This window comes from Chanos chanos, chromosome 7 (genome assembly GCF_902362185.1).
Source record: "Chanos chanos chromosome 7, fChaCha1.1, whole genome shotgun sequence".
Lineage (NCBI taxonomy): Eukaryota > Metazoa > Chordata > Actinopteri > Gonorynchiformes > Chanidae > Chanos > Chanos chanos.
This window is the reverse complement of record NC_044501.1, coordinates 43,886,490-43,958,578: the sequence shown is the minus strand read 5'-3', so window position 1 is coordinate 43,958,578 and position 72,089 is coordinate 43,886,490. Positions and strand designations below refer to the sequence as shown.

Genomic DNA, 72,089 nt, shown 5'->3' with positions numbered 1-72,089 from the left:
TCATTAGAACAGAAATAAATGTACTGTATTCAGTACTAAAAGACTGATTCTGTTCTTCAGATCCATAAGAAACTGGGCATGTCAGAAGATGTCAAGGTGGCATGGAGAGAGCAGGCAGATGGAAAAGTCTTTCACTGGACGAAAATGGATCGAAAGAGAGAGAGAGAAAGAAAAGGGATGAGTTTTAGAGAGATGAAAGATGTTCAGCAGAGGGGAAAAAATACACATATATGTGTGTGTGTGTGCTTATTGTAAGTCGCTTTGGCTAAAAGTGTCTGCCAAATACCAAATTGTAAATTGTGCTGCCCTGTAGTGGTCATTTCTAAACATGAGAACAGAGCAGAGACATAAAGCTGTTCACATCTTTACGTCACCGCTTGCCTCCTCCTGCTCCTGTCAGCGATTTCTTTCACTTTTTTGACTTTCCAGTGTTGGCGCATTTTGGTCTTATCTGTTTTTAGCAGCTTATTTCTCAGTAGTCAAGTCTTCTTGCTTTTCTTTTGTCTTTAACTACAGAAAATAAAACCTTTTATTGGTATAATGAAAATGATGTTATTGAATCATTTGAACCTGAAAAACATATGCTTATGAACGTGAATGTACACGTGTGTGTGTGTGTACGTGTGTGTAAAGATGAATCTGTAGTGTGAACCTGTCTGTGTTATCTATAACACTGGTCCTGCTGGTTTGACTCTTCTGGGAAACAGCCATAGACAGAGTAGTAACATGATTATCAATAATGTTTATTGTGCTCCTAGTAACACTGATGTATAAGTTGATAAGGTACATGGAAAAGAGGGTTGGTTACGGGAAAAATGGATCGTAGAACGTGGTCTTTATTTATAAATAGTCCTGTATTTTGACTATGCAAAATAACATCCTGGTTCACAGTTTGTCTTTACATGCAAAGGGAAGGGGAATATTCTGACCAGAAAAAAAAATCAAAATTATTTTCCTGCGAAAAGTCAGCTCACTGACGTCTGCATTCATAACACCGTGAGGACAGAGAGAGAGGGAGAGTCACAGCTGAACAGAGAACATCACAAACTTCACACGCAGACACATACCTCACAGACAGAGTCATAATGCAGCTGTAAAATGCTTAAACATTATTATGACACATAACATCAGCAATGGAACTAAATTAGTCAAGTGGAAGAGAATCACAATGTAACAATATGAAGAGGGGAAGCAGGGCAAGTCGCTTTTTTTGAATCAAGTTAAATCAGCTTGTTTTGGTCAGTTTCTCTGGAACATTACCTCTCAGGAAAATAATGAACTCCATATAGTGTGTTGTCTGACAGGCTGGTCACTCTGGCATCAGTGCTCTGTGCATTGAGTAAACAGTTGTATGTGGTCAGGGACACTGTGGGACATCTTGGGTTTGACATTAACAGCACGACTTCAGTACCATGTATAACTGAGCCAGCCTGTGTCTTGTCCTTTTTTAAATTTTTTTACATCTCTATGTGCAGTCGACAGAAAGCACAAACTCTTTTGCATCTTGTCTTTACTATGATCAGGGTAAGGGAGACAGAAAGTCTGGTGTGGTCAGCAGAGCTCACTCCTACAACAACAGGTGTGTTTGTGTATGAGTGTGAGTGTGTTTTCAAACCATAGCCACCATTAAAAAAAAACAAAAAAAACATGCAAATTATTTTTCCTGCAGAAAGGTAACAGAGTGCATTGAGACACACTGAGAAGACAGAGACAGACAGAGACACGCCTGAACACAGAAAGAGAGTGAGAAGAACACACTTCACACGCAGGTAGGTTCTGTTCTACAGTATTGTTAAAACTCATCGGATCATGACAATATATAATTTTTAGTAATTACGACATATCGCTGTGTGCTGAAGTAGAACACGGCTGAAAGTGGAACATGGCTCCAACACGGCTTCAATTTTTCTCAAATTCGTTTTTTCTCAATCGCATGTTTCCGATTCCGATTCCGACATGCAGAGTCGTATTGATTACTGTCCCGATAGTTTATGGATTTCTCTCACTTTGCTCTTGTTTCGTGTCTGGTTTCTGCTGTGTTTTGGAATAACACTTTATTCGGAGGGCATAAACAAGCTAAGCTGAAATAAAGCACGAGGGAATGTATACACTGCCTCGTTGTGGTAAAAATAAATGGCGTGTTTCACTAAACTATCTCACGAGATGGTTAATAGCCCATAGGATTTGATATAGTCAGTTACAATCGCCGAGTGCTACAGTAACGAAATAGTCAAAATTGTGTGGAGACACAGACCTCTAACAGCATGCAGACCCAGTATATATGGAGAGGTACTTACTGTCTTACGAAATGTGTCGGTGTCACCTCTTTTGTTGCGCGAGTGCGCCAAGCGACGGAAATATATCCCGACATCCTAGGTACTCCATAATGTTCATGATCAGAAATGTTGATGTTAGAACGGCCAGTCAATACTATCCATTTGATAGACTTAAACACACTGATGTTCAATATTTTGACCAAAGAAAATGCAAATTAAGACATGAGCATTACAGAGTAAAAATGTGTGTTAAACTCTGATTCTCCTCAGATCAGCGTGTAATATTTGTTATATAGTGAACTGGACACGTATACTTTACATTTATATATTTATATAGACAACCTTAAAATGTACCTGTCTGTTATTTAGATCCATTGGAGATGATTCGCATTATGCAGCTGATCCTGCTTCTCTCATGTCTGTGTGTGTGTGTGTATGTGTGTGTACTCGGACAAGTGTAACTGTGACTATTTACCGTTCATACAAATAAAACTAGAGGATATGTGTGTGTGTGTGTGTAACCTATCTTAGTGCCGTAATCGTAAAAATAATCGTAATAGTCAACAATAATTGAGCACAAAAGATAAATTGAAACATTATTAAAATAGAGGCACACACAAAGATTTCACACACTCATAATCACAGTTATTTGTATAGAGCTTTTTATTATCAAAAATTCTGTTTACAATTGTAAAATATTGCATATATTACGCTCCTCTTGATCAGTATCACAACATCATATTCCACCTTCTGAATTCTGTCATGAAGATACTTTATATAAATCACTCTACATGTTTTATTTTACCACAATGTATGTGCCTCCTCTTTATCTTTATTGTCGTCTCTTTCTCTATCACTGATTGGCGTTCTTCTGAGCTGCTCGTCCATTGTAGCCCTTTGCGCGCACACACACAGACACGTACATGCACATGCATGCGAGTCTGCCGGTCCATACGCTCATGCAGGAGCATGAGTATGTTAAAATCAGCGTGCGCGTAAGTCACGAAAGAGCATGCCGACCTCTAGTGGTCATTTTAAAGAATGCATACCCAGCAGATATAATGTCCGTGTGCCTGTGTGTGTGTATTGGCCAGAGCTATTTTGAATTATGTAAATTTATTTCAGAGAGAGAAAAAAAAAGAGGCTTGACTCCTGTTGGCCCATAAGAAACATTTAAAACATTAAGCAGCTGATTAGGTGGGTGTGGCCAGGTTCTTAAAGGTCAATTTGGTTTTCAAATAATACGGCACTGCTACTGGACCCTAAAGTGGCAAAACGTCAGAAAGAAAATATGATAGCGGAGCACAAGAGTTCAAAGCAACAGTTTTTAATCGCTGTCATACATCGATTTGTCGAGGATCTGGATCGGAGGTATCAGCAGACATCTGGATTTTTGAACAATATTCCATCCATCTCTGCACAAGATCTTCACACAGGAGGAGCTGATCTCCAGAGGAAATATGCAGGTGATCTGGAGGAAGATTTTATGGACGAAAATCTGAAAATACAGAGATGCGCTGCAATGTATAAGAGGAAGGAAAACATTTACCGCATCCTCAGGAGTGTCAATAATTAGAAAATGTCAATCTATTGAATCTAAATCTGGTTTGGTTTTGTTATGACAAAACACAAGAGCGTTGAGGGAAGGGTGAGATGACTTACTCCAGCTCCAATGTCTGTGTTTTGACAGTTTTGATTGCATCAAACTACAAGTTGCGAAGTGACAGTGTGGCATATTGTCAGGCCTGGTGGAAGAGGCTGGATGTATGTGCAGGTCACTTTATTCAAGTCAAATACGATTACAGAACTGACAAACAGAATAGCCACTCTCCACAGAACAGCAAGCAACACAAGACAAAGAAACAAGAAAACCAAGGAGCATTCATGCAAAACTAAACGAGGCCTAATGAACTAAAGACAGGTGAATACCGAACTGAACTTAAGGGGGCTAAACTAAAAGGAGACTAAACTAAAGGGACCAACAGGACTGAACCAAAACCCAAGTGCAGAACAGAATCCAAACTGGCCACTAGAGGGGGAAGAAACAACAAAACAAAAGAACAAAAGAGACAGGGAGTGACACATATGGTATGATATCCTGGTAAGGCCAATGCCTTGGCTTTCCGTTTCTGTCTCATTCTGTGCATTTAGCTGCCAGATATAGAGAAAATTTTCCCCAGGGGGGAGGATGCCCCCGGACCCCCCCTACAGCTCCGGGTTTACTCTGTGTTCTTTCACCCTCACTGGGAAACTTGGTCCGACGCCACTGGTCTGTGTATGCCGGTGCATCCCTGAGTATGTGCGTGTGGGGTGTGTAATATTCCTATCACGCTTTTACACATGCCACTAAATTACTTTTTTTTTCTGAGAGCATAACTGAAATTTCGGGCTCTGAACAAAACACTTTCTCGACCGTGGTTCTAGACTCATGTACCACTCGTGGCTCAGATTATAAACTCAGTGAGGCTTGTTTTCTGTAACATCACATATGCATCGCTAGTGCAACATTACCACTGTCAGGATTGTGCTCAGAGAAACAGATGTCTGCTAACCAGATCAAATAGTCATTCAATTTTTTTTTTCCAGAATGCTGGTTTTACACTCTTTCCAAATCTCGAGTACCACGGTGCTTTTTCAATGCTGGTTTAACGCACAACACATTCACTCAAAGGAAAATTCAGATTTGTGTCAGTTACACAGCACCAAGCTCACCGACCAGCAGAAAAGGTTGTAATATTAAACTAAGAAGAACCTTTTTTTTAATCTTGTCCACCGGCTATTTATGATGTACTGTACAGTGCACACGACAGCAGTAACTGTAACATTTTCTGTGCTCATTGTTCATCTGCTGGAAACACAGTCTTGTCAACTTTAACAAATGTAACTGTGAGATTACACAGGTACAGAATGTATAATTGTCCAGATGGATGGACATGGGACTGCCAGTTGTGAACCGTTTATCCCAAATTAGGCTATTAGAAGAATCTGTGGAGGGAAAGATAGATTCCTGAGAGTAAACTGACATCACATGAATACAGAGATTTAGAGGAATTAATGTTTTGAATGAGAATGGAAAATAAAATTAAAACAATGAAACAGTATAAAATCGCTGCATCAGTACTGATCCGTAATGGAGCATCACATTATATATGTCATTAAATAAATTTGATAATGGAACTTTGTTACAATTAGTGATTGTATGGTGTTTAATGACAGGACTAAAATGGACTTGTCTGTTTTTTAGATCCACTAGAGATGATTCACCTAATACATTTCATTCTCCTCACAGGTTAGTGTATGTTTATGTGCAAGTGTGTGCGCTGGCACATGTGTCTGTGTGTGTGTGTGTGTGTAAATTAATGGCTGTTACATATTTAAAATAGACACACCATTCTTAACACTATGGTTTGACCTTTTGATCAAATCTTAAAATTAATATGCTTTTTGGAGATAATGAAAGTCATAAACAGTCAGTGTAGTAGCAAACATGTAATGTAACACAACTACTGCTTTAATATTAATTTCTGAGAATAAATGTTTAGGTTAGAAAAACAGGATGTTTTATTAGCATAATGCATCAGCATTGAGTGCAATGCACAATAAAGTTTAGCACTCAGGTCTCAACAAGCAAAAAAACAATAACTCTATTGCAGAACGACAGTCATTTTCTCTATTGATGTTAATTATCCTGCGAAATTGCTAGTTGTATTGCTAATCAATGTAGATTGACAGGACCAGGTTGAAATCAATGACAGATTTAAAGAGAGGGTTTGTTCCTCCTCTGTTTCCAGCTCACCAGCCACCACTGGTCTCTTTATATACGTATTATATGTCTTACAATACGTAACAGTTGTAATAACATTGTTCTGTACAGGACTCTTCATGCTGTCTGCATGTGTAAATCATCAGTATCACTTCGTGAATGTGGATACGACCTGGACTGAAGCACAGACATACTGCAGAGAGCACTACACTGACCTGGCCACTATTGACAACCAAGAGGACACAGAGGAGCTGATTAAAACTGTTAAAGGAGATGTTGAGCGTGTTTGGATTGGACTGGAGAAGAATGGTGATATGAGGTGGCAGTGGTCTCTGGGAGATCCAGCATTCTACAGAGAGGGAGAAATGGAGTTTACAAACTGGGATGAACGCGAACCAAGTGATAGTTTAGAAGACTGTGTCATAATTAGAGGAAATGGAAAATGGAAAAACAAGGCATGCACAGAGATGAAACCCTTTGTGTGTTATGATGGTGATTAATCTTTATACATTACTTTATCAGTCAAACCCTAAAGAAACAACAGTTTTCTTGGCATGGAGTTAAGATATCTGTCAAACAGAAAGATCAGTTAACAGGACTTTCAGAAATGAAAAATGACATCTAGCAGAGACAAATCATCTCAAGACTGAATTATGTGCTGTGATGAGTAATGATGGACAATGGAATAATACAGCATGTGAAACCCCACATTATGCTGTGTGTTATGATGATAATAATTATGTATTACTTTTTCCTACAAACCATACATAAATTGTTCAGTCTACTTTCTTACCAAGAGATTAAGATATTTGTCTGATGAACATAAAGTTCAGTAGGATTATGATGAATATGTTCTTATTAACTAGACTACAACATGGTTGCAAATTGTGCATTAAAACTAGGCCACAACATAGATTAAAATAAAAATAGGTAGCAAAAAAAGTCAAAGATATTTACGACAGTTATCATTACCCAGCTAAATTTGTTTTACAGCAAAAGACCCGACTGGTCACATATGTAATTATTCATCTTGTTAGTTGTATTGATATTAATCTTAGAGATTAGTAAAATGTTTGTCTTCCAGAGAGAAAGGTCAGCTGTGAGAGATACATAGTGATTACTGAGACCAAAACCTGGAGAGAAGCTCAGAGCTACTGCAGAGAACATCATACAGACCTGGTCAGTGTGAGGAACCAGACTGAGAATGAGTGGATAAAGAGTTCAATGAAGGACACAACTGAAGCCTGGATTGGCCTGTTCAGGGACTCATGGAAATGGTCAGATCAGAGTAACTCCTCATTCAGAAACTGGGCATCTGGACAACCTGATAATAGAGAGAATAATGAGAACTGTGCTGTCATGCAGGTGAATGGTGCTGATGTGGGACAATGGTATGACTTTTCATATGCCAGTGAAAAGCCATTTGTTTGCTATGAAGGTGAGTTGTTTCACTGCAATTTTTTGAATGTCATTTATTGAGATACAACAACATGCACTGAATACTATGAAAAGCTCTGCTCTCTCAAATACACAAGTAATGGCATTACTTAAAAGTTCAACATGAAATAACACTATGTTTAGTCCAAGAAGAATTCTTGTGTGTGTGTGTGTGTGTGTGTGTGTGTGTGTGTGTGTGTGTCTGTGTGTGTGTGTGTGTGTAGATGAATCTGTAGTGTGAACCTGTCTGTGTTGTCTATAACACTGGTCCTGCTGGTTTGACTCTTCTGGGAAACAACCATAGACAGAGTAGTAACATGATTATCAATAATGTTTATTATGCTCATATTAACACTGATGTTTAACTTCATAAGGTACATGGAAAAGATTAATATTGAATTTACCACAAAGATTGCTCCCAGACCTCAACATCAGTTTTCCAAAAATCACTCGAAATGACATTATGCTTTAAATTTTTAAGTCTTTCGGTGATTAGACCTATGACATCTTAAATGATCTCTGTACAGGACTGTGAATTTGTGCCTGTGTGTTTGTGCGTGTGCGCGCGCGCGCACGCGCGCGTGTGTGTGTGTGTGTGTGTGTGTGCCTTTTAAGTGCCCGGGGCAGGCAAGAGCGTGAGGAAGATAGTGAGAGTGGAGCTGAAATCCCATCAGAATGTGAATGATCCTGCAGTGAAGGAGGCCATCTTACAGCAGGTGAGTGTCTCTCTCTTACTAAAGAAGCAAATCAACACACACACACAGTGCTCTCCTCATTAGAACAGAAATAAATCTACTGTATACAGTACTAAAAGACTGACTCTGTTCTTCAGATCCAGAAGAAACTGGGCATGTCAGAAGACGTCAAGTTGGCATGGAGAGAACAGGCAGATGGAAAAGTCTTTCACGGGAAGAAAATGGAAGGAAAGAGAGAGCGAAAGAAGAGGGATGAGTTTTAGAGAGGTGAAAGATGTTCAGCAGAAAAGAAAAACAGTTGATTATGTTGACATGATCCTGAAAATGACTGGTGATTCATTTTGAGTAAACAATATCAAAAGTGATATTTAGTACATCAACTTAGTTACATGGATGCCTGCTGACCTCTAGTGGTCATTTTTAAACATGCAAACGGAGCAGACATACAGCTGTTAACACTTTTATAGCACCACATGTCTCTTATGGCTGATGTCACTTTCCATACTGAAATGCAGCAATTCTTGCCTTATCTCTTTTTAGCAGCTTACTCTTTAATAGTCTTGAGTCTTCTTAGTTTTCAACATCTTTCATTAGAGAAAATAAAACCTTTTATTGGTGTAATGAAAATGCTGTTCCTAAATCATTTGAACAAAATATATTCCTATGAACGTGAATGCACAGTTTTAAGGGTGTGTGTGTAGATGAATCTGTAGTGTGAACCTGTCTGTGTTATCTATAACACTGGTCCTGCTGGTTTGACTCTTCTGGGAAACAACCATAGACAGAGTAGTAACATAATAATAATAATAATAATAATACTTTATTTGTATAGCACTTTTCATACAAAGAATGTAGCTCTAAGTGCTTTTACATATAGGCAGACAGAAAATAACAATAATAATGATAGTAATAAAAAATAATAAAATAAATAAAATGGTAGTAAATAGACCACACAATAAAAAAGCAAGGATAAACCACATAATTCAAGGGACATAAAACAGGGGAGATTGTCAAAATTAATAACTAAAACAGTTTAGAGTAAAATAATTAAAAGAATAGATTAAATTAAATAAAAAAAAGAATTTAAAAAATGAGGGATGGATAAAATGAATAAAAACCATAAAAAAGAGAGAAAAACAAAAGAGAAAATTGCTAATAGTACACTAGACTAAAAAGGTATGTTTTTAGTTGCTGTTTAAAACTGTCCACTGAGCCTGCCTCTCTAATACTTCTTGGTAGGGTGTTCCACAGTTTAGGTGCATAGTGGATAAAAGCAGTTTCCCCAGTTTTATTTTTGGGGACTTCTGTGTAATGTGTAAATGACCTGCCATAGAGGACCTAAGGGCTCGTGAAGGAACATAGAACGATAGAGAATCAGTAATGTAAGAGGGTGCTAAACCATTAAGAGCTTCGTATACAAGTAGGACTTTAAAATCAATTCTAAAAGATACAGGGAGCCAATGCAGTGCAGCTAAAACAGGAGAAATATGCCCTCTCTTCTTTGTTTTCGTTAAAAGCCTAGCAGCAGAGTTCTGAATTAGCTGTAGATTCTCAGTTGACTTCTTTGGAAGACCAATAAAAAGAGCATGACAGTAGTCCAGTCTACTTGAAATAAAAGCATGAATGAGCTTCTCAGCATCCTGTTGAGTTAGAAATGGGCGTACTCTGGCAATATTTCTCAGGTGCAAGAAGGCTGCTTTGGTTACCTTGCTTATGTGGGGTTTAAAACTTAAATCTGAATCTAAAATTACACCCAGGCTTGTGACTTCCAGTTTGTTTTGATGGCCTAAGTGTCTTAGTCTGGTAGAAAGTGGGTCTCTTCTGGGTCTGGGGCCAACTAATAGTATTTCAGTCTTGTCTTCATTTACCTTTAAAAAATGATTACTCATCTATTGAGTGATTGCTGACAGGCAGGTGGTCAGGGAGCATAGTGCATTTATGTCATTTGGCTCGATGGAAATGTATAGTTGTGTATCATCAGCATAGCTATGGAAGTTAACATTGTGTTCCCTGATGATATTACCTAGCGGCAGCATATATAATGAAAAAAGAAGGGGGCCAAGACAGCTTCCTTGTGCAACACCAGAAGATATGTTATGTTTCTTTGATACACAATCTCCAAGACTAACATAAAATCCCTGTAATGTATGTTCGGAACCAGTTAAGAGCACATTCAGAGAGACCAACCCAGTTTTCTGGATGATTGATTAAAATGCTGTGGTCAATCGTGTCAAATGCAGCCCTCAAATCTAAGAATAAGCACTGAGACCTTGTTTGCAGCAACACTGATTATAAGATCATTGACTATTTTTGTTAGAGCAGTCTCTGTACTGTGATTGGATCTAAAACCTGACTAGAACTTCTCTAAAATATTGTTGTTATTTAAAAAGTGGTTTAGCTGATTAAAAACTACTTTTTCAAGTACTTTGCTCATGAAGGGTAAGTTGGAAATTATTTAGTATACTGTACTCTAGGTTTGGTTTCTTCAATAATGGTTTCACAACAGCAGTTTTAAATGCACTGAGGAATATACCAGTCTCAAGAGATGTGTTAATTATTTTGAGAACAGTTGTGGAGACACTATTAAAGACATTTTTTAAGAATTTAGTGGGGACAGGGTCAAGACAGCAAGTTGACGGTTTACTCTGTCTTACAATCTTACAGAGTTCTGCTTCAGTGATGCTGCTAAAGTTCCTGATACTTGCCGGCTTATTACAGGGTAGATCTTAAGGGTTCCTGGAGTTCCTGACAATACCAGCTCTTATAGTTTTTATTTTGCTGTCAAAGAATGTCGGAAGCTGGAGCGGGAATTTATCAATTTATCGATAGATTTGAAAAGTACCTTACAGTTGCCGTGATTCTCTGCAATGATCTTTGAAAAGGGGTTTGTTGGCATTGTTATATGTGGAAATGCGGTCCTTCAGAATGCCATGATGGATCCCTAATTTTGTTTTTCCCCATGCCTGTTCTGCTGTTCTACACAGTCTTTTAACATGACTATCAATAATGTTTATTATCCTCATAGTAACACTGATGTTTAAGTTGATAAGGTACATGGAAAAGAGGGTTGGTTACGGGAAAAATGGATCATAGGACGTGGTCTTTATATATAAATAGTCCTGTATTTTGACTATGCAAAATGAGATCCACAGTAAGGTTCACAGAATGTCTTTACATGCAAAACAAAGGGTTATTTTCTGACCAAGGAAAAAAAAAATATCAAAATTATTTTCCTGCAGAAAAAGTCGGCTCATTGAGATACGCATTCATGAAACAGTGAGGACAGAGAAAGACTCACAGCTGAACAGAGAACATCACAAACTTCACACACAGACACATACCTCACAGAAAGGGTCATAATACAGCTGTATATATAATACATCAGTATAATACATAACATCAACAATGGAACTAATTCAGCCAATATCAGAGAACAATATGTCATGTGGAAAAGAATCACAATATTACAATATGAAGAGGTGAAGCAGGAAAAGTCCATATTTTTTCCATGTGTCTTCACTAGGTCAGATTGAAATGAGGATGGACATTGTTAAACAGCTTGTTTTGGTCAGTTTGTATAGAACATTACCATGAGAAAATAATGAACTCCATATAGTGCGTTGTCTGATAGGCTGGTCTCTCTGGCATCAGTGCTCTGTGCATTGAGTAAACAGTTGTATGTGGTCAGGGACACTGTGGGACATCTTGGGTTTGACATTAATAGCACGACTTCAGTACCATGTACAACTGACCAAGCCTGTGTCTTGTCCTTTTTTTTAATTTTATTATTTTTATTTTTTCATATAATTCTTTTTTTTTCTTTAGCCCTGCGTGCAGTCAACATAAAGCATCAACTTTTTTGCATCTTGCTTTACTATGATCAGAGAGACGGAGAGAGACAGTGTGACATGGTCAGCAGAGCTCACACCTGTAAAACAAAAACAAAACAAAAAACGAAAAACAACAAAAGAAAAAGATTCAAATAATTTTTCCTGCAGTGAGGGAACAGATAGAGAGGGCACTGAGATACAGGTGCGGCACACTGTGCATTTTATTTGTGTGTCTTGTTTCGTCCTTGTCTTGTTTTTTCTCCCTGTCCCTTCTTCGCTCTCCTATAGTATCCAGCAGCGGCATGAACCAGCTCCCAATCGTCATCTGGACTGATGTTGCGCCCCGCCTCCTCCTCCCGACCGACCTACCAGGGACGGAGTGCCCCTTTCGCCTCTGCCAACCGGAGACGGGGCGCCATAAATTTAAAGAAGCTGGATGTGCTGTGGGCAGCACGGTGGCGCAGTGGGTAGCGCTGTTGCCTCACAGCAAGAAGGTTTCGGGATTGGTTCCCGGCCGGGTGGCCAGGGTCCTTTCTGTGTGGAGTTTGCATGTTCTCCCCATGTCTGCGTGGGTTTCCTCCCACAGTCCAAAGACATGCAGGTTAGGTGAATTGGAGACACTAAATTGCCCTTAGGTATGAATGAGTGTGTGTGTCTGCCCTGCGATAGACTGGCGACCTGTCCAGGGTGTTTCCCTGCCTTTTGCCCTATGAGCACTGGGATAGGCTCCAGCCCCCCCCCCCCCCGTGACCCTAATCAGGATAAGCGGCTTAGATAATGAGTGAGTGGATGTGCTGTGTTTCACATTTCGATCTTGTGTTTTCGTGTTTTTTGCTATTTAACAAACTTGCCTTTCTGTGTATGACTTTGTATTTTTGTTACCAACTTTGTTTGTGGATTGCACATTGGTTGTGTCTGACTATCCTGGGAGAAGGACAGATAATGCAGGGGATCCCCGCGGTCTTTCACCGTGTATAGGGATAGGTTATAGGCGGGTGCCACTTGTGTATATTTTGTTATTAGACAGATAGTGTAGTTAGGTTTCCTTTGGCTCTGCCACCTTTTTGTTTGTAGTTCAGTGTGTAATTTTTCCATGTAGGTATTTAGGGTGTTTTTTGTTTTGCTAGTTTCTTTCCTTTGGCACCATCTGTCATCCTCTCCCCATTCCCGTGTGTATTTGTATTGTGAATAGTTTTGCATATATTTGTAAATATTATTGCTATTCTTTGTTGCCCAGATGAGTATGAATGAAAGACAATATATAAATAAAAATCTTATAAGGAAGAAAAGAGACAAAAAACAAGAGAAAAATAACAGTTGAGGTAGAACCATGACAGTGAGGTAGATCTATGACAAGTAACTTAGTATTGGAGTATTAGCATTTAAGTTACATGTGCAGTTTTTACAGTGAATGTGCAATGTTGCAGTTACATGTGCAGTATGTGCAGGGGGGCAGAGAGCAGCAGTCATAAAGTGCACTGTGCAATATTGCACGATGACAGTAGTGGGACAGCAGCGCTAACAGCTGTGTTGTGCGTGTGGAGTTGAGTAGTGTTCATTAAGTAATGTGTATGTGTCAGCCAGTGGTCCTCCAGTCAAAGAGGTTGGAAGGGGCCATGTGTGAAAGAGTCATTCACAAGCCTCATTGCCTGTGGATAGAAGCTGTTTGTCAGTCTTGATGTCCTGGACTTCACACTTCTATAGCACTTGCCTGATGGTAGAAGTGTGAAGAGGTTATGTTGGGGGTGTGTACTGTCCCTGATGATGTTGTGGGCCCTCCTGATGACCCTGGTGTTGTAGGTGTCCTGCAGCAGAGGGAAGGCTGCTCCTGAGATGGACTGAGCAGATTTAATCACGCGCTGGAGCGCCTTCCTGTCCTGAGCAGTGCAGTTTCCATACCAGACTGTGATGGAGCTGGTAAGGACACTCTCGATCATACTTCTGTAGAAGTTACCGAGAATTTTGGCTGGCATGCCAAATTTTCTCAACCTTCTTAGAAAGTACAGTCATTCCTGATGATGTGCTGTGTGTTGTGAGACCAGGTGAGATCCTCACTGATGTGAATGCTGAGGAATTTGAAGGTTTTCACCCTCTCCACCTCAGTCTCACCTACGTGAAGCGGTGTGTGCAGCTCCCCTCGCCTCCTTGGGTCGACAATCATTTCCTTTGTCTTGTCTGCGTTAAGGGAGAGATTGTTGTTATGACACCAGGCCACCAGATCTGCCACCTCCCTCCTGTACGCTGTCTCGCCCCCCCCCAGTGATCAGTCCAATGACTGTTGTGTCATCAGCAAACTTGATGATGCTGGTGTTGTTCTGGGAGGACACGCAGTCGTGCGTGAAGAGAGTATACAGCAGGGGGCTCAGCACTCAGCCCTGGGGGGTCCCAGTGGTTACAGGTCTTGTGCTTGATGTCAGGCTGCCAACTCTGACTGACTGGGGTCTGTCTGTTAGGAAGTTCAGTACCCAGTTACAAAGGGTGGATGTCAGTCCCAGGGTGAGGAGCTTTTCAGAGAGTTTGTGGGGAATGACCGGATTGAATGCTGAGCTGCAGTCAATAAACAGCATTCTGACATACGTGTCCTTGCCCTCTAGGTGTGTGAGGGCTGTGTGTATGGCAGTGCTGACTGCATCATCAGTGGACCAGTTCCGTCGGTAAGCAAACTGTAGAGGGTCTAAAGTGTCTGGAATGATCTCCTGGCTGTGTCTCATAATTATCCTTTCAAAACACTTCATCACAATTGGAGTGAGTGCCACAGGGCGATAGTCATTCAGGCAGGTCATGGTGCTTTTCTTTGAGAGGGGCACAATGGTGGTGGACTTGAAGCAGGAGGGCACAGAGGCCTGCTGATTGAATATGTCTGTAAACAGATCAGCCAGCTCTACTGAGCAAACCCTGAGTGCACGCCCTGGGATGTTGTCTGGGCCAGCCGCCTTCTGTGGGTTTATTCTCCTAAGAGCCACACACACATCTGCTGCAGACACGGTGAGTGATGAGTTCTGTGCGCTCTCTGTGGCCAAGGCCTCTCTCTGTTGTTCCGTGTTGAGGGCCTCAAAGCGAACGTAGAACTCATTCAGCTCATCTGGCAGTGTGGCATGGCTGGTTGTGACCACCCTGCTCCTCTGCTGGTAGTCTGTGATGTGCTGCAGGCCCTGCCACATGCGCCGGGAGTCAGCAGTGGTGTAGTATCCCTCCAGCTTCAGTCTGTATTGTCTCTTGGCCTCTCTGATAGATTTGCGCAGGTCATATCTGGCCTTTTTGTACTCTTCAGCGTTGCCTGAGACCAATGCAGTGGAGCGAGCACGTAACATGGATCGGACTTCCCTGTTTATCCAAGCTTTCTGGTTGGGATATTTTCTGCAGTGTTTAGTGGGAACAATGTTCTCAATACAGGTACTGATGTAGCCAGTTACCCCAGAAGCATAGTTCTCTAGGTGAGAGGTAGAGTCCTCCCTCAAAGCAGCGGTTCTAAACACATCCCAGTTTGTACTCTGAAAGCAGACATGAAGCATCAGATGAGTTTCTTCATTCCACACTTTAACAGTTTTACTTAGAGGATGACAGGATTACACAGTCAGAGTAAGTGTTCTCTGTTTTAATGACAGGATTACAGAGAATAATATAATGTGGTCAGTAACACAACCTTTGATATGTTTGATATTTAAATTATGTTGCCCACGGCAACATAAATGCGGTCATTGTTTACTTACCCTAATAGAAGAGTGTACACCGAGATGCAGGCACATAAAGCGCTGAGGACAGAGGGAGAGACATAACTCAACATAGAGAGAGATAGAACAGCGAACTTCATACACAGGTAAGAGCATCTCTTACATATTGGAAATGCACTATTTCCTTTGATTCTGGATTGATTTCTTTTTATGGTGAAACATAAAATAAAAAAAAATAGTCAGTGGAATAATATATGTTTTGTTTTTTTTTTTAAAAAAAGCAAAGTTTATTTTGTTAATCAAATAACCGATCACACTAATAATTTACAAATGTTGACATTGATGATAAAGAAGAAAATTATGATGGCAGTGTCGAAACTAATGATCTCAGATCTCTTAACACTAGATTACAATCACTGACTGAAGAAAAACAATTCCAATATTAAAGATGTTTGATCATTTGTATTATGAGAATTTTCATGTAGGACAATCAAGACATTTTTTCTATGATGTACAATACAAACAATTTAAGACTACAAGGAACAAAGAACAGTGGTTGTTTGTTGGATGCATAGACGTCATACTTGGGACAAGTGACCAGCTCTCTGTCACTTTGTGAGCCTGAGGTTTGAATATGCAAAGTGGAGCTCGCTGACATGCTGTGTAGCTCTGTCTATTGGCTGTTTGTTTTGGGCATCACTGTTGTTTACATGAAGCCCTCAGGGAGAGAACCATGTACTGAGTAAACAGTTATGAAGAGGGACACTATGGGACATTTTGGGTTGGGTCTGTGTCAGTGCAGCTACACTTAACTGGAACCTGCTGTTGTATATGGCTTTGACAGACTCAGCTTAAAGTAAATAAACATGAGAACAGATGAATGAGCTGACATTCTTGTAAAGAGTCATACATATTCTAATGTTCATCTTCACCACAAGAGCATAACTGGTTTGATTTTAGGTCTCTGAATAAAACACTTTCTCTGCTGAGGTTCTAGACTCATGTACCACTTGGCTCAGATTATACATGTCATGTCAAACATGTCATACCACCGTGCTTTCTCAGAACTGGTTTATCACGAGACATTCACTTGAGGGAAAATTCAGATTTGTGTCAGTTATATGGCACTGAAACTGTTCACTGTCCAGCAGAAATAGTTGTAATATTAAACTAATATTTTTTTTTCCTTTTTCCTGTGTGTGGGCTGGTTATGATGTACTGTACTGTGAACAGTACAGCAGTAACTGTAACATTTTCTGTGCTCATCATTCATCTACTGAGAACACAGACATTTAAGTTTTGACAATTATAACTGTGAGATTATAAGGTAGAGAAAGTATAACTGATTCCTGGGAGTAAACTGACACCACATGAATATAGGAAGAGATTCAGAGAAATTAATGTTTTGAATGACAATGGATAATAAGATGAAAACACTGAAACAATGCAATATCATTGTGCCTGTACTGATCCGTAATGAAGCATCACATTATATATGCCATTAAATAAACTTGATTATGGAACTTTGTTACAATGAGTGTTTGTATGGGGTTTATAATGACAACACTTAAATGGACCTGTCTGTTTTTTAGATCCATCAGAGATGATTCACATCATGTATTTTGTTCTCCTCTCAGGTCAGTGTATGTGTCAATGTGTGTATGCGCATATGGGTTACAGACTATATCATATTATACTGCTATACTATAAAATTGGTTCAAATTTATCTACTGACAATTAGTTACTGGCATTAATAGCATTAAGTTTGCCAGTTAAGTTCTTGTTCTCTGAAGAACTGAATTTATTTGTGTGTTTCTTTATATATGGTTTATATGACTACAATACATGACAGTAATGATAATATTGTTCTTAACAGGACTCTTCACACTGTGTGCATGTGTTAATCATCAGTATCACTTCGTGAATGAGTTAAAGACCTGGACTGAAGCACAGACATACTGCAGAGAGCACTACACTGACCTGGCCACTATTGACAACCAAGAGGACACAGATGAGTTGATTAAAACTGTTAAAGGAGATATTAAACATGTTTGGATTGGACTTGAGAGGAGTTGGCAGTGGTCTCTGGGAAATACAACATTCCCCAGAGAGGGAGAAATGGAGTTTACAAACTGGGATGAAGGCGCACCAAGTTATGGGAGTAGTTCTGAGGACTGTGTCGTAATTAAAGGAAATGGGAAATGGAATAACAAGGCATGCCTAGAGCAGAAACCCTCTGTGTGTTATGATGGTAATTAATCTTTACACATTAGTTTATCAGTCAGTTTCTTGCCATGGAATTAAGATCTCTGTCAAACAGAAAGATGAATTAACAGACCACCAAAAATGAAAAGTGGCATCTAGCCGAGACAAATAATTTCAAGACTAATTATGTGCTGTGATGAGTAATGATGGACAATGGAATAATACATCAGGTGAAACCTAACATTATGCTGTGTGTTATGATGATAATAATTATGTATTACTTTTTCTGTCAAACCATACATAAATTGTTCAGTCTACTTTCTTTCCAAGGGATTGAGATATTTGTCTGATGAAAAGAGAGTTCAGTCGGATTAAGAGGAATATGTTCTTGTTAACCAGACCACAACATGATTGCAAATTGTGGATTAAAACTAGGCCACAACAGAGATTAAAATAAAAATAGGTAGCAAAAAAAGTCAAAGATATTTAGTTATCATTACCCAGTTAATTTGGTTTTACAGCAAAAGACCCGACTGGTCACATGTGTAATTATTCATCTAATTAGTTGTACTGATATTAATCTTAGACATTAATTAAAATGCTTGTCTTCCAGGGAGAAATGTCAGCAGTGAGCGATACATAGTGATTAATCAGCTAAAACCCTGGACAGAAGCTCAGAGCTACTGCAGAGAAAATCATACAGACCTGGTCAGTGTGAGGAACCAGACTGAGAATGAGTGGATAAAGAGTTCAATGAAGGGCACAACTGAAGCCTGGATCGGCCTGTTCAGGGGCTCATGGAAATGGTCAGATCAGAGTAACTCCTCATTCACAAACTGGGCATCTGGACAACCTGATAATAGAGGGGGTATTGAGAACTGTGCTGCCATGCAGGGGATTGGTCCTGATGTGGGACAATGGCACGACTTTTCATGTGCCGGTGAAAAGCCATTTGTTTGCTATGAAAGTGAGCTGATTCATTGTAACATTTTTGAATGTCATTTATTGTGATATAACACAGTGACATTAAAAAACTATTTCTATGTTCTGATGGTGATCTTATTTGTTGTCCTTTTTACATGGAATTGATTGAGATACACTTAAATTCACTAAATAAAAGAAATGACAATGATTAAAACAAGGTGAAAAAACACTATGTTTAGTCCAATGAGAATTGCTTGTTTCACATTATTATTAACTTACTATTCATGGGGTGTCTTTTAGACAAGCTGATCCTGATCAATAAGACTGTGACTTGGAGTGAAGCTCTGAATTACTGCAGAGAGCATCATGTGGACCTGGTCTCAGTTCACTCAGAGAAGATTCAGAACTGGGTGATTAAGAGGGTTGAAAAGGCCTCCACTGCTCATGTGTGGCTGGGCTTACGTTACAGCTGCACTCTGGGCTCCTGGTTTTGGGTGAGAGGAGAATCTCTCTGCTACCAGAACTGGGCTTCAGGGAATGGAACTGGGGTGGAAGAATGTGGGAATCAGATAATTACAGGAGCAGTTGAGTCTGGAGGAAACAAAGAATGGATCAGCTTCTCTGACACTGAGAGACTCAACTTCATCTGCACCAAGTATGAAGGTAAGTGTGTGTGTGTGTGTGTGTGTGTGTGTATGTGTGGTTCTTAAACATTCTGTCATGCTGTTATTTATTCTTTTTTTGTTTTATAGAAGACTGAACAGTACAGTGGAGATCAGCTGGACCTACTAACTTCAGGCTCCATGTCAGATGAGATGAGTGTATGACTTTAACGTTACTTCATATCTTTCTATAATCACCCTTAGCCGCATGTAGTCGATTACTGTCTTTCTTTCTTAGAATCTGACTGGAATATTACCTTTGCATAGTAGTGCATTAATCATATAGAGGTTGTACAGTAATCTTTACTTTCTCATTCTCAGAACAAAAGCTTTGAACCATGTTATTCACATAAATGAAATATTTTTGCTTGTGTAGAAAAATAAGTGTGATATCTGAACATATTGACTAATTGGACCGGGCTCTGTTAGGCTCACTGTATTTGCAAATCAACAGAATCGAATGTGAAAAACACTTGGTCTATGACTATATGCGACCACATACACAGCCTGTACTGCTGGAATAAGAGCCCTCTAGTGGTCATAATATGTCAAAGCATGTGTCATTTTCATTTTATAATATCCTTCTTGAAAAAATTAACCAGTTCTGTAATTTATTACAATTAAATTGCGTATCTACATCAGAATTGTTTATGAAACAGTAACTTGTACCCTCACATTTTCCCAACTATAAGCATTTCTTTGGCAAGATCTCAGACCTGTACAACAGCATGCGGTTTTATTAAACTTCAATAAAGATAACAATTTAACCTAATATACGTTCTTCTGTCCGTCCAATTTTTTTGAGCACTTATATCGTATAGTCTCTGTTTTATGTGTGGTAAGCATTGATGGACACAGCTGATACTGCTGACGCTGGAGTCCTTTAGTCTTATCAAATGTATGAAATATACAAAATGATCCTCAGTAGTGGTAGATCCTTTTCATCGACCAGTCTGCACGATTCAGAGGCAAATGCCTCTTGATTAGTAGCTAACTGCCTGCCCGCGGCAGTTTCCAACACTGATCAGTCTTCTAGTCAGTTGCAGATGTCGCTAAAGGACGTCAGTGTCCCAGGTATTGTGAGTCTGACACTGACGCAAGATGTCGGTTCAACTCTGTTACTGACTCTGTTGGTGTCTGGAAACCTTGTTTATGTCATCATTAAGAACTGAGTAAAGGTGGAGCGAGCATGACTGGATGTTCCCTCAGTCTCTTACATCAGATTAGCAATACCACATGAGTGCTGGCCTTCTTGCTTGATTTTACAGGCAATGTGTTTGTTGTTTGGTTGTTAGGTCCGTGTGTGTGTGTGTGTGTGTGTGTGTGTGCATATGCATGTGTGTGTGTGTGCGTGTTCGTACATGTTTGTGTGTGTGTGTGTGTGTGTGTGTGTGTGTGTGTATGTCTGTGTGTGTGTGCGCGTGAGCATGTGTGTGCGTGTGCGTGTGTGTGTGGGTCTCCATATATAATGCTCCACTTGATCCATATCACAACAACATATATGCCACCTTTTTCCATATTCCACATTTTATCATGAATATGCTGTATATATACCTCACTCTACATACCTCATTTCACCACAATGTCTATGGTGTCTCTTTATCTCTTTTTCTGTGTAAGTGAATGGTCTTCTCCTGGGCCACTCAGCCACTGTGGTTCTCTGTGTTTCTCAATATGAGCACTGTGACCTGTGTGTTTAACAGTAGGAAAGTGAGTGTGGTGAGCCAGTAAGCATGTGTCTGTATACACACATGCGAACACATTCATGCGCGCGAACACATTCTTGCGCGCACACACACACGCACGCACACACACACACACACTCACGCACACACACACGCACACGCACGCACACACACACACAGGAATGCAAGTCTGACTGTCCACACACACTTGCATGAGCATGGGTATGTTCAAATCAGTGTGTGTGTGTGTGTGTCACTGACATCTGACATCATACTGACCTCTAGTGGTCATTTTAAAGAATGCAAACCCAGCAGGGATAATGTTGTGATTTATGACTGTCAGTGGCCCAGCTGATTACATCATACAGTAAAGCATTTATAAGTGAATTAACCATTTTCACTTTTAGATTCACATCCATCATCTGCCATGATTGCTTACAACAGTTTACATCTCAGTTTCTTTCATCAGATAAAATGACTGCTCTTATTAGAAGAGTTACATTAGATTTCTTTAAATTTTAATTTTATCACATGAAACAAAATCCTTTAGATGAAATGAGAGTAACAGTGGAACACAAGCATCAACTCTGAGGTGTTCCAGTGTTTAAAAAACAACGTTTGAAACATCTCGAGGGGTCTTTCTTCAGCTGCGTCCTGTCTGGCAGAAAAATAAATAAATAAATAAATCCAGTGGCGCACTGCAAAGTCAACAGCTCTGTCAGATAAGTTCTGAAACAGTCTTTTGGGATCCATAATAGTAAAAACAGAGTTATGGCCTATAAACAAAACCTGTGTGTATGTCCTCGGTGACTATAAGTCTTGTAAAATATAATGCAAACACAGCGAAACTGCCTCCTTGGCTGATCTATTTTTACAAAAGTTGCTCTCCACCACGTGTTCAAATACCCTGATTAGTATTAATGTGAGAGAAACTAAACTGTAAAAGGTGACATATAGTGGCAGACTTCAAACAAGCTGGACCCTTCACCTGTTTGAGCAACATATTAATAAATCAACAGCTACAATAGGAGCCAGTTGAACATAACAAATTTTAAGGGTAACACCAGAGATCTGGTGTGGACTGCTTGATTTATTAGGGCTTTTATTGCTTTCAAGCTTCCAAAACCTCGGAAATAGTAAAGGGTGTGTGTGTGACCACCTTCATCCCGAGGATGACAGGATCACACATTCAGTGTAAGTGTTTTCTGTGTTAGTGATCTGTTTTTAATGACAAGATTACAGTCTATAATATAATGTGGTCAGTAATGCAACCTTTGATATGTTTGATATTTAAATTATGTTGTCCATGGCAACATGCATGCGGTCATTGTTTACTTACCCTAATAAAAGAGTGTACACCGAGATGCAGGCACATAAAGCGCTGAGGACAGAGGGAGAGACATAACTCAACATAGAGAGAGATAGAACAGCGAACTTCATACACAGGTAAGAGCGTCTCTTACATACTGGAAATGTATTATCTCCTTTGATTCTGCACTGATTACTTTTTATGGTGAAACATAAAATTAAAAAAAAAATAGTCTCAGTAGAATAGCATAAGCTTTAAGAAAAAATGCAAAGTTTATCTTGTTAATCAAATAATCAATTGCAGTACCAATTTACCAGTGTTGACAACAATGATAAGGGTGATAATTATGATGTCAGTGTCGAAACTATTGATCTAAAACTATACTGAGATCTCTTAACACTACATAACAATCACTGACTGAAACAATTTTGACTCCAATATTAAAGATGTCTGATCATTCTTATTATGAGAATTTTCATGTGGGACAATCAAGAAATTTTTCTATGATGTAAAATATGAACAATTTAAGAGTAAAAGGAACATACGACTGTCGGTCTTTGTTGGATGTAAAGGCGTCACATTTCGGACATGTGACCAGTTCTATGTGGCTTTGTGAACCTGAGGTTTGAATATGCAAAATGGAGCTCTCTGACATGCTGTGTAGTTCTGTCTATTGGCTGTTTGTTTTGGGCGTCAGTGTTGTTCACATGAAGCCCTCAGGGAAAGAACCGTGTACTGAGGAAACAGTTATGAAGAGGGACACTATGGGACATCTTGGGTTGGGTCAGTATCAGTACAGCTATACTTACTACATACAGACACGAAACATGAAAATAAATTGGAACCTGCTGTTGTATATGGCTTTGACAGACTCAGCTTAAAGTCAACAAACATGAGAACAGATGAATGAGCTGACATTCGTATAGGAATCATAAATATTCTAATGTTCATCTTCACCACAAGAGCATAAGTGGTTTGATTTTAGGTCTCTGAATAAAACACTTTCTCTGCTGAAGTTCTAGACTCATGTATCACTTGTGGCTCAGATTAAAAACTCAGTGAGGCTTGTTTTCAGTAACATCACACAAACATCACTAGTGCAACATCACCACTGTCAGGATTGTGCTCAAAGAAACAGATGCCTGTCAGTCAGATCAAACAGTCATTTGCATGATGAATAATATGGATTTACACTCTCTCCAAACATGTCATACCACCGTGCTTTCTCAGTACTGGTTTATCATGAGACATTCACTTGAGGGAAAATTCAGATTTGAGTCAGTTATATGGCACTGAAACTGTCCAGCAGAAATAGTTGTAAGATTAAACTAATAATGTCATTTTTTTTTTCTTTTTCTTGCGTGTGGTTACGTTATGATGTACTGTACAGAGAACAGTACAGCAGTAACTGTAACATTTTCTGTGCTTAACATTCATGTACTGAGAACACAGTCATTTAAGTTTTGACAATTATAACTGTGAGATTATAAAGTAGAGAAAGTATAATTGATTCCTGGGAGTAAACTGACACCACATGAATATAGGGAGAGATTCAGAGAAATTAGTGTTTTGAATGACAATGGATAACAAGATGAAAACACTGAAACAATGCAAAATCATTGCCTCATTGCTGATCCGTAATGAAGCATCACATTATATATGCCATTAAATAAACTTGACAATGCAGCTTTGTTACAATTAGTGTTTGTATGGTGTTTATAATGACAGCACTGAAATGGACCTGTCTGTTTTTTAGATCCATCAGAGATGATTCACATTATACATTTTGTTCTCCTCTCAGGTCAGTGTATGTGTAAATGTGTGTATGCACATATGGATTACACACTATATTATATTATACTAGTATACTATAAAATTGGCTGAAATTCATCTACTGACATTTAGTTACTGGCATTAATAGCATTAAGTTTGCCAGTTAAGGTCTTCTTCTCTGAAGAAATGAATTTATTTGAGTATTTCTTTATATATGTATTTATATATGTTTATCTGTCTACAACACGTGACAGTAATGATAATATTGGTCTGCATAGGACTCTTCATACTGTCTGCATGTGGTCCTCATCATTATTACTTTGTGAATGTGAACAAGACCTGGACTGAAGCACAGTCATACTGTAGAGAACACTACACTGACCTGGCCACTATTGACAACCAAGAGGACACAGATGAGCTGATTAAAACTGTTAAAGGAGATGTTGAGCGTGTTTGGATTGGACTGGAGAAGAGTGGTGATATGAGGTGGCAGTGGTCTCTGGGAGATCCAACATTCTACAGAGAGGGAGAAATGGAGTTTACAAACTGGGATGAACGCGAACCAAATCATGAGAGTAGTTCTGAGGACTGTGTCATAATTAGAGGAAATGGAAAATGGAATAACAAGTCATGCACAGAGACTAAACCCTCTGTGTGTTATGATGGTAATTAATCTTTATACATTATTTTATCAGTCAAACCATAAATAAATAACAGTTTTCATGGCATGGAGTTAAGATATCTGTCAAACAGAAGGATGAGTTAACCGGACTACCAAAAATGAAAAGTGGCATCTAGCAGAGACAAATCATCTCAAGACTGAATCATGTGCTGTGATGAGTAATGATGGACAGTGGAATAATACAGCATGTGAAACCTCACATTATGCTGTGCGTTATGATGATAACAACAATAATATATTACTTCGTCATTTAAACAATACAGAAATTATTCAGTCTACTTTCACCACCAAGGGAGAATTCAGTATCATTTTGAAGAATACATTCTGATTAACTAGGCCATAACAAGGATTAAAACCCTGGATCAAAACTAAACCACAAGATGGATTACAATAAAAATAAATAGTACAAAAGTCAAAGATATTCAGTACAGTTATCGATACACAACTAAATTTGTTTTACAGCAAAAGAGCCGACTGGTTACATATTTAATTATTAATTTTATTAATCGTATTCATATTAACCTTACCAATTAATAATATCTTTGTCTTCCAGGGAGAAAGGTCAGCAGTGAGAGATACATAGTGATTACTGAGACCAAAACCTGGACAGAAGCTCAGAGCTACTGCAGAGAAAATCATACAGACCTGGTCAGTGTGAGGAACCAGACTGAGAATGAGTGGATAAAGAGTTCAATGAAGGACACAACTGAAGCCTGGATTGGCCTGTTCAGGGGCCCATGGAAATGGTCAGATCAGAGTAACTCCTCATTCAGAAACTGGGCATCTGGACAACCTGATAATAGAGGGGGTATTGAGAACTGTGCTGTCATGCAGGTGAATGGTGCTGATGTGGGACAATGGCATGACTTTTCATATGCCAGTGAAAAGCCATTTGTTTGCTATGAAGGTGAGCTGATTCATTGTAAAATTTTTGAATGTCATTTCTTGTGATATAACTACATGTACTGAACATTATGAATAGCCATGACCAAAAGACAAGTAATGAAAAAGTGTAATATTAAAAGTGACATAAAAATATGAAGGTGATCTTATTTGTTCTTAATTTTTACAATTTATTGAGATATAATTACATTTGCTAGGTAAAAGAAATGAAAAGATCAATATCAAGTAACACTATGTTTAGTCCAATAAGAATTGTTTGGTTCACATTATTTTTAATGGACTATTCATGGTGTGTATTTTATTATAGACAAGCTGATCCTGATCAATGAGACTCTGACCTGGAGTGAAGCTCTGAATTACTGCAGAGAGCATCATGTGGACCTGGTCTCAGTTCACTCAGAGAAGATTCAGGAGTGGGTGATGGAGATGGTTGAAAAGGCCTCCACTGCTCATGTGTGGCTGGGCTTACGTTACAGCTGCACTCTGGGCTTCTGGTTTTGGGTGAGTGGACAATCTCTCTGCTACCAGAACTGGGCTCCAGGGAATGGAACTGTAGTGGAAGAATGTGGGAATCAGATAATTACAGGAGCAGTTGAGTCTGGAGGAAACAAAGAATGGATCAGCTTCTCTGAGACTGAGAGACTCAACTTCATCTGCACCAACTATGAAGGTAAGTGTGTGCGTGCGTGTGTGTGTGTGTGTGTGTGCGGTTCTTAAACATTCTGTCATGCTGTTATTTATTCTTTCTTTGTTTTATAGAAGACTGAACAGAACAGTGGGGATCAGCTGGACCCTCTAACTTCAGCCTCCATGTCAGATGAGACGAGTGTATGGCTTTAATGTTGCTTCATATCTTTCTATAATCACCCTTAGCCGCATGTAGTCGATTACTGTCTTTCTTTCTTAGAATCTGACTGGAATATTACCTTTGCATAGTAGTGCATTAATCATATAGAGGTTGTACAGTAATCTTTACTTTCTCATTCTCAGAACAAAAGCTTTGAACCATGTTATTCACATAAATGAAATATTTTTGCTTGTGTAGAAAAATAAGTGTGTCTAAACATTGACTAACTGGACCGGGCTCTGTTAGGCTCACTGTATTTGCAAATCAACAGAATCGAATGTGAAAAACACTCGGTCTATGACTATATGCGACCACATACACAGCCTGTACAGCTAGCATCAGAGCCCTCTAGTGGTCATAATATGTCAAAGCATGTGTCCTTTTCATTTTATAATATCCCTCTTGAAAAAATTAACCAGTTCTGTAATTTATTACAATTAAATTGCGTATCTACATCAGAATTGTTTATGAAACAGTAACTTGTACCTTCACATTTTCCCAACAACAAGCATTTCTTTGGCAAGATCTCACACCTGTACAACAGCATGCTGTTTTATTAAACTTCAATAAAGATAACAATTTAACCTAATATACATTCTTCAGTCCGTACAATTTTTTTGAGCACTTATATCTCATAGTCTCTGTTTTATGTGTGGTGAGCATTGATGGACACAGCTGATACTGCTGACGCTGGAGTCCTTTAGTCTTATCAAATGTATGAAATAAACAAAATGATCCTCAGTAGTTGTAGACCCTTTTCATCGACCAGTCTGCACGATTTAGAGGCAAATGCCTCTTGGTTAGCCGTTTAGTAGCTAACTGCCTGCCCGCGGCAGTTTCCAACACTGATCAGTCTTCTGGTCAGTTGCAGATGTCGCTAAAGGACGTCAGTGTCCCAGGTATTGTGAGTCTGACACTGACGCAAGATGTCGGTTCAACTCTGTTACTGACTCTGTTGGTGTCTGGAAACCTTGTTTATGTCATCATTAAGAACTGAGTAAAGGTGGAGCGAGTATGACTGGATGTTCCCTCAGTCTCTTACATCAGATTAGCAATACCACATGAGTGCTGGCCTTCTTGTTTGGTTTTACAGGCAATGTGTTTGTTGTTTGGTTGTTAGGTCCGTGTGTGTGTGTGTGTGTGTGTGTGTGCATATGCATGTGTGTGTGTGTGCGTGTTCGTACGTGTGTGTGTGTGTGTGTGTGTGTGTGTGTCTGTGTGTGTGTGCGCGTGAGCATGTGTGTGCGTGTGCGTGTGTGTGTGGGTCTCCATATATAATGCTTCACTTGATCCATATCACAACAACATATATGCCACCTTTTTCCATATTCCACAGTTTATCATGAATATGCTGTATATATACCTCACTCTACATACCTCATTTCACCACAATGTCTATGGTGTCTCTTTATCTCTTTTTCTGTGTAAGTGAATGGTTTTCTCCTGGGCCACTCAGCCAGTGTGGTTTCTGTGTTTCTCAGCATGAGCACTGTGACCTGTGTGTTTATCCGTAGGAAAGTGAGTGTGGTGAACCATTAAGCATATGTCTGTATACACACATGTGAACTCATTCATGTGCGCACACATACATGCACATGCACGCACACACAGAGGCATGCAAGCCTGCCTGTCCTCACACACTCGCATGAGCATGGGTATGTTCAAATCAGTGTGTGTGTGTCTATGTCACTGACATCTGACATCATACTGACCTCTAGTGGTCATTTTAAAGAATGCAAACCCAGTAGGGATAATGTTGTGATTTATGACTGTCAGTGGCCCAGCTGATTACATCATACAGTAAAGCATTTATAAGTGAATTAACCATTTTCACTTTTAGATTCACATCCATCATTTGCCATGATTGCTTACAACAGTTTACATCTCAGTGTCTTTCATAAAATAAAATGACTGCTCTTATTAGAAGATTAGAAGTCACATTAGATTTCTTTAAATTCTAATTTTATCACATGAAACAAAATCCTTTAGATGAAATGAGAGTAAAAGCGGAACACAAGCATCAACTCTGAGGTGTTCCAGTGTTTAAAAAACAACGTTTGAAACATCTCGAGGGGTCTTTCTTCAGCTGCGTCCTGTCTGGCAGAAAAATAAATAAATAAATAAATCCAGTGGCGCACTGCAAAGTCAACAGCTCTGTCAGATAAGTTCTGAAACAGTCTTTTGGGATCCATAATAGTAAAAACAGAGTTATGGCCTATAAACAAAACCTGTGTGTATGTCCTCAGTGACTATAAGTCTTGTAAAATATAATGCAAACATAGTGAAACTGCCTCCTTAGCTGATCTATTTTTACAAAAGTTGCTCTCCACCACGTGTTCAAATACCCTGATTAGTATTAATGTGAGAGAAACTAAACTGTAAAAGGTGACATATAGTGGCAGACTTAAACCAAGCTGGACCCTTCACCTGTTTGAGCAACATATTAATAAATCAACAGCTACAATAGGAGCCAGTTGAACATAACAAATTTTAAGGGTAACACCAGAGATCTGGTGTGGACTGCTTGATTTATCAGGGCTTTTATTGCTTTCAAGCTTCCAAAACCTATAGTAAAGGGTGTGTGTGTGACCACCTTCATCCCGAGGATGATAGGATTACACAGTCAGTGTAAGTGTTTTCTGTGTTAGTGATCTGTTTTTAATGACAAGATTACAGTCTATAATATAATGTGGTCAGTAACGCAACCTTTGATATGTTTGATATTTAAATTATGTTGTCCATGGCAACATGAATGTGGTCATTGTTTACTTACCCTAATAAAAGAGTGTACACCGAGATGCAGGCACATAAAGCACTGAGGACAGAGGGAGAGACATAACTCAACATAGAGAGAGACAGAACAGCGAACTTCATACACAGGTAAGAGCATCTCTTACATACTGGAGATGCACTATTTCCTTTGATTCTGCACTGATTACTTTTTATGGTGAAACATAAAATTAAAAAAAAAATAGTCTCAGTAGAATAGCATAAGCTTTAAGAAAAAATGCAAAGTTTATCTTGTTAATCAAATAATCAATTGCACTACCAATTTACAAGTGTTGACAACAATGATAAGGGAGATAATTATGATGGCAGTGTTGAAACTAATGATCTAAAACTATACTGAGATCTCTTAACACTAGATAACAATCACTGACTGAAACAATTTTGATTCCAGTATTAAAGATGTCTGATCATTCTTATTATGAGAATTTTCATGTGGGCCAGTCAAGAAATTTTTCTATGATGTGAAATATGAACAATTTAAGACTAAAAGGAACATACGACCGTCTGTCTTTGTTGGATGTAAAGGCGTCACATTTCGGACATGTGACCAGTTCCATATCACTTTGTGAGTCTGAGGTTTGAATATGCAAAGTGGAGCTCTCTGACATGCTGTGTAGTTCTGTCTATTGGCTGTTTGTTTTGGGCGTCAGTGTTGTTTACATGAAGCCCTCAGGGAAAGAACCTTGTACTGAGTAAACAGTTATGAAGAGGGACACTATGGGACATCTTGGGTTGGGACAGTATCAGTGCAGCTACACTTACAGCAATAAAACATGAAAATGAATTGGAACCTGCTGTTGTATATGGCTTTGACAGACTCAGCTTAAAGTCAACAAACATGAGAACAGATGAATGAGCTGACATTCTTGTAAAGAGTCATACATATTCTAATGTTCATCTTCACCACAAGAGCATAACTGGTTTGATTTTAGGTCTCTGAATAAAACACTTTCTCTGCTGAGGTTCTAGACTCATGTACCACTTGTGGCTCAGATTATAAACTCAGTGAGGCTTGTTTTCAGTAACATCACACGCACATCACTAGTGCAACATCACCACTGTCAGGATTGGGCCCAGAGAAACAGATGCCTGTTAACCAGATCAAACAGTCATTTGCATAATGAATAATATGGATTTATACTCTCTCCAAACATGTCATACCACCGTGCTTTCTCAGTGCTGGTTTATCATGAGACATTCACTAATAGTTGTAAGATTAAACTAATAATGTCATTTTTTTTTTTCTTGTGTGTGGGCTGGTTAGGATGTACTGTACTGTGAACAGTACAGCAGTAACTGTAACATTTTCTGTGCTTATGGTTCATCTACTGAGAACACAGTCATTTAAGTTTTGACAGTTATAACTGTGAGATTATAAGGTAGAGAAAGTATAATTGATTCCTGGGAGTAAACTGACACCACATGAACATAGGGAGAGATTCAGAGAAATTAATGTTTTGAATGACAATGGATAACAAGATGAAAACACTGAAACAATAAAAAATCATTGCCTCATTTCCGATCCATAATGAAGCATCACATTATATATGCCATTAAATAAACTTGATAATGCAGCTTTGCTACAATGAGTGTTTTTATGGTGTTTATAATGACAGTACTAAAATGGACCTGTCTGTTTTTTAGATCCATCAGAGATGATTCACATTATACATTTTGTTCTCCTCTCAGGTCAGTGTATGTGTAAATGTGAGTGTGCATATGGGTTACAGACTATATTATATTATTCTATTATACTATTATACTATAAAACTGGTTGAAATTCATCTACTGACAATTAGTTACTGGCATCAATAGCATTAAGTTTGGCAGTTAAGTTCTTGTTCTCTGAAGAACTGAATTTATTTGTGTGTTTATATACGGTTTATATGTCTACAGTACATGACAGTAATGATAATAATGTTCTGTACAGGAATCTTCATGCTGTCTGCATGTGTTCCTCATCAGTATCACTTTGTGAATGTGACTAAGAACTGGACTGAAGCACAGACATACTGCAGAGAGCACTACACAGACCTGGTCACTATTAACAACCAAGAGGACACAGATGAGCTGATTAACACTGTTAAAGGAGATGTTGAGCGTGTTTGGATTGGACTGGAGAAGAGTGGTGATATGAGGTGGCAGTGGTCTCTGGGAGATCCAACATTCTACAGAGAGGGAGAAATGGAGTTTACAAACTGGGATGAACGCGCACCAAGTCATGAGAGTAGTTCTGAGGACTGTGTCATAATTAAAGGAAATGGAAAATGGAATAACAAGGCATGCACAGAGCAGAAACACTTTTTGTGTTATGATGGTAATTAATCTTTATACGTTACTTTATCAGTCAAACCCTAAAGAAACAACAGTTTTCTTGGCATGGAGTTAAGATATCTGTCAAACAGAAAAATGAGTTAACAGGACTACCAAAAATGAAAAGCGGCATCTAGCAGAGACAAATCATCTCAAACTGAATTATGTGCTGTGATGAGTAATGATGGACAATGGACTAATACAGCATGTGAAACCCCACACTATGCTGTGTGTAATGATGATAATAATGATGCATTACTTTTTCTGTCAAACCATACATAAATTGTTCAGTCTACTTTATTACCAAGGGATTAAGATATTTGTCTGATGAAAAGAGAGTTCAGTAGGATTAAGAGGAATATGTTCTTATTAACCAGACCACAACATGTTTGCAAATCATGGATTAAAACTAGGCCACAACATAGATTAAAATAAAAATAGGTAGCAAAAAAAGCCAAAGATATTTAAGACAGTTATCATTACCCAGTTAAGTTGGTTTTACAGCAAAAGACCCGACTGGTCACATGTGTAATTATTCATCTTGTTAGTTGTATTAATATTAATCTTAGAGATCAATTAAATGTTTGTCTTCCAGGGAGAAAGGTTAGCAGTGAGAGATACATATTGATTAAGGAGTACAAAACCTGGACAGGAGCTCAGAGCTACTGCAGAGAAAATCATACAGACCTGGTCAGTGTGAGGAACCAGACTGAGAATGATTGGATAAAGAATGAGTGGATAAAGAGTTCAGCGAGGGACAGTACTGAAACCTGGATTGGCCTGTTCAGGGACTCATGGAAATGGTCAGATCAGAGTAAATCCTCATTCAGAAACTGGGCACCTGGACAACCTAGTAATAATGGGGGTGTTGAGAACTGTGCTGCCATGCAGGTGAATGGTGCTGATGTGGGACAATGGCATGACTTTACATGCGCCGGTGAAAAGCCATTTGTTTGCTATGAAGGTGAGCTGATTCATTACAAATTTTTGAATGTAATTTCTTGTGATATAACTACATGTACTGAATACTATGAATAGCTAGAACCAAAACGGTAGTTATGATCTTACTTAAAAGTTTAAAATTGAAAGTGACAATAAAAACAATTTCTCTGTTCTGATGGTGATCTTAATTGTTGTCCTTTTTACATGGAATTGATTGACATACACTTAAATTCACTAAATAAAAGAAATGACAATGACTGAAACAATGTGAATAAACACTATGTTAGTCCAATAAGAACTGCTTGTTTCACATTCTTATTAATGCACTATTCATGGGGTGTCTTTTAGACAAGCTGATCCTGATCAATATGAATCTGACCTGGAGTGAAGCTCTAAATTACTGCAGAAGGCGTCGTATGGACCTGGTCTCAGTTCACTCAGAGAAGATTCAGAACAAAGTGAAAGCGGTGACTGAAAAGGCCTCCACTGCTCATGTGTGGCTGGGCTTACGTTACAGCTGCACTCTAGGCTTCTGGTTTTGGGTGAGTGGAGATTCTTCCTGCTACCACAACTGGGCTCCAGGGAATGGAACTGTGGTGGAGGAGTGTGTAAATGAAGGAAGAACTGGAGCAGTTGAGACCAGAGAAGACAAACAATGGATCAGCCTTCCTGAGAATACCAAACTGAACTTCATCTGCACCAACTATGAAGGTAAGTGTGTGAGTGTGTGTGTGTGTGTGTGTTTATGGTTCTTAAACATTCTGTCATGCTCTTATTTATTCTTTCTTTGTTTTATAGATGACTGAACAGTGAAGATCAGCTGGACCCTCTAACTTCAGCCTCCATGTCAGATGAGACGAGTGTATGACTTTAACGTTACTTCATATCTTTCTATAATCACCCTTAGCCGCATATAGCTGATTACTGTGTTTCTTTCTTAGAATTTGACTGGAATATTACCTTTACATAGTAGTGCATTAATAATATAGAGGTTGTACAGTAATCTTTACTTTCTCATTCTCAAACCAAAAGCTTTGAACCATGTTATTCACATAAATGAAATATTTAGTCTTTTGCTCGTGTAGAAAAATAAGTAGCACATCTAAACATATCGACTAATTGGACCGGGCTCTGTTAAGCTCACGCTATTTGCAAATCAGCAGAATCGAATGTGAAAAACACTCGGTCTATGACTGATAACGGTCTGTGCTGTAGATGCGACCACATACACAGCCTGTACTGCTGGCATCAGAGCCCTCTAGTGGTCATACTATGTCAAAGCGTGTGTCCTTTTCATTTTATAACATCCCTCTTGAAAAAATTAACCAGTTCTGTAATTTATTACAATCAAATTGCGTATCTACATCAGAATTGTTTATGAAACAGTAACTTGTACCTTCACATTTTCCCAAGCATTTATTTGGCAAGATCTCACACCTGTACAACAGCATGCTGTTTTATTAAACTTCAATAAAGATAACAATTTAACCTAATATACGTTCTTCTGTCCGTCCAATTTTTTTTCAACACTCATATCTCATAGTTTCTGTTTTATGTGTGGTAAGCATTGATGGACACGGCTGATACTGCTGACGTTGGAGTCCTCTATTGGCCAGTGCCAAAGCAGAACAATGAATAGTCCTTTAGTCTTATCAGATATATGAAATAAACAAAATGATCCTCAGTAGTGGTAGACCCTTGTCATCGACCGGTCTGCATGATTCAGAGGCAAATACATCTTGATTAGCCGTTTAGTAGCTAATTGCCTGCCCGCGGCAGTTTCCAACACTGATTAGTCCGCCAGTCAGTTGCAGATGTCGCTAAAGGACGTCAGTGTCCCAGGTATTGTGAGTCTGACACTGACGCAAGATGCCGGTTCAACTCTGTTAGTGACTCTCTCAGTGTCTGGAAACCTTGTTTATGTCATCATTAATGTCCTGTGCAGTTACGGTGTCATGCTCGTGCCTGCATCAGCTAAAGTACTGCGCTCAGTCTGACTCAGCTGTGACTGTTTGAGGGCCATCATAAATGATAAACCATTAGTGTTATTCATTGTAAAAATCATACGCGTATATTCCCATTTTTCTCTACATATGTCTAAACTAATCTGTCTAATCCGTATGTTGAATTTATTTCACTAATGTCTTCTTCACCCGTATTGCTATAACATAGTAATGAGTAAATAGTCTTTGAATGCAGCAGATTAAACAGATGATTATGTAAGGGATAATGTGTAGTCCACCGGTCATTATCGCAAAATAAATCCCGACAGGACTGGACCCCAAAGCGCAGCGCTTAGTATAGCGCTTACAAAGGTGCTGTTATATTCGACGCATTGGTCGCACAGCGCGCGAGCTGTGACGTCAACACAATGTCGTTACCGTTTACACCCGCGCTTGACTAGCTGCAGTCTAGGTAGGTGTGAAAAATACACTCTACACCACACCGAAGAGCACCGCCTTGACGTCATTTTGGCGCGCGCTGCCGTACGCAAGGGTGGCAGCGGCGAGCCTAAACTAGGCTTTAGGCTACCTGCAGACTCGTCGATTTGTTGGTGTTGCATATTAATAGGCTATTAAGAATAGGCTAATAAGAATTCTGTATCAGTTAAACTGAATGTTCCCATTAATGGTGCAGTTTGAGGGAATCAGTGGCACATCTCGGGAGAAGATGAAGTCGATGTCCCCATTCATTTCTTGTCTTTGATTGTCCGAAGAAACATTTTGGGGATCTTGTCGGACATACATATATTTCAGTTACGATAAGTGAACGGACTACTTGCGGAATGATATGAAAGATGTGAATCAGAGGCACAAAACCCGTTGCCAATGGCAGCGGTCTGTCACAATCCAGCCCGGTCTAGCCACGTTGTCCCTCTCTCCCGTTTGTGTCCTGTTCCTGGGTTCCACTCCAGATTTTTACAGTCACACCGATCACCGGCCTTCCCTCAACTCACCTGCTCACCATCTCCTCATTAGTCTGTTTTTTAAAGCCATGTCTCACCCATTCAGTCCTTTCCAGATTATCTTGCCAGTTTTTGGAAGGTTCTCTAGTGATTTCATGAATGTTCTGATTTTTGCTCCTGTTTTTTGATTACTGCCTGTCTCTTGGATTTCTGCTATTGTCTAGTCCTTTTTGGTTTTTGGTGAATTCTCTGGACTGTTTGCCCCTGTGTTTTCTGACCTTTGTCTGCTGTCTGTGAGTGCTGTGTTTGCCCTTTTGCGTTCCTCTGATTTTGGATTTTGGACTGATCTCTGGTTATTGAACTTTTTTGGGGGATTTTGACACGATTTTTGCCTGTACCTCTATTTTTGCCTTTTGTCTGATCACCTGTGTGTCAACTCTGGATTTCCCTTTTTGATTGCAAACACTGTTTACTGCTTTCCGATCTGCTGATTTTTTGCTCCTTAAAATCACCTTTTGAAAGAATCTCTCAAGAGTCTGCTACTGGGTCCATACACTGCATCCCAGGCCTCACAGGCTGTGACACGGTCATTACTTTTTTCGCAGCGGTTATTAATTTTTTTCATCGGTCATTATCAAGAGATATCGGACCACTGAACGTTGGGATGGCCCATTCAATTCAGTGGAACTTTCTGCAGCATTCTGAGCAACCGTATAATAAATACCTTTACAAAGCTTAAAATACAAAAGATCATCAATTCTTTTGTATTCTAAAGTTTAATCATTTTACCCAGCACCTACATACGTTTGTTATTTGAAATGAAGTATAAACAAAAGATGTGGTGTGGTGTGAAATGCTCTATATGTAAATATGCTATTAGCTTTGCATATGGGACTGGATTTAGACCTGGTACGACCAACATCTCTGGCATATCCTGTATGTAAATGTATCTATTCTTGTGTCATTGTTTGACTGGGAATGAATAAATCATTTTGTATGGCCTCATACACTGTTGTGTATGTGGACTTAGACAGGTATGGTCCACAGTAGAGAGTTCTGTTACGTGAGTTCATTTCACAGGGCTGTGATGTGGTTTGGTTGAACAGCCTACGTGATTCCAACCACATTAACAGACTGTGTACAATAAGCAGCTCTGAGTCTTTATCTGCCATCACACTAAATCTGTTGATATGCTTTTGGTAACATGACTTCGCTTCTGGAGTGAGTGTGTGTCTGACTATGGGTATTACGACTAGTTAACTGTGATGTGTGTGAGAGGTCAAAGTACTCTCGTAGCAGAGGCAGTTATTTGAATATGCTTCTGTTGTGTCCACATTCTGCTCCATCATTTGTTTAATGACCTGGGTTCACACGTAGCGTTAAACTAAGAGTGTGTGTGGAATGTGGAGACAGTTTGCCTGTTCAGAAGATCCACTGTGAGATCTTCATAACTGTATATAAACACAGTCACATTCAGCTCTGCCTCAAATGATGAGTTTTACACAGAAGAGCCCTTAAGAACTGAGTAAAGATGGAGAGAGTATGACTGGATGTTCCCTCAGTCTCTTACATCAGATTAGCAATACCACACGAGTGCTGGCTTTCTCCTTTGGTTTCCCAGGCAATGTGTTTGTTGTTTGGTTGTTAGGTGTGTGTGTGTGTGTGCATGTTCATACGTGTGCGTGTGTGTGTGTCTCCATATATAATGGTCCACTTGATCAATATCACAACAATATATATGCCACCTTTTTCCATATTCCATATTCCACATTTTATCATGAATATGCTGTATATATACCTCACTCTACATACCTCATTTCACCACAATGTCTATGGCGTCTCTTTATCTCTTTCTGTGTAAGTGAATGGTCTTCTCCTGGGCCACTCAGCCACTGTGGTTCTCTGTGTTTCTCAGCATGAGCCCTGTGACCCGTGTGTTTACCAGTAGGAAAGTGAGTGTGGTGAACCAGTAAGCATGTGTCTGTATACACACACGTGAACACATTCACACACACACACACAGGCATGCAAGCCTGTACGCATGTTCAAACACCCTTATTAGTATGAGTTTGAGAGTAACTGACCCATAAAAGGTGATATATACTGGCAGACTTAAAACAAGCTGGACCCTTCACCTGTTTGAGCAACATATTAATAAATCAACAGCTACAATAGAAGCTAGTTGAAGAAAACAAGTTTTAAGGATAACACCAGAGATAAGGTGTGGACCACTTGTTTTATCAGGGGTTTTATTGGTTTTATTGCTGTCAAGCTTCCAAAATAGTAAAGGGTGTGTATATTTGTGCGTGTGACCAACCCAGGATGACAGGATTACAAAGTCAGTGTAAGTATTCTCAGTGTTAGTGATCTGTTTTTAATGACAGGATTATTACTGAGTCTATAATATAATGTGGTCAGTAATGCAACCTTTGATATGTTTGATATTTAAATTATGTTGTCCATGGCAACGTGAATATGGTCATTGTTTACTTACCCTAATAGAAGAGTGTACACCGAGATGCAGGCACATAAAGCGCTGAGGACAGAGGGAGAGACATAACTCAACATAGAGAGAGATAGAACAGCGAACTTCATACACAGGTAAGAGCATCTCTTACATACTGGAGATGCACTATTTCCTTTGATTCTGCATTGATATTTTTTTTTAAATTTTATATTTCACCATAAAAAGTAAAGCCTCATTGGAATAGCATCAGCTTTAAGAAAAAATGCAAAGTTTATCTTGTTAATCAAATAATCAATTCCACTACCAGTATACCAGTGTTGACAACAATAAAGGTGATAATTATGATGGCAGTGTTGAAACTAATGATCTAAAACTATACTGAGATCTCTTAACACTGGATTACAATCACTGACTGAAAAAACTTTTTACTCCAAAATTAAAGCTTTTTGATCATTCGTATTACAACAATTTTTCATGTAGGACAATCAAGAAATGTTTCTATGATGTAAAATATGACCCAATTAAGACTAAAAAGAACATATGACCGTCGGTCTTTGTTGGATGCAAAGGCGCCACATTTGGGACACGTGACCAGCTCTATGTCACTTTGTGAGTCTGAGGTTTGAATATGCAAAATGGAGCTCTCTGACATGCTGTGTAGTTCTGTCTATTGGCTGTTTGTTTTGGGCGTCAGTGTTGTTCACATGAAGCCCTCAGGGAAAGAACCGTGTACTGAATAACAGTTATGAAGAGGGAAACTATGGGACATCTTGGGTTGGGTCAGTATCAGTGCAGCTACACTTACCACATACAGCAATAAAACATGAAAATGAATTGGAACCTATTGTTGTATATGGCTTTGACAGACTCAACTTAAAGTAAATAAACGTGAGAACAGATGAATGAGCTGACATTCCTGTAAAGAGTCATAAATATGCTGAAGTCCATCTTCACCACAAGAGCATAACTAGTTTAATTTTAGGTCTCTGAACAAAACACTTTCTCTGCTGAGGTTCTAGACTCATGTACCACTTGTGGCTCAGATTAAAAACTCAGTGAGGCTTGTTTTCAGTGACATCACATGCACATCACTAGTGCAACATCACCACTGTCAGGATTGTGCTCAGAGAAACAGATGCCTGTCAGCCAGATCAAACAGTCATTTACATGATGAATAATATGGATTTACACTCTCTCCAAACATGTCATACCACCGTGCTTTCTCAGTGCTGGTTTATCACGAGACATTCACTTGAGGGAAAATTCAGATTTGTGTCAGTTACATGGTACTGTAACTGTTCACTGTCCAGCAGAAATGGTTGTAATATTAAACTAATAATGTCATTTTTTTTCCTTTTTCTTGTGTGTGGGCAGGTTATGATGTACTGTACTGTCAACAGTAGAGCAGTAACTGTAACATTTTCTGTGCTCATGATTCATCTACTGAGAACACAGACATTTAAGTTTTGACAATTATAACTGTGAGATTATAAGGGAGAGAAAGTATAATTGCTTCCTGGGAATAAACTGACACCACATGAATATAGGGAGAGATTCAGAGAAATTAATGTTTTGAATGACAATGGATAATGAGATGAAAACACTGAAACAATGCAAAATCATTGCCTCAATGCTGATCCGTAATGAAGCATCACATTATATATGTCATTAAATAAACTTGATAATGCAGCTTTGTTGCAATGAGTGATTGTATGGTGTTTATAATGACAGCACTGAAATGGACCTGTCTGTTTTTTAGATCCATCAGAGATGATTCACATTATGCATTTCGTTCTCCTCTCAGGTCAGTGTTTGTGTAAATGTGTGTGTGTGCATATGGATTACACACTGTATTATATTATTCTACTATACTATAAAATTGGTTGATATTCATCTACTGACAATTAGTTACTGGCATCAATAGCATTAAGTTTGGCAGTTAAATTCTTGTTCTCTGAAGAACTGAATTTATTTGTATGTTTATATACGGTTTATATGTCTACAATACATGACAGTAATGATAATATTGTTCTTAACAGGACTCTTCACACTGTCTACATGTGTTAATCATCAGTATCACTTTGTGAATGTGACTAAGAACTGGACTGAAGCACAGACACACTGCAAAGAACACTACACTGACCTGGCCACTATTGAAAACCAAGAGGACACAGATGAGCTGATTAAAACTGTTAAAGGAGATGTTGAGCGTGTTTGGATTGGACTGGAGAAGAGTGGTGATGAGAGGTGGCAGTGGTCTCTGGGAGATCCAGCATTCTACAGAGAGGGAGAAATGGAGTTTACAAACTGGGATGAAGACGCACCAAAGGATGGGAGCAGTTCTGAGGACTGTGTCGTAATTAGAGGAAATGGAAAATGGAAAAACAAGGCATGCACAGAGATGAAACCCTTTGTGTGTTATGATGGTGATTAATCTTTATACATTACTTTATCAGTCAGACTATGAACAAACAACAGTTTTCTTGGCATGGAGTTAAGATACCTGTCAAACTGGAAGATCAGTTAACAGGACTACCAAAAATGAAAAGTGGCATCTAGCAGAGACAAATCATCTCAAACTGAATTATGTGCTGTGATGAGTAATGATGGACAATGGCATTATACAGAATGTGAAACCCCACATTATGCTGTGTGTTATGATGATAATAATGATGTATTACTTTTTCTGTCAAACCATACATAAATTGTTCAGTCTACTTTCTTTCCAAGGGATTAAGATATTTGTCTGATGAACAGAGAGTTCAGCAGGATTAAGAGGAATATGTTCTTGTTAACCAGACCACAACATGGTTGCAAATTGTGGATTAAAACTAGGCCACAACATAGATTATAATAAAAATAGATAGCAAAAAAAGTCAAAGATATTTAAGACAGTTACCCAGTTAATTATCCAGTTAATTTCGTCTTACAGCAAAAGACCTGACTGGTTACATATGTAATTATTCATCTTGTTAGATGTATTGATATTAATCTTAGAGATCAATAAAAATGTTTGTCTTCCAGGGAGAAATGTCAGCAGTGAGAAATACATATTGATTAAGGAGTACAGAACCTGGAGAGAAGCTCAGAGCTACTGCAGAGAAAATCATACAGACCTGGTCAGTGTGAGGAACCAGACTGAGAATGAGTGGATAAAGAGTTCAATGAAGGACACAACTGAAGCCTGGATCGGCCTGTTCAGGGACTCATGGAAATGGTCAGATCAGAGTAACTCCTCATTCACAAACTGGGCACCTGGACAACCTAATAATAAAGAGGATAATGAGAACTGTGCTGTCATGCAGGTAACAGGTGAAAAACAGGGACAATGGCATGACTTTTCATATGCCAGTGAAAAGCCATTTGTTTGCTATAACGGTGAGCTGATTCCTTATAAAAAATTTTGAATGCAATTTATTGTGATATATCTACATGTACTGAACATTATGAATAGCCATGACCAAAAGATACGTAATGATATTACTTAAAAGTTTAAAATTGAAAGTGACATTAAAAAACAATTTCTCTGTTCTGATGGTGATCTTATTTGTTGTCCTATTTACATGGAATTTATTGAGATACAATTAAATTCACTAAGTAAAAGAAATGACAATAACTAAAACAATGTGAATTAACACTCTGCTTAGTCCAATAAGAACTGCTTGTTTCACATTATCATTAATGCACTATTCATGGGGTGTCTTTTAGACAAGCCGATACTGATCAATATGAATCTGACCTGGAGTGAAGCTCTAAATTGCTGCAGAGGGCATCGTATGGACCTGGTCTCAGTTCACTCAGAGAAGATTCAGAAGTGGGTGATGAAGAGGGTTGAAAAGGCCTCCACTGATCATGTGTGGCTGGGTTTACGTTACAGCTGCTCTCTGGGCTTCTGGTTTTGGGTGAGTGGAGAATCTTCCTGCTACCAGAACTGGGCTCCAGGGAATGGAACTGTGTTGGAGGAGTGTGTAAATGAAGGAAGAACTGGAGCAGTTGAGACCAGAGGAGACAAAAAATGGATCAGCCTTCCTGAGAATAACAGACTGAACTTCATCTGCAGCAACTATGAAGGTGTGTTTGTGTGTTTGTGTGTGTGTGTGTGGTTCTTGAACATTCTGTCATGCTGTTATTTATTCTTTCTCTGTTTTACAGAAGACTGAACAGAACAGTGGGGATCAGCTGGACCTTCTAACTTCAGCCTCCGTGTCAGATGAGATGAGTGTGTGACTTTTACGTTTCATATCTTTCCATTGTCACCCTGAGCAGCGTACAGCTGATTACTGTGTTTGTTTTTCTGGGATTACTTGTGTTTATTTGGCACAGTTTTTAAGGGGTTGATTCATTTCTGGTTAAATTTATGGGGTTTTTTTTGTTTGTTTCTTTCTCTTTTTTAAGAATTTGATTTGCATATCAATGTTGCATAATAGTAGATTAATAATATTGATGTTGTAGAATAATCTTTACTTTCTCACTCTCAGCCTTGTTAAAACAATAACTTTGAATCTTATTTTTCAAATGAAAAGTTTGCCTTTTGCTTGCATAGAGAAATAAATGTGGTGTTTCATCATATCAATTATTGGACTGGGCTGTGTTAAGCTCATTTTATTTACAGTTCAACACAATCGCACGTGAGAAACACTTGGTCTATACCTGACGGATCACCGCCTCTGCTGTATATGCTACCATATGAACAGCCTGTACTGCTGGCGTCAGAGCCCTCTAGTGGTCATGACACGTCAAAGCATTTGTCTTTTTCACTATGAAATCCCCTTTGGGAAACAAAACAAAAGCAAAAACAAACAAACAAAAAACACAAGAAACAAAAACAACAACAACAACAACAACAACAACAACAACAACAAAAAAACTGCTCTGTAATTTATTACAATTACATTGGCTATCTACATCAGAATTGTTTATGAAACAGTAACTTGTACTTTCACATTTTCCCAACTATAAGCATTTCTTTGTCCCATATCTCACATCCGTTCATCAGCTTTTATTCTGCTGAACTTGCAATATGTCATTCTGTCGGTACAACTGTTTTTCAACACTCATATTTCATAGTCTCTGTTTCATGTGTGGTAAGTGCCGGGGGACTACCACGCCACCTACAGGACATACCGGAGCATTCTTGTTCGTGAGTCTCCTTCACTTTGAGATGTCTTGCAAGAAAGGTAGCGATCTCCTCTTTCTTGGAGAGCGATAAAACTCCTTGATTGCTGAGCTGCCAGATAGACTGCCTACGTTGGTAACCTTTGCGGTAGTCAGAGAAACTTGTTCTGTGTGGAGTACCCCTTGCCATGCTGGTATACGGCACGTGCCCCCCTGTCCTCCCGTGGGCACAGCTGATACTGGCGACGTCTGAGTCCTCTACTGGCCAAGGCATGTGATAGCATCTGTTCTGTTCACTGCCGAACAGCATACAGAGCAGGAATAGGGATGGACATAAGAATAAAATTCAGTTCTTGGTGTCCGTGTGTGTGTGTGTGAGACGGTAACACACTCTCTGGCAGTTGGCAGCGCTTCCTCACAATGAGACACACTCACACACACGATAATATTACAGCATTTACCAGGAGTTCACTCCATAGCCTTTCTCAGACTAATTTATTTTGATTTATTCCATGTTCTTAAATAGAGAACTTACCTGTTGATGAAACAACCATGTCTTGAAGCTGAGAAGTTCCACACTTGGAGTTGACTATTAAATCTGCTTTCTCTAATATTATTACTAATCATATCGCATCTCAAGGTCCTTTTAACTGACTATTTCATTATACTTTTTCAATTTTTAATTTTTTGATATGGTGCAGAGCCAGTTGAAACTCAATTTTTTATGGTGTTAGACTTGCTTTAGTGACTTTTGCTACTGCCACGTGCTTTTGTTGTTTGAGTGCTGTGTAGCAAAAGCTTTGTCTCCTTTTTTGTGACAAACTGCACAAAAATCGACAGTGGTTGCGAGCTAGTTTGCTCCAGTGTGCCAAACAGTTCACTTCGTTGCAAGTCTCTGTGAGGAGCTGATTTGGTTAATTTTGTGAGAATTGACTGTGTCATAAATAAACTTTAAAATACGGCAGCTGTGTATTGGGTCGCAGCTTGGTCGTAATTATTTGCATTAGAAAACACTGGGGAAAAATGCCCCACCTCTCCCTCATTTCTTTATGATTCAAATCGGATGTGCCCAAACATATAGAGGTGTACCTGAATATGCGAGAGGCCCTGGGTACAACCCTGAACGAGCCCCTAACTCTTAAGGGGAAAAATTCCAAATGCTCAACGAACTAAATGTATTCATACAACGCAATTGTGTTCATAGCGATAAGTAAGAAATGATGTGGGCTATTTCGAGTCCAGAATTTCAAAGGTAATATTTAGTACAACAATTTGGTTACGAGGACCCCTGGCAACCTCTAGTGGTCATTATTAAACACACAAGTGGAGCAGACACAAGGCTAGAAACACTTCTACAGTACCACGTGTCTCTTTCTCCTGCTGTCAGGGATTCTCACTTTCCCGTGTGAAATCCAGCATTTATGGTTTGTCTGCTTTCAGCACCTTACTCCTTAGCAGAAGATTTTTTACTAGACAAAATAAAACCTTTTATTGTTATCATGAAAATATTATTCTACAATCATTTTAACTTTTGAAAAATGTTGGCTTGTAAATGTGTATGTGTAGTTGTAAGGGTGAGTGAGTGAGTGTGTGTGTGTGTGTGTGTGTGTGTCTGAATTAATGGATGAAGCTGTAGTGTGAACCTGTCTGTGCTGTGTTATCCATAACACATAACACTGGTCCTGCTGGCTTGACTTTTCTGGGAGACAAACATAGAAAACGTGGAAAAGAGGGTGGGTATCTGTAAAACTGATCATTTGACTTGGTCTTTATTTATAAACAGCCCTGCCTGTTGACCATGCAAAGCAGAGTCCTGGTTCACAGTTAGTCATTACATGCAAAGCAAAGGGGAATTTTCTAATCTACCAGGAAAAGAAAAGCAAAAAATCCAAATTATTTTCCTAAAAAATGGTCAGATCAATGAAATAGGCATTCACAGAACAGTGAAGACAGAGAAAGAGTCACAACAGAGCAGAGGCTGAATAGAAAACATCACACACTTCACACACAGATAGGATTTGCTGTAACGTACCTTAAAGAGTGCGGCTGTAAAATACTTAAACTTAATTGTAACACATAATATCAGTAATGGAACTAATTCAGTCAACATCAAAGGACAATGTGTCAAGTGGAGCATTATCACAATAAAACAATATGAGGAAGGGAAGCAGGACAAGTCTGTGTCTTTTTTCGTGTGTTTTCACTCAGTCCGATTAAAATGAGCATCTGTCAATTATTAAAGCTGTTAAATCAAGTAAAACAAACAAACAAACAAAAAACAAAACAAAAACAAAAAACAAAAACACTTCAGGAGAGGGAAAAGCCAAAACAATAAACAAATCAAATCAGGCTACTGGGAGTAAAATCTGACTTCCCTAAATGCAAATAGAAATTAACAACAAAAAAATAACCTCACTCCCTAACTAACCAAAAACAGGAGAAAATGGTTTTATACAAAAGGGCAGTCCGACCTCCCTACAAAGCTTCCCAGGCTATTTACAAGTCTGTGTACAGTACAAGGGAAAAAAAAGCACACACCAGACAAAAGGCAAATAAAGAGAACAACAAGTTAGCAACAACAACATACAACAACAACAACAATAACAACAATATCCAACAACAACCACTGTCTGAAGCAGGAGGGAAAAATTCTCCCTGTGAAGAGGGCATGCTGGCTTATATCCCTGGCCTCGTTTTCTCTCAACCAATGGGAGCCAAGTTTGATTAATAGGCCCTCCCCTGTTTCCATGGAGCTAAATTCACGGATGTGCCGAGCGCTCATTCAGCACTCTGAGGCGTCAAAGGACTTATTTACGGAACACGATGACAGACAGCAGACTCTCTGGACTTATGAACATTCATCCTGATATGAAAATAGATAGTGAGGAAGTGCTCAAACAATTCGATGCGACCAGGAGAAGAAGAGTAAACTTCAGATAGATAGGCCATCGTTAATCATTCATTAATCAGTCAGTGGCATTTCTCTCTCGATGTGTGTGCGAGCGTGCATGCGTGTGTAGCAGTGAAATCTGTTGCTCTTTTATTTTCTTTCATTCTTGAGGTGAATTTCATCAAAACTATGCACATTTTTATTACTGTTTTGTGTATATGTATTTATGTATAGAAGTTACTATGGGTGTTTTCATTACGGGTAAAAGGTGTGCTGATTGGTGGTGCACACTGTTGCTATGGGACCTGTTGCTACAGCGATTTCACAATTAAGTGGACACTGTGAGGGGGGACTGCAGCGGAGTGGAAGGGATGCGGAGTCAGGCAGCAACACCTGCATTAATAAAGTTACCCACTGCTCCTGGGTCAGTGAGTACTTAAACGGTGTGTCTACGGCCGTCAGAGACTAGATATGCATACAACAGAGTGCATGTGGTAGGGGATTGAGAAAGAGCACTGATGCTCATCTGTAGTCCCCTGTTCATGGGTGAGCATTTGCTTGTACTGGGCAGGTGGACACAAAGTGACCAGACTGGCCACAGTACAAGCAGGAGTTGGTGCTGAGCCTCCTGCATCTCTCCATAAGGGATAGATGGGTACGATCAGCATGCATGTGCTGGACAATGGTGACTGATAGGAGGAGAAGAGGGCCCTGAAGCAGGCTGGCAAGTGAATGCACAATCCTTGGGTGGTCCCCCGGGCCAGATCCACCAGATCCTGAAAACCAGCGGGCAGCTCATGGGTGGCTCGCTTGTCCTTGATGGCCTCAGACAAGCTGCCAAGAAAAGCATCTTACTGGGCCTCTGTATTCAGGTTAGTCACGGTGGCAAGAGTGGATACTGGATAGCATAGTCTGACACAGAGCGGCCTCCATGCCAGACTCTCAGGAGCTCCCTGGCGGCCTCTCTCCCAGCCTGGGAACGATCAAAGACACTCTTCATCTCGTCAAAGAACGCCTGGTCGCTGTTACAGAACGGAGCCTGAGTGTCCCAAACTGCCGCCCCCCCCACTCTCTTGCCCAACTAGACAGCGGAGTGATGATGTGTGCAATCTGGGCTCAATCTAAGGGAAAGGTAGTGGGCCAGAGCTTGAAAACTAGAGATCATTGCAAGAGGAGGGACCTACAGGTTCCTGGTTTGCCATTGTAAGACTTGGCAGATGGGGTTCTCAGGCCGGCGGAACTGGAGGGGTCTGCTTAGTGGTTTGCTGGGAGGCTGATGCCGTGACTGGTGGAGACTGGCTAGAGCTCAGCGCCAACTGGATCTGCTGGCCATGCTGGTCCGAGTGGCAGAGAAGGGCTCCCTCGACTGGTTTATGGCGGCAAACTGGCTCTCATGTCTTCCCAACAGCTCACCCTTTGAGAGAGAGCTTCTTGCAGCTGGGGGTCTGCGGGGGTCTGCTGAGTCCATTCTGGTCAGTTTGTTCTATCAGGATAAACTGTTGGGCTCAGATGCAGACCGACAGATAATTGATCCTCAGGAGTTTTAGAGAATGGTCTCTAAAGTCTTTCAATACAGTAGACAAAGTGTAGGCATAGGCAGAGGTCATTACCTCTTGTCGACACAATACAAGTACATGCAAATGACTGCCACTGCTACAAGAGGCAGGCATACAGTCCAAACAGCAAGCAGGGGCACAATCCAGGGACAGGCAAAAAATCCCCAAAAAAGGTACAGACAAAAACAGGTAGGGAAAAGATCCAAAATCCGTTAGGCAAAAGCCAAGTCAGAAAAAAACAGGCAGAAGTCGAACACACTAGGCAACAGCTGAAAACTGGCTGGAACGACTCACTAAGCAACATGGAACAAACTGACAAACAAGGCTTGAAAAGGCAGGGTTTAAATAGACCAAGTAATAGAGACACAATGAGCAATAGGTGAGTACAGAAAATGGCGGGAAACAAACACTGACACAATAGGAGGAGCTCCTCTCGGATATCTGAGTTTCTATGAGTGCTTCAGTTGTGTTATTTTGTATGAAACTTAAATGCGCTTTTAACTAGAGCCCTTTCCACTGCATTTTATCCACTTAGATGCTCATTTTATCACGATGGTCATTGCAATGTCTGAGGTCCCCGCATTGAACCAAGCTCAGATTATGTGCACTGTGGAGGCTTTTGAATGGGAGGAAAGATCCAAATCTTCATAACTGATCGGTAGGGGAGCCCTATAAAGTCTGAATGAAGACACGGAGAATATGATTTGAAGAATTCTGCTTTTTAACGCCCAAAGATTCTGAAAGTACACCCCATCAAACACTGTGACGCTACCTCTCAGTGTCTCTCATTGGATTAGAAATAGCACACGAGTGCTGGCCTTCTACACTGGTTTCTGAGGCAATGTGTTTGGTGTGTGTGTGTGTATGTGTGTGTCTGTACGTATGTGTGTGTGTGTGTGTGTGTGTGTGTGTGTGTGTGTGTGCGCGCGCGCTTACTGTAAATACCACTGAGGTGAAGAATGTGCAGTCATTATGCAACAGGAAAAATAGGTGAAGAGGTGTTTCTGGACCATGTCCACCTGGAACAACACATGCAAATGACCTCTGCCATAAGGTAACGGAACAAGAGGCCAGTGAGATACAGTGGGAACCAGAGAAGCCGGGGACAGGGACGCACCCAGACAGAGAGAGAGCGTGTGCGACAAAAACACACTTCATACGCAGGTAGGTTCTGTTCCCACATATTGTTTAAAATCATTTCGTCACAGCAATGCAAAATTTTTTTTTTTCCATAATTATCACTTCTCGTCATTTGCTGAAACAGTACACAAGTGGCAGTGAAAGAGGGCTCCACACCTGTTTTTTTCTTTTAGCATGTGTGTGATTTTGTTTGTTTTTTTTCCGGTAGAATCTGCCTCTTACAGGCAACAGGTGGGGTTGTATATTATTGTCCTTTTGTCCTCAATGGATTTTTCCCAACTTCATATCGTTCCTTTGTTTTCTTGTCTGGTTGCTGCTGTGTTTTGGAGCAAGATTTTGTCTGCTCAGACAAGACTGTGGCAATTTATCGTTTGTAGAGAGAAAATTAGAGATGCATAGAGATGTATTATGGTTGAACTGAGTTTCATTTCTGTTTTAATTTCTGTTGAAAAAGCATAAGTGAGTGTGTAAAGGACTGAGGGAGTAATTAGAGAGAGAGAAAGAAAGAAAGAAAGAAAGAAAAAGACAGAAAGAAAGAAAAATGCCACCAGGAGACTAAATATTTCCAACAATGGAAAAAAATGCTGAATCAAAAAAATGATGAAATGCAGGTTTGGGTTTTTGAATACAGTTTGGTCTCTCTGTTTTCTGCACTCTGACATTTAGCAGCTTTGACCCTGCATGTAGAATGATGCAAGATCTGTCCAATCCTCCCTCATATTTCATTATTATTACTATGATTTGGTTTCTCGTGTGTGTGTGTGTGTGTGTGTGTTTATTTGTGTGTCTGTGTGTGTGTGTCTGTGTCTGTGTGTGTGTGTGTGTGTGTGTGTGTGTGTGTGTGTGTGTGGCTATGGATTTATAACTTATTAACTGTGATATGCGTGAGAGGGTCAAAGTACTCTTGTAGCAGTGGCAGTCATTAGCATATATTTGTATTGTGTCCACATTCTGCTCCATCATCTGAATAATGACTCAGGTTCACACATAGAACCCAACTCAGAGTATGTCACCTGTGGAGACTTTTGAACAGCTGGAAAGATCCACTGTGAAATCCTCATAGTAGTGTATAAACATGGTCACATTCTGCCCTGCCTCATATGATCAGTCCTGTAGGGACGCTCTAAAGAACTGAATATTGACAGAGAGAGCATGACTTGAATTTTCAATTTTGATTTAGATTCTTGAATAAGCTTTACAACAGACACTGTCAGTGGTAATTATGAAACATTCCCTGGCAACATAACATTGTCCACTTCTCCTCCAGATCATTCTTCCTTTTTCTTCAGGCTTCTGTTTTCATCTTTCTCTCTCCACTTTATTAGACAAAACACAACAAACCAACTCAATCTAAAGTTTCCAAATACCACAGGCCGGCCCGTAGCCATTACGCTATTGGCCAGCGTGTTTGCCACAGCATCCCAGAACCAGTCGGGATTGCCCGCCGCTGCCCATGTCCCCGCCTCCTCCACTACAGAGTCCCTCCTTCTCTTTCGCCAGCCTGGCATTACCACCCCAGTTCTGGCCCTCTTGTTTGGTTTCCATGGACACAGGCATCTGTTTTTGTCATGAGCTGATCACTACAATGTCCATGCTGTTGCAGGAGTCTGTGTGTGAGTGTAAGAGTGAGTGTGTATGAGTAGCAGAGTTAATTAAGCTGACGTCCAGCGGTTATTTTAAAGAAAGTAAACCTAACAGAGAAGATGTTGTTGTGACAGACCATTGCAGGAATACATGACTGTTATCGGCCTGATTGGTTAAGGCATTCATTATAGGATTTATGACTGAATGGACATTAGATACAGATCCATTATTTGCCAAATTTGCATGCTATCTCTGATTTTTTAATGTAAGTCTTTTATATGAGAAAATGACTGCTGCTATAGAAAGTGTGACAAGGGAACACTGAATGTCTTTCAATCACTGAAAAAAATGAACTTGTGTGTATTTGTGTGTAAGTCAGCGCGTGCGTTTGGAATTTTGTGTATTCATGATCAAACCGTAAGTGCTAAACTGTACCAGGTAACAAACTCAAACTCTGATAATGAAGGTGATGATGATGATGATAGAGCCTACGGAGCCAACATCTTCTTTAGTTTTGACTCTGTAATCACTGATGATGATGAGTATTATTATTACATGAGTCTTTTGCCATGTGTTTCAATCATGAGAAATACTGTATCTTTGATGTAAAATAAATTCTAGTGTGAAACTGCTATTCTCTTCCACTGAAATAACTGTCCAGTGTAAAACTGTATGTGATGTGAGCGCTTTGTTTGTATCAGTGACGCATTCACCTTTGAAACATACGAAGAAGCAGAGATAAAGGGTTTTAGTTAGTGGACACATAAATAGTTCTGCTCTGCCTTGGATAATACGCCAGAGGTTTCACAATGGAAAAATATACACCTTTGAGCCACTAAAGCACCGTGTGGGGGTGTTTGTCACTATGCTTTACATGATGTGTGAAAGAAAGTTAAAAAAAAAAAAAACAAAAAAAACAAAGCAAAACAACATTTGACAACGATGCAAATGACGCTGCAGGTAAACAAATGGTGCTATGGAGAAAGAGACACAGACTATTATGAAGATTGGAACAGAGAGAGAATTTCACAAACCTTTCACTGAGTAAAAACACATGAACAGATATAACTGTAAAACTCTCCATTTTGAACTTTGTCTATTAGAACTTACTCTGTTGTAGAACCAATATCACACAGCACTGTCAATGAAAAATACATGATTAAAACCAAAATCAGCATCACTGAAAAATTTATAGTCAACGCCAACAATACTTTCTTGTGTGCACCCATGAGTAAGCACTTATGCCTAACATTCAAATTAAACGATGTATGTGGCCTTAGTCATAATATGGGATATTTGCTATTTAAATCATTGTTGATGAAGACCAAAGTGAGGTCACTGAGGTATGTGTTCAGAAATCCGTGAAGACAAAGACAGATACACAACTGAACACAGAGTGACAGGGTGCTCCACAGAAATCATATACATGTAGCATCTGCTGTTGCACACTATGTATAGCATGGAAATTATGATACTATAAAATACTTTTGTTTAATTATAAAACATTATCTACATGGCGGTACATTTGTGAGTTTCAAAGTACAACACGACATCACTAGTGAACAATGCAGGGCTGACTGAGACTGAGTGTATTGCTTTCACAACCGATTTCTTGTCTCTGGTGAATTTAGATTCTAGTTGGTTGATTCAAAGCGATGCGTTTTGGTAACATTTGCGAGCTTGACCAGTTTTGTGTGGTCGTGTTTGTGTCAGTGTTTATTATTATCCCGTTATTGCACTGGACAGTCTCCAAGTGCTTCTTAATGTCATACAAGGACTGGGGCTATTATCACACCAAAGGGTGTCTTCAGCAACGTAAGGAAAAGAAAGTTTGCTGAATTGCGACCTAACAACAACAACAACAACAACAACAACAACAACAACATGTTGCAAGAAACCAGACAAAGGAGCCAAGGCTTCGTGGAGAGATCAGACACCATCAGGACTTGGAGAGACAAGACTCTGGACGGGCAGTTTTGACGCCAGGTCGAGGGACAAGACAGTGTGGAAGAGGCGTACAGATGAACGAGGGAGGCTGGCCTAAAGGCATCAACACAAGCTCTCATCACTGCGGCACAGGGCCAGCCGCTAAACACCAAGTATCATAAAGACAGAATACTGAAGGTCGCCAGTGACCCAAAGGTTAAACCATGCATGGAACAGGATGAGACCGTCACCCATCTTCTGACTGGATGACAGAAGATCGGCAACACCGGGGTACTTGAAGAGGCACGACTCCGTCGCAGCTCTGGTCCAAGTGCAAGGCCAGTCAATGAGCACCACCAGATCCCAGTGACATGATGATAAGAGCCGACAGGAAGATCCCAACAGTCTAATTCAGTTTCACAAACCCTCATGTTGTAACACTACACTGAGACTGTTGTAAATAAAATATTAAACTGAAGCCTCTTGAACTCTTAACTCCTGGGATGCAGATGTGTCAAAAATGACCAAAAAAGGGTGGCTAATCTTACAGTAGTCCTCTGCTGCCATCTGCAGCATTTTTATAGTCACTGACTGCATGTGCCATTAGTAGGAGGGTGTCTCTTTTGTGTGTTTGCTTGTGTGTGTGTGTGTTTGGTTTTTTTGTGGCCTGTAAATAACTTTATAACTGTCAAAAATGACCCCTTAGGCCAATCTTTGTGCCCTGTTGATGTGCAGCTGTCATGGAAATACGTACAAAGGCAATGTTGCACTCTTTGTAATGCTGGGGTCCCTGAAGGCAGAGTCCTCATATTTCAAGATGGAAAAAGCTGATTTTGGGGGTCTTTTGTGCTATTAAACATCGATTTTGGGTCACGTATGACCCTGAGACAACAGGATTAACTTAATCGCTCTCAGGTATATGTCAGCAAAGTTTACTAAAAGAACTCTGTCTTTCATGTATCTTTGTATCTTACAGTGTTGCCATAGAACCTGTTGCTACAATTTGTTATGAGCTAATCTAGATACATTTATCTTTGTAATCAGAGTTTGTATGGTATTACATGTAACATGAACACTAAAATGGAACTGTCATTTGTTTAGATCCATCAGAGATGATTCTTGTTATGCATTTCATCCTCCTTCTCTCAGGTCAGTGTTTGTATGTGTGTGAATGTGTGTGTGTGTGTGTGTGTGTGTGTGTGTGCCTGTGTGTCTGTATGTGTGTGTCTGTGTGTGTGTGTCTGCAAGTGACTGCATATGTGTGTGCGTGTGTTTTTTGAGTGTGTTTGTGTGTGTGTGTGTGTGTGTATGCATGTGTGTGTGGGCATGCAGAAATAAAGAAAAAACTATTTGGTATGTATGTGTTCCTATGTGATGACAGTACAAATTAATATTGCTCTGTACAGGACTCTTCATGCTGTGTGCATGTGTTCCTCATCAGTATCACTTTGTGAATGAGTTAAAGACCTGGACTGAAGCACAGACATACTGCAGAGAGCACTACACTGACCTGGCCACTACTGACAACCAAGAGGACACAGATGAGCTGATTAAAACTGTAAATGTTAATGTCAACCATGTTTGGATTGGACTGAAGTGGGAGTGGAAGTGGTCTCTTTCAGACAGTAACCCTTACGGACTGGGAAAGATGGAATTCACAAACTGGGCCACAGAGGAGCCAAACAACCACCTTAATGCCTCTGAGGAATGTGGAATGATGAGAACGTATGGGAAATGGAATGATATAGCATGTAGAGAGCTGTTCCCACTTGTGTGTTTTGACGGTGATTATTCTTTACTCATTCCTGTGTCAGTCACACTATATACTCTCTTATTAGGGCAAGAGTAAACTGTTTCTTTTTTTTCTTTCTTTTTTTAAATTTTCAAAAATGTGTAGTTTAACAAAGCAGGTGAGCTGTGCTATGATTATATATGTTTTATAAGTGTACATATGTTTCACTGATAAAATATGAGAACAAGGACCATACTTTCAAAATGAACATTCAGTATACAGAAAATATGAATACAATGATAAATAGTAATTTTATCTTAAAAGTGAAAAATTGCAGAAAAAAATTGAATTTATTAGAGCTGAAAAAGATGTTTGTCTTCCAGAGGGAAAGGTCAGCAGTGAGAGATACATAGTGATTACTGAGACCAAAACCTGGAGAGAAGCTCAGAGCTACTGCAAAGAACATCATACAGACCTGGTCAGTGTGAGGAACCAGACTGAGAATAACATGATATGGAGTTTGATACAGGACCGTAGTGATGCCTGGATTGGTCTGTTCAGGGGCCCATGGAAATGGTCAGATCAGAGTAAATCCTCATTCAGAAACTGGGCATCTGGACAACCTGATAATTATGGTGGTATTGAGAACTGTGCTGTTCTGCTGGTAACCGTCGATGAACTGGGACAATGGCATGACTATCCATGTGATACTAAAAAACCATTTGTTTGCTATGAAGGTGAGCTGATTCACTGTAAGTTTTTCAATGTAATTTACTGACATGCAACTACATGTACTGAATACTATGAATAGCTATGACTAAAACAGTAGAAATGACATTACTTAAAAATGAAAAGTGAAAAAAAAAAAAAAAAACAGTTTGTTTGTCTTGAAGTTGAGTTTACCTGTTATTACTTTTCAAATGTAATTAATTGAGACTTGATTGAATTTGCTACATAAAAGAAATGGCCTAGCCCAAGAAGAATTATTTGCTTCACATTATTTTTTAATGCACTTTTCATAGGGTGTCTTTTATTACAGATAAGCTGGTGTGTGTGTGTGCATGTGTGTGTGTGTGTGTGTGTGTGTGTGTGTGTGTGTGTGTGTGTGTGTGTGTGTGTGTGTGTAATCATAAAACATTGTGATATGCAGTTATTTTAAACTGTTGTTATAGTACGTCTTCTTACGACACACAGTTAATACTGAATTCATCACACAGATTTCTCCTGGACCTCAACATAAGTTTTCAAAAAATCACCCCAAAATGGCACCATGTTTAAAATTACAGGCTTTATGTAATCAGACCTATGAGCTCTGTACAAGAATGTGAATTTGTGTGTGTGTGTGTGTGTGTCCCTTTTAAGTGCCCAGAGTGAGGAGGATAGTGAGAGTGGAGCTGAAATCCTATCAGAATGTGAATGATCCTGCAGTGAAGGAGGCCATCTTACAGCAGGTGAGTGTTTCTCTCTCTTCCTAAAGAAGCAGATCAACACACACACACAGTGCTCTCCTCATTAGAACAGAAATAAATCTACTGTATACAGTACTAAAAGACTGACTCTGTTCTTCAGATCCAGAAGAAACTGGGCACGTCAGAAGATGTCAAGGTGGCATGGAGAGAACAGGCAGATGGAAAAGTCTTTCACAGGAAGAGAAAGAAGAGGGATGAGTTTTAAAGAGATGAAAGAGGGGGAAAAATACATATATACATATATGTGTGTGTGTGTGTGTGTGTGTGTGTGTGTGCTGCCCTCTAGTGGTCATTTTTAAACATGAAAACGGAGCACAGACATAAAGCTGTTCACATCTTTACATCACCGCTTGCCTCCTCCTGCTCCTGCCAGCGATTTCTTTCACTTTTTTGACTTTCCAGTGTTAGCGCATTAACTAGAGAGAATAAAACCTTTTATTGGTATAATGAAAATGTTACTATTGAATCATTTGAACTTGAAAAACATATGCTTATGAACGCGAATGTACACGTGTGTGTGTGTGTGTGTGTGTGTGTGTGTGTGTGTGTGTGTGTGTGTGTAGATGAATCTGTAGTGTGAACCTGTCTGTGTTGTCTATAACACTGGTCCTGCTGGTTTGACTCTTCTGGGAAACAACCATAGACAGAGTAGTAACATGATTATCAATAATGTTTATTGTGCTCCTAGTAACACTGATGTATAAGTTGATAAGGTACATGGAAAAGAGGGTTGGTTACGGGGAAAATGATTCATAGGACGTGGTCTTTATTTATAAATAGTCCTGTATTTTGACTATGCAAAACAGGATCCTTTTCACAGTTTGTCTTTACATGCAAAACAAACGGGAATATTCTGACCAGAAAAAAAAAACAAAAAACTAAATTATTTTCCTGCAAAAACGTCAGCCCATTGAGGTGCGCATTCATAACACCGCGATGACAGAGAGAGAGGGAGAGTCACAGCTGAACAGAGAACATCACAAACTTCACACACAGACACATACCTCACAGACAGAGTCCTAATGCAGCTGTAAAATGCTTAAACATTATTATGACACATAACATCAGCAATGGAACTAAATCAGTCAAGTGGAAGAGAATCACCATGCAACAACATGAAGAGGGGAAGCAGGGCAAGTCGCTTTCTTTAAATCAAGTTAAATCAGCTTGTTTTGGTTGGTTTCTCTGGAACATTACCATTAGAAAATAATCAACTCCATATAGTGTGTTGTCTGACAGGCTGGTCTCTCTGGCATCAGTGCTCTGTGAGTAAACAGTTGCATGTGGTCAGGGACACTGTGGGACATCTTGGGTTTGACATTAACAGCACGACTTCAGTACCATGTACAACTGATCCAGCCTGTGTCTTGTCCCTTTTTTTTTATTTTTTTACATCTCTACGTGCAGTCAACAGAAAGCACAAACTCTTTTGCATCTTGTCTTTACTATGATCAGGGTAAGGGAGACAGAAAGTCTGGTGTGGTCAGCAGAGCTCACTCCTACAACGACAGTTGATTTGTGCATGAGTTTGAGTGTGTTTCCAAAGCATATCCACCATGAAAAAAACAAAAAAAAAGAACGAAACAAAGCAAAGGAAACATGCAAATTCCGCAGTGAGGTAACAGATAGAGAGTGCATTGAGATACAGTGAGAAGCAGAGATGACAGAGACAGAGATAGAGACAGGGAGACAGAGACACACCTGAACACAGAAAGAGAGTGAGAGGAACACACTTCACACTCAGGTAGGTTCTGTTCTAAACTAGTCTTAGTTAAAAAAAACATTCACGAATCCTTCATAATTTCTTTCCATCAACGCTAAGTGCAAGTGTAGAACATAAGTGGGAGTAGAAGTAGGCTCCAGACTTGGTAATCGCTTTAATTATATTTTTTTTTCCAATGGCTTGTGTGCGATTTTTATTATTCGCCTGCTGCAGCCAGCAAGTAGCGTCGTATTGATTACTGCCCCGATATTTCATCGAATTTTTTCAACTTGCTCTTGTTTCGTGTCTGGTTGCTGCTGTGTTGCTGTGTTTTGGAACAAGATTTTTTTCTATTCCGAAGACATAAACAAAGCTAAGAAGAAATAAAGCTAGAGGAAATGTATACATTTGTGGCAATAATAGGCGAATAAAAGCCGATGGCGTGTTCCACTGAAGTATTTCACGAGGTGGTTAACAGCCCGCTGTTACGGTCTGCGAGTCCTATAATAACCAAACTGTGAAAGTTGTGGGGACACAGACCTTTAAGAGCTTGCAGACCCCGTATATAGAGAGAGGTTTTTAGGATGATTCGAAGGTTTGTCTGGCTGAGCTTTGATAAAACTAGATTATGTTTACCGCAGAGCGTGTTCTGGTCTCCGATCGCGGGGAACTGTCTTGGGAAGTGTATCGGTCATCTAGATAGTTGCGCGAGTGCGACAAGCGGCGGACATATATTCAGACACCCTGGGTATTCAGTGTGATGTTCATGATCACAAATGTTAATATAGGAATTGTCAGTCAGTGACTGATTAAATATTCGGAAAAAAATGAAGATATGAACATTACAGTGTGATATTGTGTGTTAAGCCCTGATCTTCCTTAAAGCAGCGTTCCTTATGAAGTGAATACTTCATACTTGACATATACACATTTATAATGACAGCACTAAAAGGGACCTGTGTGTTATTTACATCTGTCAGAGATTATTGACGTTATGCATTTCATTCTCCTTCTCTCAGGTCAGTGTCTGCGCGCGTGCGTGTGTGTGCGCGCGCGCGTGTGTGTTTGTGAACTCGAACTAGAGTAACTACGACAATTTACCGTACGATATAAAGATATAAAAATAGAGACGATGTACAGACTACCGCGAATGTGCTAAAAAATAAACTTTCAAGACCCGCTACCGTTTTCCACTGAACTATTTCGCAAGACGGTTCATGGGCACCATGATCTGATGATGTCAGTTGGTCTTCGAGTCCTATAACAACCAAATCATTAAAATTGTACACAGACCTTTAAGGGTAAGCACACTCAGTGTATGCATAGAGACATTTATAGACAATTCCAAAACACATTTACTCGTACGTGAATTATTCCTCTGCAATGTAACCTAATGGAGGCCTACTTATATTTAGCAGTTGGCAGTTTCCTATTCATGAAGATACGTGTATCCTGAAGATTTGTGTACTGATTGTGAGATTGGGCCATGTATGCAAATGTTGCCCCCTACTCCAAAACATCTTAATTATTAATAATTATTATTCTTAAAAAAGATTATTTACTTTTTTTTTTTTTTAAAGAAACACATGAACGTTTAATACACTCAAATTCAACTTTGCTTGTTTGAAGCTTTTTAAAATGAAAAACTGTAAGACGTTTTTTTTTTTTCCCCTGTGTGTGTGTGTGTGTGTGTGTGTGCATATACAATGTTCCCCTTGACCAGTAACACAACTACATATTTTCCATCTTCTGAGTTCCATCATGAGGATACTTTATACACATTACTATGCGCACTACATTTTGCCACAATATATTTGGATTCTCATTATCTTTCTAGTCCTCTTTTTCTCTAGAATTGCTTGGTGTTGTCCCGGGCCACTCAGTCATTTTAATTCTTTGTGTACAGAAACTCGTGTTCGATTCCCGGCCGGGCGGCCAGGGTCCTTTCTGTGTGGAGTTTGCATGTTCTCCACATGTCTGCGTGGGTCCCCTCCGGGAGCTCCGGTTTTCTCCCACAGTCCAAAGACATGCAGGTTAGGTGAATTGGCAACGCTAAATTGCCCCTAGGTATGACTGTGTGTGTGTGAGTGTCTTTGTCTGTGTGTCTGCCCTGCGATGGACTGGCGACCTGTCCAGGGCGTTTCCCCGCCTTTCGCCCATATGAGCGCTGGGATAGGCTCCAGCGCCCCCCGCGACCCTAATTAAGAAAAGCGGCTTAGATAATGAGATAAGCAATGATGTTTATAAAAATGAGGGTTTGGAGTATCTCTTGTGCACTTTCATCGCCTGCATTTTGTCCAATTAAAAAAACAAAAAAAACAAAACACAAACCCAATCTAAAGTACAGCGACACATTGCAAAATCAGCAGTGTCAGATCATCTCTGAAATAGCCTTCATGGGATTACAGTATTAAAAGCGGAACTGTACTCTACAAACAAGACCTGTCTGTATGTCTTTGGTGACTGTGAGTGCTGTACAATATAATGTAAACACAGTGAAACTGCATCCTTGGCTGATCTATTGTTCCTATGGGTAAGCTGATATAAAAGTCACCTGTCACAATCTGTCCAATCACCTTCATTAGTATTAATGTGAGGGAAACTGACCTGCAGTCAGTTAAACAGGTGATATTCACCTCCTTGGGGGCCGGAATAATGACAGACCTAAAACAAGCTGGTGCCTTTGACTATTTGAGTAACATAGTGGAGTAGTTTTATTCAGTCACAAAGAATCCAAAAGCTCAGAAGATTCCAAATCCAAAAAGCAACAAGTATCCAAAAGCTCAGGGCACAGAACCAGAGAGAGAGAGAGAGAGAGAGAGAGAGAGAGAGAGAGAAACAGAGAGAGAGAGAGAGAGAAACAGAGAGAGGGAGAGAGAGAGAGAGAGAAACAGAGAGACGGAGAGAGAGAGAGAGAGAAACAGAGAGAGGGAGAGAGAGAGAGAGAAAGAGAAAGACCAACTTTGTACACAGGCAAGAGTTTCTCTTGTGTACTGGAGCAAAACAACTATCTTTTATTCTGCATTTAATATTTTTTATTACGAAACATAAAAAAAAAATCTCAGTGGAATAGTGTACACTTTTTTTTGTTTTTAATAAGTACAATATTTATCGTGGTAATCAAATAATCACTTATAGACTAAGAGCTCTTAACACTAGATTGAGATCACCAGCTGAAATACTTTTTGGCTTGAATACGGAAGACTTTTGAGCATTCAAATTATGAAAATTTTTCCTGTGTGCCAGTCAAGAGATTCTTCTATGGTGGCTCAGTGGTGAGAACTGTTGCATCACAGGAAGAAGGCACTAGGTTCGAATCCCTGCTGTCCCAGGTCCTTGTCTGTGAGTTCGGGTTCTCTGCGTGTTTGCATGGCTTTCCTCCCAATACAAAGACATACATGCTACAATTTGTACTCCTGTCAGTGACCTTGACCAGGGCACTGACAAAAAGACCTGGAATTGGTTCTATGGGACTGGTGGCTACCCACTGCTCTTAGCTCATTGTGTGTGTGTGTGTGTGTGTGCACTGGTGCAGAGGCTGCATTTAACGGCTCAGTGTGTGTGTGACAAACAAAAGTTCTTATTCTTCTAAAATATGAACATTTTAACACTGAAAGGCACATTTGACTGATTGTAAAGACATCATAGTCAGGACAAGTAACCTGCTCTATGTCACTTCGTGAACCTGAGGTTTGAATATGCAAATGGAGCTCTCTGACATGCTGTGTAGTTCTGTCTATAGGGTATTTGTTTTGGGTGTCATTTTTGTTGACATGAAGCCCTCAGGGAAAGAACTGTGTACTGAGTAAACAGTTATGAAGAGGGACACTATGGGACATCTTGTACTGGGTCAGTATCAGTGCAGCTACACTTACCACATACAGCAATAAAACATGAAAATGAATTGGAACCTGCTGTTGTATATGGCTTTGACAGACTCAGCTTAAAGTCAACGAACATGAGAACAGATGGATAAGCTGACATTCCTATAGGAATCATAAATATTCTAATGTTCATCTTATCCACAACAGCATAACTGGTTTGATTTTAGGTCTCTGAACAAAACACTTTCTCTGCTGAGGTTCTAGACTCATGTACCACTTGTGGCTCAGATTATAAACTCAGTGAGGCTTGTTTTCAGTAACATCACACACACATCACTAGTGCAACATCACCACTGTCAAGATTGTGCTCAGAGAAACACATGCCTGTCAGCCAGATCAAATCATTATTCACATGATAGAAAATATTGATTATTTTTAAAATCCCGGCTTTACAATCTCTCCAAACGTCTAACACCACGTGCCTTTTCAGTACTGCTTTACTACGAGACACATTCACTTGAAGGAAAATTCAAATTTGTGTCAGTTACATGGCACCAAGTTCACTTATCAACAGAAATGCTTGTAATATTAAATGAAGAATACCACTTTATTTATCTTGTGTCTGGGCTGGTTATGATGTACTGTACAGTGCAGAGTACAGTAGTAACATTTTCTGTGCTCATCATGCATCTACTGGGAACACAGTCGTTTAAGTTTTGACAATTATAACTGTGATATAATGCATAGAGAATGTATAACTGTCCAGATGGATGGATGTGGGAGGGCCAGTTGTGAACTATTTATCCCAAATTATGTTATTAGAAGAAACTAAGGAGGGAAACATAGATTCCTGGGAGTAAACTGACACCACATGAATACAGGGAGAAATTCAGAGGAATTAATGTTTTGAAAGAGGATGGAAAATAAAATGAAAACACTGAAACAATATGAAATCATTGTGTCTGTACTGATCCGTAATGGAGCATCACATTATATATGTCGTGTTACGTCCCAGCTCTAGGGGTACTGGGGCGCAACACAAAAGTGACAGAGACCATATAATTACCAAAAGATATTTACAATTTTATTTACACCAAAATAAAAAAAAAGAAAGGGGAGAATAGCGTCAGGGGTTGCCAAGGCCAAAATAATAACCAAAAACGAAAACGAACTGTTTTGGAAAAATCTACCTATTCAACCAGAAAAGAAAAGACAAAATAAAGACAAGTACTACACTGGCTCCATATCTAACCAAAACAGGAGAAAACGATAACGCAAATAAAAACGGCAGCTCACCCCTGCAGCTCCCAGAGCAGAAACAGAACAGATGTTGACCGCGCACACAAAATTACGAACACTCTCATATACAAATTTAAACAGCAGAAACTAACGCAAAACTCACAACAACTCACACAATCAACGACATGTTTCTTTTGCAGACAAAGGAGGAACACTTAAATACCATATAACACCACTAAACACTCAAATACAACAAATCTCTCTCTGTTTGTTCCTCGCTCTCCGCTGGTCCGTTGGTCTTTTTAAAAGCTTCCCCCGCAGCCTACAGGAAAATCGATGGAATCCCACGTGGCTTCGTGGAGCCAATCCCGTCGCCGCACATCTGCAGAGACACACACCCACACAACGAACCAACAGCAGCAAGACACACACACACACACACACACAACGAAACAATAGAAACATACACAAGAACAAGAACTAACGACCGAAGGTCGTAACAGTCATTAAATAAACTTGATAATGCAGCTTTGTTACAATGAGTGTTTGTATGATGTTTATAATGACAGTACTGAAATGGAACTGTCTGTTTTTTAGATCCAACAGAGATGATTCACCTAATGCATTTTATTCTCCTCTCAGGTCAGTGTATGTTTGTATTTGTGTGTGTGTGTGTGTGTGTTTGTTTATGTATGTATGACAGACTATTATATATTTGAAAATAAACAACATTCTTAACACTAAGATTAGGCACCGTGACTCAATATTTCTTTAAGGAAATACACATTTTTTAATTGGTAATAGTAATAAACAGTTACTGTAGTAGTACTAATACATCATGTTAAACAACTACTTCTTTAATATTTTTATTCAGTCTGATATTTAAGCCTATGGAGGGCTAAAATTAGTTGCGATTCATTAATCGACATTTGGTTTCTAGCATTAATAGCATTAAGTTTTCTAATTAAGTTTAATCTTTGAATAATACCCTCTATTTTTGTGTTTCCTTATATAGAAATTATATGTCTTTCAGTATATGACAGCTGTGATAATATTGTTCTGTACAGGACTCTTCATGTTGTCTACATGTGTTCCTCATCAGTATCACTTTGTGAATGTGAAGAAGACCTGGACTGAAGCACAGTCATACTGCAGAGAGAACTACACTGACCTGGCCGCTATTAACAACCAAGAGGACACAGATGAGCTGATTAACACTGTAAATGTTAATGTCGGCCATGTTTGGTTTGGACTAAAGTGGGAGTGGGAGTGGTCTCTTTCAGACAGTAACCATTACGGACTGGGAAAGATGGAATTCATAAACTGGTACAATGGGGAACCAAACAATTACCCTAATCCTTCTGAAGATTGTGGACTAATGAAAATTGATGGGAAATGGAATGCTGTGCCGTGTGCATTGGTATACCAGTTTGTGTGTTATGACGGTGACTATTCCTTACTTATTCCTGTGTCAGTCGCACTGCACTGTGTCTGGCCTCTTATTAGGGCTGGACTAAACTGAAAAAAGAGGTGATATGAGGTGACAGTGTCCTCTTTAGAATTCAGTTTATAGACTGGAAAGACAACGAGACAAATCATTTTGAGGGAAGTTCTAAAGAACTGTCTCGAAATGAAAGAAACAAATGGAAAATGGAATGACTAGACATGCTAAGAAATCCATTCCTTTGTGTTATGATGGTGATTAATCTTTATACTTTATCAGTCAAACTACACAGAAATTACAGTTGAATTGCCATAGAATTAAGATATCTGTCAAACAGAAGGATGAGTTAACAGAACTAACAAAAATGAAAAGTGGCATCTAGCAGAGACAAATCATCTCAAGACTGAATTATGTGCTGTGATGAGTAATGATGGACAATGGAATTATACAGCATGTGAAACCCCACATTGTGCTGTGTGTTATGATGATAATGGCGACTTATTACTTTTTTCTACAAACCATACATAAAATGTTCAGTCCACTTTCTTACCAAGGGAATAAGGTATTTGTGTTATGAGCAGAGACTTCAGTATGATTATGGAGAATATAATCTGTAAAAACTAGACTATAACATGGCTGAAAATCCTGGATTAAAATTAGGCAACGAGAAGCAAAAATAAGAATTACAAAAGTTAAAGACATTCAATACAGTTATTGTTACACAACTAACTTTGTCTCACAGCAAAGGAGCCAACTGGTTACATATTTAATTATTAATTTTATTAATCATATTGATATTAATCTTGGAGATTTAAGAAAAATTTTTGTTTTCCAGAGGGGATGGTCAGCAGTGAGAGATACATAGTGATTACTCAGGTCAAAAACTGGAGAGAAGCTCAGAGCTACTGCAGAGAACATCATACAGATCTGGTCAGTGTGAGGAACCAGACTGAGAATAACATGATATGGAGTTTGATAAAGGACAGCACTAGCAATGCCTGGATTGGCCTGTTCAGGGGCTCATGGAAATGGTCAGATCAGAGTAACTCATTCACAAACTGGGAATCTGGACAACCTGATCATAATGTGGGTAATGAGAACTGTGCTGTCATGGAGGTAAACGGTAATGAACTGGGACAATGGCATGACTATCCATGTGGCACTAAAAAACCATTTGTTTGCTATGAAGGTGAGCTCATTTATTTAAATTTGTTGAATGTAATTTACTGAGATATAATTCTGTGTGCTGAATACTATGAATAGCTATGACCAAGACAGAAGTAATGACATTACTTAAAAGTTTAAAATTAAAGGTGACATTAAAAACAACCCGTTTGTTCTGATGGTTAGCTTATAGTTACTTTTTAAATGTATTTTACTGAGATATAATTAAGAAGAGAAATATCAAAGAAATACATATCATTCATGGTGTGTCTTTTATTATAGACAAGCTGATCCTGATTAGTGAGCCTCTGACCTGGAGTGAAGCTCTGAATCACTGCAGAGAGCATCATGTGGACCTGGTCTCAGTTCACTCAGAGAAGATTCAGAACAAGGTGAAAGCGGTGGCTGAAAAGGCCTCCACTGCTCATGTGTGGCTGGGCTTACGCTACAGCTGCACTCTGGGCTTCTGGTTTTGGGTGAGTGGAGAATCTTCCTGCTACCAGAACTGGGCTCCAGGGAATGGAACTGGGGTGGAGGAGTGTGTAAATGAAGGAAGAACTGGAGCAGTTGAGACCAGAGGAGTCAAACAATGGATCAGCCTTCCTGAGAATACCAGACTGAACTTCATCTGCAGCAACTATGAAGGTAAGTGTGTGTGTGTGTGTGTGTGTGTGTGTGTGCGTGTGCGTGTGCGTGCGCGTGCGCGTGCGTGCGCGTGCGCGTGCGTGTGTGTGTGTGTGTGTGTGTGTGTGTGCATGTGCATGTGTGTGTGTGTATGTGTGTGTGTGTGTGTGTGCATGTGTGTGTGGTGCTTAAACATTCTGTCATGCTGGTATTTATTCTTTCTCTCTTTTATAGAAGACTGAACAGAACAGTGGAGATCAGCTGGACCTTCTAACTTCAGCCTCCATGTCAGATGAGATGAGTGTGTAACTTTTATGTTTCATATCTTTCCATTATCACCCTGAGCAGCATACAGCTGATTACTGTGTTGGTTTTTCTGTGATTACTTGTGTTTATTTGGCACATTTTTTAAGGGGTTGATTCATTTTAGGTTAAATGTATATGTTGCTTTTTTAAGAATTTGATTTGCATATCAATGTTGTCTAACAGTAGATTAATAATGTTGATGTTGTAGAATAATCTTTACTTTCTCACTCTCAGCCTTTTTAAAACAATAACTATATCACTATATCAGTAATAAAAATGAAAAGTGTGCCTTTTGCTTGTGTTAAAAAAATAAATGTGCTTTAATCATATCAGCTTATTAGCTCGGGCTCTGTTAAGTTCACTCCATTTATAGTTCAAAATAATCGCGCGTGGGAAACATTTAGTCTATGCCTGACTGATCACTGTTTCTGCTGCATATGCAACCATATACTGTACACAGTTTGCACTGCTGTCGTTGGTGCCCTCTAGTGGTCAAAATGCGTCAAACCATATGTCCTTTTCAGTTTATGATATGTCTCTTTTCAAAATTTCTGTAATTTATTACAATTACTTTGGGTATCTACATCAGAATTGTTTATGAAACAACTTGTACTTTCACATTTTACCAACAATGAGCATTTTTGTGGCAAGATCTCGATTCTGTCGGTACAACTTTTTTCTCCCCCAACACTCATGTCTCATTCTCTCTGTTTTATGTGTGGTAAGTGTTGGTGGACGACCTCGCCACCTACAGATACTTGCGTTACTACTCGTGCATCTCCTCTACTTTGTCATGGAAGAAAGGCGGTGATCTCCTCTTTCTATGAGTGCGACAAAACTCACTGATTGGTGAATCACCAGATACACTGCCAGCGTCGGTAACCTTCACAGCGGTCGCAAACTTGTCCTTTGCGCGGTACTTATGCCATGCTAGTATACAGCGTGTACACCCCTGTCCTCCTGCGAACGCAGCTGATACTGCTGACGTTAGAGTCCTCTGTCAGCCAAGGCATGTCAGTCAATGTGTCCCAATTCTGTAAGACCCAGAAAGCTTATTTATACCATCATTAATGTACAGTTATGGTACCATACTCCTGCCTGCATCAGCTAAAGTACAATACTCAGTCTGGCTCAGCAGCGAGTGCTGAATACGCATGAGCGTCATCATAAGAGTTAAACCGTCAGTGTTATTTATCGTAAAAATAATACGTGCGCATATCTTCGTATATCTATGCATATGTCTAATCTGATCTGTCTAATCAGTATGTTGAATTTTTTGCACTGATGTCTCTTCATCACTATTGTTATAACGTAGTAATGAGTAAATAGTGTTGGAATGCAGCAGATTAAACAGATGATTATGTCAGGCATATGTGGTCTAGGGGAGAGGGCTATTAAATTCTTCAGTGCCGGACTAAGCACTTTTAATAAACACTATTGCATGAAAGAACTGTTACATGTCTGTGTGCTTGTCTGTTTTTGATTTGAAAAGTATTTATTATTCAAACCTCTATATAAAAAGTGTGTGTTTGTGTGTGTGTGTGTATGTGTGTGCTAGGGAAACATGGCTTGTTGTCAGCTGTTGTTGCATAGGAATATGTAATGCATTGAACTCATGTGACCGTCTCTTGAATCTGGCTGTATAACTGAGTTAAACTTCATTGACCTAGTGCGGCCCTGCGATGGACTGGCGACCTGTCCAGGGTGTTTCCCCGCCTTTCGCCCGTATGAGCGTTGGGATAGGCTCCAGCACCCCCTGCGGCTTAGATAATGAGTGAGTGAGTGAGTGAGTGAGAGACGTGATGCGCCTGATATTTTATTTTTGCAACCATCACATTCTGGGCGGCACGGTGGCGTGTTGGTAGTGCTGTCGCATCACAGCAAGAAGGTCCTCGGTTCGATTTCTGTGTGTAGCTTTCCGTGTTTTCTGTGTTTTGTTTGCATGTTCTCTCCATGACACTGAGTGAGTGAGCAAGTGAGTGAGTGAGTGACAGACAGACAGAGAGAGAGAGAGCAAGAGAGAGAGACAGAGAAATGAAAAGTAACAACCAGACCTCAATATAGGTGTTCAGAATTTGACCTCTTCAAGAACAGATAATGATGCTGAGTGACTGAGAGAGAGAGAGAGAGAGAGAGAGAGAGAGAGAGAAACAGAGGAAGGAAGAGCAGAAATGAGAGGAGCAGATGAAAAATGAAGGCGGGCAAAACAGAGGTGTGAACATAACACGTAATACATGTAAATCAGGTCGGGATATTTGAAAAACAAATGACTTTTCCTGATTAAAATGAGTATAGTCACTCTTCAAATATGTACTGAAAATGAAGAATATTGAGATAAGCGTTCATAAAACAAAGAAAGAAGAGACAGAAAAACATTTGAACAGAGAGAGAGTGACAGAAAACACTACAAGCCAAACGTAAAGGTAGGTAAAGGCAGCAGAAAACTATATCACTGTAAATATCGCGTTCTGTGTTACTAATTTGGCTGTACATCTGTGAATGACAAATATCAGTGCTGCAGCCTGCCTTTTGTCTCTGTTCTCCTTACAGATGAATCATATTATACACACCATGACTCTTTCAGGTCAGTGTGTTCTTCTCTGTATGTGATATATCCAGATAAACACCCATGCTGAATGTATGTGTGTGTGTGTGTGTGTGTGTGTGTGTGAGAGAGAGAGAGAGAGAGAGAGAGAGAGAGAGATTAAAACAGAATGTTTTCCTAAGTAGTGACAGCCAGTTTGTATTATTTATCCTCACAGGACTCTTCATGCTGTCTGCATGTGTTCCTCGTCAGTATCACTTTGTGAATGAGTTAAAGACCTGGACTGAAGCACAGACATACTGCAGAGAGCACTACATTGACCTGGCCACTATTGAAAACCAAGAGGACACAAATGAGCTGATTAAAACAGTAAATGTTAATGTCAACCATGTTTTGATTGGACTGAAGTGGGAGTGGGAGTGGTCTCTTTCAGACAGGAAGCTCTCTGGACTGGGAAGGATGGAATTCACAAACTGGGACAAATGGGAGCCAAACAACTACCGCGGTTCTTCTGAGGGATGTGGAATAATGAGAACGAATGGGAAATGGAATGATTTGCCATGTCAAAAGCTGAACCAGTTTGTGTGTTATGATGGTGATTATTCTTCACTCATTCCTGTGTCAGTCACACCGCACTGTAACGGCTCTGTTATAAGGGCTATATATAAATGTATGGTGTATGTATGTATGTATGTATATATATATATATATATATATATATATATATATATATATATATATATATATATATATATATATATATATATATATATATATATATATATATATATATATACATATATATGATGAGATATATATGATAAAATCTGAGAACAAGGACCTTACTTTCACAAAGAAAATAGCCATAAACATTCAATATACACAAAATATGAATACTATCAAAAATAGTAATTTAATCTTAAACGTGAAAAATCGCAGTGAAATGTGAATTTATTAGAGCTGAAAAAGATGTTTCTCTTCCAGAGGGAAAGGTCAGCAGATACATAGTGATTAAGGAGACCAAAACCTGGAGAGAAGCTCAGAGCTACTGCAGAGAACATCATACAGACCTGGTCAGTGTGAGGAACCAGACTGAGAATGACATGATATGGAGTTTGATAAAGGGCGGTACTGAAGCCTGGATCGGCCTGTTCAGGGGACTGTGGAAATGGTCAGATCAGAGTAAATCCTCATTCAGAAACTGGAGCACAGGGAAACCTGATAATTATGGAGGGAGAAAAAACTGTGCTGTGGTCTTCATTAAGCATGATGTGGGACAGTGGGATGACTGGAATTGTGCCAGTAAAACTCCGTTTGTCTGTTATGGGGGTGAGTAAATCTTCACACCACAGAGAGTTAATACCGAACCCACCACTCAGACCGCTGTGAGACCTTAACATCAGTTTTCAAAAATAACTCAAAATGGTGTAGTGTTTTAAATCACAAGTCTTTTGGTAATAAGAACTGTGACTTCTTACACAAGCTCTTAATGTGTGTGTGTGGGTGTGAATCAGTACGCCGTTTGGAACAATTCGTCTGTTTGTTTAGTAGCCTAGACTCAGATGCTGTTAGGCTAAGATACAACAGGCTATGCTTTGCATTATGTATTATGCAAATGTTTGGGCAAACAGTCCCAAAATGAAATGCTCACTTTCCTGTAGTCTACAGTGGCTTCTGCAAAACATTGTCTATATGAGTGTCTGTCTTTTTGAGATGTGCACTGAATAAGAAAATGTTATCTCTCACCCTCTGATACGGATGCCATCTCTATGAAGTCTAAAGCTGGGTGTGGGTATTTAAAAACCCTGACCCGTGCACCACTGGTGTAAATATATGTCTGTGTGTAAGTGCTTCATTGTTTGTTTGTGTGTGTGTGTGTGTGTGTGTGTGTGTGTGTGTGTGTGTGTGTGTATGTGTGTGTGTCTTTTAAGTGCGCAGAGTGAGGAAGATAGTGAGAGTGAAGCTGAAATCCCATCAGAATGTGAATGATCCTGCAGTGAAGGAGGCCATCTTACAGCAAGTGAGTGTCTCTCTCTTCCTAAAGAAGAGAAGAACAGAAATAAATCTACTGTATACAGTACTAAAAGACTGATTCTGTTCTTCAGATCCAGAAGAAACTGGGCATGTCAGAAGACGTCAAGGTGGCATGGAGAGAACAGGCAGATGGAAAAGTCTTTCACAGGAAGAAAATGGATGGAAAGAGAGAGAGAAAGAAGAGGGATGAGTTTTAGAGAGATGAAAGATGTTCAGCAACAAGAAAAAAAGGAAAAAGGTTTCTATTTATTCATTTATTGGTCATTTTAAGATGGTCCTAAAAATGAGAAAGAGACAAAGAGGAGGGATGGGCTTTAGAGAGACAAGAGATGCTCAGCACACAAAAACTAAAAGAAAGAAAGAAAGGAAAAAAGAAAGAAAGAAAGAAAGAAAGAAAGAAAGAAAGAAAGAAAGATTTCGTTGATTACTTTGCCATGATCCCGAAAATTTGATTGTTGATGCATACTGAGTCCAAAATATCAAAAGTGATACTTAGTACAACTACTTTTTTTAAGGACCTTTGCTGACCTCTAGTGGTCATTTTTTAAACATGCAGTCAGAGCTGTCACAAGGCTGTACACGCTTCGACGTCACTCCATGTCTCTTACTGCTGCTGTCAGAGATTTCATTCACTTTTTTCACTTTCCCGAGTGAAGTCCAGCATTTTAGCACTGTCCCCTCTCAGTAACTTGCTTGTTTGTAAAAGTCTTTTACTGGAGAGAATAAAAACTTTTATTGGTATTGTAAATATGTTGTTCTGAAATCATTTGACCCTTTGAAAAATGTGAACGTGGATGTGCAGCTGTGTGTGTGTGTGTGTGTATGCGCGCATGTGTGTGTGCGTGTGTGTGTGTCTTTGCGTGTGTGCTTGTGTGTGTGTGTGTGTGTGTGTGTGACTGTGTGTGTGTGTGTGTGTGTGTGTGTGTGTGTGTGTGAGAGAGAGAGTATGTGTGTGTACATGTGTGCTTGTGTGTGTGTGTGTGTGTGTGTGTGTGCGTGTGTGTGTGTGCGTGTGTGTGTGTGTGCGTGTGTGTGTACATGCGTGTGTGTGTCTTTGTGTGTGTGCATGTGTGTATGTGTGTATGTGTGTGCACATATGGATGAATCTGTAGTGTGAACCTATCTGTCTTGTCTAGAACGGTCCTGCTGGTTTGACTCTTCTGGGAAACAACCATAGACAGAGTAGTAACATGATTATCAATAATGTTTATTATGCTCATAGTAACACTGATGTTTAAGTTGATGAGGTACATGAAATTAGAGGGTTGGTTACGGGAAAAATGGATCAGAGGATGGGGTCTTTATTTATAAATAGTCCTGTATTTTGACTATGCAAAACAGGATCCTGGTTCACAGTTTGTCCTTACATGCAAAGCAAAGGGGAATATTCATTGACCAGAAAAAAAAAATCTAAATTATTTTACTGCAAAAAGTCAGCTCACTGATGTATGCATTCATAACACGGTGAGGACAGAGAGAGAGAGAGTCACAGCTGAACAGAGGACATCACAAGCTTCACACACAGACACATACCTCACAGACAGAGTCATAATGCAGCTGTAAATATAATACATCAGTATAACACATAACATCAACAATGGAACTAATTCAGTCAATATCAGAGAACAAGATGTCATGTGGAAGAGAATCACAATATTACAATATGACGAGGGGAAGCAGGACAAGTCTCTATATTTTTTCCATGTGTCTTCTCTC

At 39.5% G+C, this 72,089-nt stretch overlaps 5 protein-coding genes across 5 annotated transcripts; all 5 read left to right on the top strand.

The window, feature by feature from the left end:
- Window positions 1-15,310: 15,310 nt before the first annotated feature.
- Window positions 15,311-21,163, top strand: LOC115816441 (macrophage mannose receptor 1-like). The gene is made up of 5 exons (XM_030779394.1): window positions 15,311-15,394; window positions 17,584-17,923; window positions 18,491-18,844; window positions 19,102-19,464; window positions 21,084-21,163. The coding sequence occupies exons 1-5, from the start codon at window positions 15,311-15,313 to the stop codon at window positions 21,161-21,163; spliced, it is 1,221 nt and encodes a 406-aa protein (XP_030635254.1).
- A 3,323-nt stretch (window positions 21,164-24,486) lies between these two features.
- On the top strand, window positions 24,487-28,201 carry LOC115816440 (macrophage mannose receptor 1-like). The gene is made up of 3 exons (XM_030779392.1): window positions 24,487-24,895; window positions 26,123-26,485; window positions 28,092-28,201. Exons 1-3 carry the CDS (start codon window positions 24,487-24,489, stop codon window positions 28,199-28,201), a joined length of 882 nt encoding a protein of 293 aa, XP_030635252.1.
- Window positions 28,202-31,351: 3,150 nt separating this feature from the next.
- Window positions 31,352-33,513, top strand: LOC115816439 (macrophage mannose receptor 1-like). The gene is made up of 4 exons (XM_030779391.1): window positions 31,352-31,769; window positions 32,361-32,729; window positions 33,056-33,418; window positions 33,506-33,513. Exons 1-4 carry the CDS (start codon window positions 31,352-31,354, stop codon window positions 33,511-33,513), a joined length of 1,158 nt encoding a protein of 385 aa, XP_030635251.1.
- A 6,583-nt stretch (window positions 33,514-40,096) lies between these two features.
- On the top strand, window positions 40,097-47,631 carry LOC115816438 (secretory phospholipase A2 receptor-like). Its single transcript, XM_030779390.1, has 5 exons — window positions 40,097-40,505; window positions 41,788-42,150; window positions 46,781-46,956; window positions 47,211-47,287; window positions 47,388-47,631. The coding sequence occupies exons 1-5, from the start codon at window positions 40,097-40,099 to the stop codon at window positions 47,629-47,631; spliced, it is 1,269 nt and encodes a 422-aa protein (XP_030635250.1).
- Window positions 47,632-63,331: 15,700 nt separating this feature from the next.
- LOC115816436 (macrophage mannose receptor 1-like) lies at window positions 63,332-65,803 on the top strand. The gene is made up of 4 exons (XM_030779389.1): window positions 63,332-63,701; window positions 64,536-64,889; window positions 65,147-65,509; window positions 65,723-65,803. The coding sequence occupies exons 1-4, from the start codon at window positions 63,332-63,334 to the stop codon at window positions 65,728-65,730; spliced, it is 1,095 nt and encodes a 364-aa protein (XP_030635249.1). The 3' UTR covers window positions 65,731-65,803.
- The last annotated feature ends 6,286 nt before the right edge of the window (window positions 65,804-72,089 follow it).

Coding starts and splice junctions, on each gene's coding strand:
- LOC115816441 (XM_030779394.1), top strand. CDS start 15,311: ATGGATCGGACTTCCCTGTTTATCCAAGCTTTCTGGTTGGGATATTTT. Junction 15,395..17,583: donor GAACAATGTTCTCAATACAG/GTACTGATGTAG, acceptor GTTAATCATCAG/TATCACTTCGTGAATGAGTT. Junction 17,924..18,490: donor ACCCTCTGTGTGTTATGATG/GTAATTAATCTT, acceptor CTTGTCTTCCAG/GGAGAAATGTCAGCAGTGAG.
- LOC115816439 (XM_030779391.1), top strand. CDS start 31,352: ATGACAGTAATGATAATAATGTTCTGTACAGGAATCTTCATGCTGTCT. Junction 31,770..32,360: donor ACACTTTTTGTGTTATGATG/GTAATTAATCTT, acceptor TTTGTCTTCCAG/GGAGAAAGGTTAGCAGTGAG. Junction 32,730..33,055: donor GCCATTTGTTTGCTATGAAG/GTGAGCTGATTC, acceptor GGTGTCTTTTAG/ACAAGCTGATCCTGATCAAT.
- LOC115816438 (XM_030779390.1), top strand. CDS start 40,097: ATGATAATATTGTTCTTAACAGGACTCTTCACACTGTCTACATGTGTT. Junction 42,151..46,780: donor CATCTGCAGCAACTATGAAG/GTGTGTTTGTGT, acceptor GGTGACTGATAG/GAGGAGAAGAGGGCCCTGAA. Junction 46,957..47,210: donor TACTGGGCCTCTGTATTCAG/GTTAGTCACGGT, acceptor GCTCAATCTAAG/GGAAAGGTAGTGGGCCAGAG.
- LOC115816436 (XM_030779389.1), top strand. CDS start 63,332: ATGTTGTCTACATGTGTTCCTCATCAGTATCACTTTGTGAATGTGAAG. Junction 63,702..64,535: donor CCAGTTTGTGTGTTATGACG/GTGACTATTCCT, acceptor TTTGTTTTCCAG/AGGGGATGGTCAGCAGTGAG. Junction 64,890..65,146: donor ACCATTTGTTTGCTATGAAG/GTGAGCTCATTT, acceptor CTTTTATTATAG/ACAAGCTGATCCTGATTAGT.
- LOC115816440 (XM_030779392.1), top strand. CDS start 24,487: ATGATAATATTGGTCTGCATAGGACTCTTCATACTGTCTGCATGTGGT. Junction 24,896..26,122: donor ACCCTCTGTGTGTTATGATG/GTAATTAATCTT, acceptor ATTTTATTATAG/ACAAGCTGATCCTGATCAAT. Junction 26,486..28,091: donor CATCTGCACCAACTATGAAG/GTAAGTGTGTGC, acceptor TTTCTGTGTAAG/TGAATGGTTTTCTCCTGGGC.